General features: G+C 44.2%; 2 protein-coding genes across 3 annotated transcripts; both read left to right on the top strand.

The window, feature by feature from the left end:
- Nucleotides 1-13,616: 13,616 nt before the first annotated feature.
- TH (tyrosine hydroxylase) lies at nt 13,617-47,138 on the top strand. The gene is made up of 13 exons (XM_054027070.1): nt 13,617-13,706; nt 21,347-21,556; nt 27,031-27,205; nt 28,661-28,749; nt 30,164-30,231; nt 33,545-33,595; nt 35,631-35,776; nt 37,206-37,341; nt 37,473-37,542; nt 39,533-39,589; nt 42,283-42,378; nt 42,555-42,688; nt 46,979-47,138. The coding sequence occupies exons 1-13, from the start codon at nt 13,617-13,619 to the stop codon at nt 47,136-47,138; spliced, it is 1,482 nt and encodes a 493-aa protein (XP_053883045.1).
- Nucleotides 47,139-61,599: 14,461 nt separating this feature from the next.
- On the top strand, nt 61,600-65,240 carry INS (insulin). Of its 2 annotated transcripts, none has more exons than XM_054027176.1 (3): nt 61,600-61,672; nt 62,816-63,071; nt 65,004-65,240. In XM_054027176.1, the coding sequence occupies exons 2-3, from the start codon at nt 62,885-62,887 to the stop codon at nt 65,135-65,137; spliced, it is 321 nt and encodes a 106-aa protein (XP_053883151.1). In that variant the 5' UTR covers nt 61,600-61,672; nt 62,816-62,884; the 3' UTR covers nt 65,138-65,240. The 2 variants fall into 2 exon arrangements, with proteins under 2 accessions (XP_053883151.1, XP_053883150.1); XM_054027175.1 differs by having other exon boundaries at nt 61,610-61,672; nt 62,859-63,071.
- The last annotated feature ends 6,636 nt before the right edge of the window (nt 65,241-71,876 follow it).

Raw genomic sequence — 71,876 nt, 5'->3', positions numbered from 1 at the left:
TCCAAGAGGAAAGCGTTGTTTTGGATTCTGCAGTGACGGTAGAATCATCAATATGATGTTTCTGAATTCTCGCTCAGATGCTCCTTGGCCATTTCCTGGCTCTTGTTAATGTTAATTGCTGCAGCATTTCTCCCTCTGAGGCAGAAAGTGAGAGACTGTTGGTTTTTTTCTGAGACATCAAGACTGAGTTCTAAGCTATAGGGTCATGTGAAAACACTGATTTTGCATGTGTTCTTGGGGGGAAAAGTTCACCCTTTTGCTCAGAGCCATGTTATTATCCTCCCAACTGTTGACTGGTGTGAAATTTTCACAAAATGGCAATTGCCCATTGAACCATGTGTGGTTTCAATATTTGGCTTGTTTCAGTGCAAAAACTAAGCTTTGTGAGAACAAAATTTTGAATTTTAATACCATCAAGAGCTGTGCTTGAAAACAGGATCATACATGAGTAAAACCAGGCCCATTTTCATTCCAAAATGTCCCATCTTTGAGAAGGGGAAAAATTGTAGAAATTTATGATAAAATTGAATCAGTTTCACAAATTGTAAAACCTCAAATTATGAGGTTTTCAGATACTGGTCTACACTACAGGGTTATGTCAAATTTAGCCGCGTTAGGTCAATTTAAAAATGACTGCGTCCACACAACCAACCCCGTTCCGTCGACCTAAAGGGCTCTTAAAATCGACTTCTGTACTCCTTCCCGGCGAAGGGAGTAGCGCTAAAATCGACATTGCTGGGTCGAATTTGGGGTAGTGTGGACGCAAATCAATGGTATTGGCCTCAAGGAGCTATCCCAGAGTGCTCCATTGTGATCACTCTGGACAGCACTTTGAACTCCAATGCACTAGCCAGGTACACAGGAAAAGCCCCGGGAACTTTTTAATTTCATTTCCTATTTGGTCAGCGTGGCGAATTCAGCAGCACAAGGGACCATGCAGTCCCCCCAGAATCATAGAGCGTAGAATGTTTCTGTGCTCCCCCTATCATCTCCATCCCTGAGGTTATTGCAGATTAGAAAGTGAAAAAAGTTGGGACGAATGGAGGAGGCCCAAAGCAGCATTTAAAAGGTGGTAAAAGAAGGTCAGATAGCCAGTAGCATGGAAGGAGGATAAAGAGTACATGGGAGCATTACAAAGCCAAGAAGTATGCAAAAACACCCTTTCTTTCTCCCTTCTGTGTACTACACATCTAGCATGTGGCCAACATCCTTGCCTCTCTGTCAGTATATGAATTGTGAATCTGTTTCCCAGCCAGAGCCTTGTACGCTTAATGAGTTCCCAGTCTCTGAACACAGTATGATCCATTGACAGCAAAGCTCTAGGGCCAAATTCCACCTCCCCACCTCTGAGCATGGTAAGATCTGCCCATCAGCATCCTAGTGACCTAGTGCACAGGAGAGCAGCTCTCCATGTTGGATTCAAACACCATGCCAACTGCCTGTCAAAACCAACTTGTCCAGGGTACAGTGGTTTGGCCTCAGAGGAGCCTCAGAAGTTAGAAAAGCTTTGCTTCTAACAAAACCACCCTGAGCACAAGGGGACAAGTGCTAAAAGTCATGGTTTGCTAAATAATAGGTGGCTGTAAAGTCAATGTAGATGTGGATTTTAATTATATTCTTTTCCTGTTCCTCCAGTCCCAGGGAGGTTGCCAGCGACGCTGAGCTGTGAGGTATCATTATGTGCTATTAAACTCTTTTGTGGCATTCAGTGAAGTTGAATGGAGCTGTGAATGGAAAAAGCACGATTTGATAGAGCTGGCTAAACTCTGTTGTAATTGCTTAAAGTGGCAGACTATAATTATTCAAGACTATGGAAGGAGGGGGGAGAGAGAGAACCACATGGGGAACTGAACTCCAAACATGGTCATCAGTAGAACACTGTATTGTGCACTGTTGGTCATATGAGATTTCATCCCATTGAATGATCAGTAGGTACTGGTCACTTTCACAGTAGTATATATCAGCTCTTTAAAGCATATAGGGCTAGTTCCTTGGATCTCATTGGGCTGCACGCAACGTAGGAGCTGAGGCTGGGGGAAAGGTGGTGCCAAGAGCTTAAATGAGTGCTGCTGTGTTCCCAGTGCTCTGCCTCTCCCATGACAAGGGCACTCAAGGTTGCCAAGAGAATTTTTATTAGGAGAATGTGACACACCGTATCTCAAAGTAGCATCATTCATATATAGGTGTGCTATTTCATACAAAGCATGCCATGGAAGATATCATATGAAAGGTCATGATCTCCTGAAATTCATTATTCTGTCAAAATATGTATATCGTTAGTGTGTATGAAGTTATGACATGTTGCTGTATTGTTATTGAAATACGTTATCAGTTTGGGAGTCGTCCACTGCTAGTTCTCCAGTGACAACAAAGGAGGTGATCCACACCCAGGCAGGTGTTAAACAACCATTAATCAGCAGGGGTATTGTAAATAAGAGGTTTATAGTTCTGTAAGAGAGTTGCGCAAGCACCACAATGGGGATTACCCAACTCAGGGACTCAGCAAAGCCCACCAGGACATGTCTGGGCTAGTATGTTCCATTTTTCAGGTACATGGACTGAGGGTATAAAATAAGAGACAGTGGCATCATGTGATTATCTTTCTCCTCGCTAACCTATGGTGGAAGCAACAAGAACAATGGGAAGACACAGACTTGAACTGAGGAGACTGGTCCCAGGCTTAAAGGGAAAGCCTATGTATTGAGGACTGTAACCTACCTGCAACATCCAGTGGGGTGAGAAAAACTGCTTGATCCAAATACTGCCTAGTTTAATAAGGTTTAGGATTAAGACTGCATGCTTACCTTTTATTTTCTTTGGTAACCATCTCTGACCTTTTGTGCCTTTCACTTATAATAATATAAAATCCCTCTTTCTGTAGTTAATAAATCTGTTTTATATTTTACCTAAAACAGTGTGTTTTGGTTAAAGTGCTCAGTTTACAAAGGCTAGTGTGGGTCCTCTCCACATTGAGGGAGGGGTGGACTGGGTAATGAACTTACACTGGTCAGGCTTCTGATCAGGACAAGACGGTACAGTTCTGGGGTACAAGGCTGGGGGCTTGGGAGATTTGCTGGGGACTTTTTCTGGGTGATTCATGAGTGGTGCAGGGAGCTTTCATGCAATTTAGCTGGCTGTGGGGCTCCATGTGCTGTTGTACTGAGTGATTCAGTGCTTGGAGAGGTTTGCTGCTTGTCACTAGCAACCAGTTCCAGGTTGTACCCCAGGATGAGGGTGTCTGATTTATTTTTGACTTCCAAGAATGGCAAACATCCTGCCTGAATCCTTTTGGGGAATGGGACTTTGTGATATTTGAGTGGGAAGCAGAGCTTTGGTTTACATGTGGGCTCCTAACACAATGCCAACTGCTTTATTAGAGGACAGACGACAACATTTTCCTAGGAGGGACAGCTTTCCCAACTCCCATGCTCTCCAGGCTTCTCTACACATATAAGCAGGTTCCCGCTGTTCAGCATATTAACACTAATAGACTCAGCAACATGTCATCCTAATGATCCTAATGATGCATCAAGGAAGGCCAAATCCAGTCCCCTTCAGGTGGACACACCTTTTCCAAAAAGAAAAACAGAATGATCTGTAGCTTGCTCTGATGCCACAGCAACTCCCAAAGAGGCGGAGGGGCACCAGTGAAACTCCAGTGTAGGGACTATGCCACAGAACTAGAGGGACAGTGTGGTCTAAGGGATATGGCACTGGATTGGGACTCAGGTGACCTGATTCTATTCCCAGCTCTGCCACTGATCCGCTGTGTGATCTTGGGCAAATCACTTCACCTCTGTTTCCCCTGTGTCTATGTTCTCTATTTAGACTGCATGCTCTTTTTGGCAAGGACTGTTTCTCCCTCATGTGTATGCAAAGAACCTAGCAAAATTTGGCTCTGATATCAGTTGGGGCCTCGAGGTGCTACTGTAATACAAATAATTAAAAACACCACCACTGCAAAGGAATAGTCAGTCAGAGGTGCTGGTCTCAAGCAGAGGACACACAGCCTCTTCAACGGATGGTTTAAATGGCTTCTGTTGGAATGGAAGTATTTCCCCCTTCCCCTTTTTTTTCTTGCTTTGGTGTCTTGAGAGCATTTGTTTTTCAGTGAAGGGGCCATGTAATCCCACATTCAGTCTGTGGTACAGTGAGGAGGAATGTACCAGTTACTAATAGTTTGGATATTCTACAGTCATGTTTAGACCAGTTGGTGAATGGTAACACCAACAAAAGTGCACTCCCTACCATCCCGCTTCTGAAATATCAAATGAGTTCTGCCTTTGAGGTCAATTCCTGAGTCTTTACGTTATGCCTCTGGCCCCACTGAGCCAGCACGCCCTTTCGGGCACTGACAGGAGGTGCTCTTTCACAGGGGCTCTGATTCAGCTAGGAGCCTGGGTGGTTAGTGATGATCAACCTAATGGTGCTACCAGTAGCTATAGGAGAATGTGATGCACTTGAGACCTGATCCAAAGCCCACTGAAGTCAGTCGGAATCTCTCCATCCACTTCAATTAACAGTGGCTTAGGCCGCTGGTGCTTTAGTAGTACCTTGGGCCTTTGCATGTGCTGCCTAAGGCCATGGGCATAAAAGCTCTTCCGCTACTGGGTGGGGTTTCTAAGAAGGCTTGATGGGCATCAGCCCATCAAGCCTTCTTAGAAACCCCACCCAGTAGCGGAAGAGGTAATAGAAGAAGTAATATAGCTATGCTGTTATATACATGATTTGGGGGGCATTAAGAGATACCAAGTAAAACACTAACTGCTTGCATGACTCTCAGGGCACTGCCCAGAAGGTAAGCTCTTTGGATAGGTGTGATGCTGGAGACTTAGGCCAGTTCTAGGCCTATGTATCAGCTGAAAGCGTCAGGCAAAACGCTGGTGGAATGTTATTAAAATTAAGTTGTTAAAATTGAAGTAAAGTAAAATATGTAGTGTTTGGACTTTCCTAAATGCTGATGATCTGATAACTGTAATATGCATATGTTAATCTCTGAATTTCTCATGTGAAGAGTAACATCTGTGCATGGATTTTACATAACTCTCACACGGCTGGGACACACCGCACGAGAACAAGAGCCATTAATCATTGCAGAGTTTCACCCATAGAAACGACTATACCTCTTAGGGGAAGAATGGTCAATTGATACCCATTAAAAAGCAACATGTTCTCAATACACTAGGTAGAAACCAGTGTACAGGACAACAGAGAAGAGGAAACTCCCACCCAGGGATGAGTCATTCAGGATGACTTCACTGAAGAATTACCTCATGGACTCCTCCCCATCACCTTGTTCATCTGTAAGCCTAGGTTCCGAATAGGCACATGGCAGGGTTTTCAGATAAAAGCTGCCTAGGAGAAGGAAATCAGATTCTTTTTACCAGACTGGATCTTAAGAGGGAAAGACTTTGTGTGCCAGATAAAGGACCCCTAGCTTCCACAGCTGGGATAAGCCTCAGAAGCTGAACGTATGAGATTTTGTTACTTTGAACAGAAGTTTTATAAGATAATAACCTAAGTTTGGCTTGGTCTCTCTGACTGTTTAGTATTCTTAGCATTGTGCAAATATCTCTTGCTTCATTTTCATTTACTTAATAAAGCCTAAATAAGTTTATTACAGGATCAGACTGAGCATTGCCTTATTGGATAAAGGAGGGAAATCTAACGAAGAACTGACCCGTGACATGTTTCTAGTCCTTTGGGAACAGAGGAAATTGGATTTTCTGCTATATTACAGTGAAAGGGGCCTAATATCACAGGGGTCCACTTACTTAGAGCCAAGAGGGACTGGGGTTTCCAAGGGGACTGTTTAAATTCTATATGAAGGCTGGCAAAAAGTCTACAGAGTTAACAACCAGTGTGGTTAGCTAGTGTGTTTGAAGAGTCAAAGTCACAGCTGGCACTGGGCTATCTTCCTTGTTATTGAACAGTCTGCCCTGAAGTGGAACCCGCAGTCTTCAGATACCAAGTGGCATGTCAGTAGGGACTGCCTTTTTGTACTATGTTTGTACAGCGCCTAGCACAATGGGATCCTGCTCCATGATTGGGGCTCCCAGGTGCTATGGCAATACAAATAAATACATACTAATATCCTTGCTCAGCTAGGGCCCGATCCAAAGTCAATGGGTGTCTTTCCATCAACCATCATGTGCTTTAGATTAGGGCCATAAAGTATTAGGAGTGTGGTCTTTTCAGCTGAGTGCCCCCTGGGCAGTTTAGACAAGCCTACACTAGACAAGCAGATTTGTCCCTGCATCCAGGATACTTAATAAGGGCATTTATTACAAACATTTATTTAAGATGTATGAACAACCAAATTAATCCACCCGAAATGCCTGAAGTAACAGACGCTTTCCTGCTATTTCTTCTGTATCATCAGCACTAGGATCCAACAGCAGGTGAAATGAACATCCAAAAGACAGACCAACAGTGTTGTGTATGATAATGCCATTTCCTTAATCTCTCTCAGCTCTGGCTTACCCTTTAGTAAGGCACAGTCAGAGTTGCTTTCCCTTTTTCGGACCAGTTCAGATAAGCTGCCTCCAAGGGTGTTAGCAGTTTCCACTTCTGCTTCAGGAATAAGATCCGATAAATCCCTTTATATACATGCACCGTCCCTGTATGAACATGATGCCACATGAGTCCCTTAGACTCCTGCTCATCTCTAGTCCAAACTTGAACTAAGGTTGAGGCATCAGTAATAACTGCTTAAGAAGCACAATTTGGGAAGCAGGGGAGCTGGACTGATGGGCCACAGCGACTGTGCAACCCACCACTATGGTGGGAAGCCCAACTGGGGAATTCAGCTCCATGAGGCAGGGGCTGGGTGTGCTGCAGAAAGCGTGCACCAGATCTTGCCAGGAAGCTATAACTTGTGTTGCAGTGCAGCCATGAACCACTCCTCCTGGCAGATGCACTGAACAGCACTAACTGTCTCCAAAAGGAACTGCACCCAACCCTCCTTGTCCAGAAGGAGACTCACTCATGGTGAAATCTTCAACAGCTTTCCCCTCCTACAAGCTGTGTCTCCAGCTCTTCCCATGGCATTACTAAGAAGATGATGAGGTACCAAAAGGCAGCACCACCCCAATACATTTTTATTGCATGGGGGCACAAATAAGAGGGTTTCAGCTGAATGCCAGAGGAAAGGTGGGTGTTAAAGAACTTGCCATTTTGTCTCCATCCCCAAGTAGCACGTCCCTGAAACGTCTCTCTCTCCCAGGCAGCTGCCTGTATGCATTGCCTTTAGAAACACCCATTCAGCACTAGAAGGAGTGGAAGACTCCTGGGGAGTGGTGGCAGAGACTTTTAGAAAGGATATAGTTAAAAAAAAAAAAAAAAGGCCAAATTGTGGTCAATTGAAAAGGGGATAGAAGAAACAAAGGAGAAAGAAAGAGGTGAGTCACTTCAGTTTGAGGGACTGGCCTCTCCTGGACAGAAATTTTAAATTCCATCTCCATGAGCATTCAGACCTGGAAATCTTTTTATTGACTATGGGTGAAATCCTGATCTATATTGAAGTTGATGGGAATTTTGCCACTGATTTCAATGGGTCCCAGATTTTACCCTAGTTTCACTCTATTTCTCCCAGCAGATGCCTCTAAGGAAATCCTAGATAACTTTTTCACAAAATGAATAATTAGTCTGTGGAACTCATTGCCACAAGATAACATGGAGGTTAAGATCTTAGAGTTCAAAAAAGGATTGCTTTTTCATATGGCTAAGAATATCATCCTGTGATGGGGAATGTATTCCACACTGTCATGAAACAGATAACTAGAACTACTGAGCTCAGGGTACCTGGCCTCAGCTGGTAGGTGGGCCAGCCACAATTATTGATCAATCCAAGCTGTGGGTTAATATAAAGAAAGGAACTTGACAGTAGTAAAGGATCTGTAAGGAAAGAGATAGGAACTCTGCAGTCACCCTCTGGGACCAGAAAGAGCCCGAGGAGTGTTGTGGGGTGTTTAAGGTTATACTGTTAGCTTGGGATTTTGTTGGAGATTCCAGGGGAAAGCCTTATGAATCTTGGCCCTGATAGAAGGGTGAGCCTAGAGAGGTTGTGAGGGAGAAGGCCAGAGTAAGGTGAAGGTAGGAAGAAGCAAGTAGTTTGAAGTAGCAGACCTTGGCTGCTGGTTATAGGATCTCTGGGCTGGAACCCAGTATAGTAGGACAGCCCAGATCCTGTCACTGGGAAACGTGGTTTGAAGGCTCTAAGAAGCAGACATGGATGACAGAGAGCCCTGAGAAATGGGAGTGAGGACCCCAAAGCCCAGAGTTGGGGGCGAAGATCTGCTACAAGGTCTTGGACTTTGTTTGTTGGACTTTTCTGGTAACCTGAAAGGAGTGGACTTAAATTGTGATCTGGCCAGAGGGCCAAGTTATGGGTCTGCAGGGTCGGAGCAATGGTCAGCAGGGGGTACCAACTGGGGAGAGAGCTGCTATGCCACAGCTGGCCACATGGAAGCGCTCTAGCAGTGAGTGACCTCCTTTATGCATCCCCATAGCAGGAAGGATTGGACTTTGAAAGGGATAGTGGAACAAGTAGGAAGAATGGATGAACTTCAGTGAAGTCTTTGTTTGCACGTGGATGCAAGTGATCAAGAATGAGGCAAAAGGAATACAGTAAATATAACCCAACAGGTTCATTTGATCAGTACAATATTCTTGAAAGCTTTTCTGGTGGGGTCATCTGGTTTTAAAGCCAGTACTTTTCAGAGCATTCTTTATATATAATCTTTGATTGCTTTACATTTGTCTGCTGGAGAGACATTTAAATGACACTTTGTGCTCCCAGTTAATTTATTAAAAGCAAAGTACTTTGCCAATATCCTCTGTCCACTTGAACTGGTAGTTTAAAAATATATCGTCAACTGGAGTTGGTTTTGGTGGCTGGTTTATGCCCACCATCCCCTACTAAAAGCTACTCCAAGAAAAGCTCTGCTTTTCCAAGTGTGTGGTAGTGCTAAGTTGCCAACATGAAAGTGGGCTAAGTCTTCCTTATTTAAAGGCAGATATTAGACTTGTGTGGGGGATGGAAATCCCCTTTTCACAAAGGATTTGGGTTTTTTCAAAATTTGGCTTCATTCCAAATCTGAGTGAAACCCCAAAATTACAAAATTCTCCATATGCAGGAGAGTTTTTAAAAGGATGTTTGGTTCATTCACAGCAGTACACATTGTAATGTATAATATAATGCAGAATAAAAATATCTAAATGGAAAGATGTTTCCAAACAAAAAAACCGAAATATTTCATTCCAAAAATGAAACTGGATGTTTTGACATTGTCAAGTCTTCCCGCCCCACCATTTCTTCCTAAATGAAATTCCAGCAAAATGAATCCAATTTCATGAAACATTTCAATTTTGACCGAACTGCATATTCTGTCAGAATATGGTTCAAAGTTTCTCCAGCCAGCTCTAATTACAGATACCTCTCCAGTTCTCAATCTAACTATGGCTTCCTTAGTTAAACTTCCCTAGAAATAAGAGTCATACCATGGTATCATTATAAGAATGCATACGATAAGTTGGTCAGAAAAAGAATTTCAGAATTGTTACAGCTGAAGGAGACATATAGTCCATTCTCTTGTGCTGTCATTTAGCAGTATCCTAATACATCTAGACCATATCCCGTATTGGTTCAACAAATTATAACGTGAAGGATTCAAGTGACTTTTGATTCCATCACCTCTTTAAAAAGTTGATTCCATTCAATGGCTGTTCTTACCACAGGTCCTCAAGGGTTATATTAAGATAATTTATCTCAATTCTCCGACTTTCTTTTAACTTACAATTCACCATCACAAAGTTCTACTGCACGTAGCTGGTAAGTTCAGGAAGCATTTATAGAAGGGAGTGTTAATTCCTCCTTAGGGGCTGCTCATATTCAGTTCTCTGACCCGTGTTGATGGAATCGTTTCTTAATACTGACAATGTACCTCGATATTTCTCTGTAATTGAATCTGTCCAGACAACTCAGAGGCACTATTCCTATCCTAGAGATTCTTTTTAGACATAATCAATAAGGATTGACTTCAATGGAAGTTGCACTGGGCCCTAAATGAATAATTTCAACAAAATGTTTCTTCCCCTTAGCTTGTGATAAATCCATGGGGTGGGTGGGTATGCGCACATTCTTAGAAAAAAGGGTGAAGGACTGTAGGAATCTCCCTTCATTTTTCAAATTAAATGTTTTCTTGGTCAGAACTTTAACCAAAGTGGGGGTCAAGCAAATTTATATTCAGTGTATATATATATATATATATATATATATATATATGCAAATGCTGGAAAAGTTTATACTTAGACAATAACTCAAATAGTGAGCTCAACCCTCAGGACTGCGCATCCTGTGTTCAGTGCTTGATCCAGTGAGGAAAGAAACGAGCAAAGGTATCTCTAAGCCGCCTGACAGACACTGCTCCCCTTCCTCCTCAAACCCCAGTCCAGCTGCTCACCAGGGGTCACTTCAGCCATTGGCACAAACTAAATCAGCCTTGGGGATACTCTAATTTGTTTCTCACTCCCAGTAGCCCTAAAGTGCCATTCCAGCAGCCAAAGGTCACCGGAGGTCAGGAGCACTTTGGCCACACACCACTCCCTGCTTCTTTTTCCAAAATATTTTATGGCGTCTATAGCGTATACCTCAGTCTGCTCTCCCCTTCATACACTGCCTAGAACTATCAATGGGAGTAGCACATAGGCACTGAGCGGGACAGTGGACTGCTTTGGTTCTATGATAAACACAATCGGACTTCAGGAAGGTGATGTAGGAAGGTTCCGAGTGCTGTCCTGCACTTCAGTTTGGTAAGTGAGACTATTTTTCATCTCACATTTCAAGCAGCCAGCGTTTAGCAGAGGGAGAACAGTAGGTTTGAGAGGCACAGAGGGGATTAGGGATGAAATTAAAGGCATGGAAAGAACTCGGTGTTCAAAACGTGAGAGAAGGGGCATGTGAAAATCAGGGAGGCAGAGGTGGCTGAGAGCTGAGGAGAGCTGGGATAGCAGACTCCCTGGCTGGTACTTTGCACATTGCTTCAGTTTTTTTTACCTCTAAAGAATGGCTGTTTTGAGGCAGCCCCTTCTAGGGCCACTCTCCTGCAGCAGGCCATGGCATAACCATACCTCTTCCTCAGTTTCCCTTTTCTCCATACATTCAAAGGAATATTGTCTTTCTAAAAGGCAAATTCAAACCCTTTTATTCATATAAAGTGCCCCAGTCCACAGATCCCTCATAGTAAAACCAGTTCCTCTCAAAACCGCTTAAGTAAAACAAGGGTTACTACGCAGCAGCTCTCCAATCCCATACAAAAGGTCACCATTCCCAGGTCACCCACTCAAGAGTCATTAACTAGTCTACCCCAGTTCCTTTGTCCTGAGCCAAGGCCCCACTCTCCAGGCCTCCTACCTGGGAGTTCCAAGACCCACTTGTCTCCCACAAGTCTTTTCCCATATCCCCAAGTCAGGTCTGCTGAAAGAGGGTCTCCTCAGAGTGTTTCATTGCCCCAGGACTCCTCACCTTTGATTCCTATCCCTGCTCAGAAGAACCTCCCTCCAGGACCAACCCCTGGTTCTCGGGTTCTTCCTACAGCACTCCACTCAGGTCTCTCTGCAGTGTTACGCTCCCCAGGCTTCCTTGCTGTGAGTCCTACCTTTGCTCCCTGGGACCTCCCTCTAGGATCAATTGCTTGCTTCTGGGGCCAGCTTACATTGACCATACTGGTTCTTTCACTCTACCTTGGGACCACTTCACAAGCCTTCCTGCAGGGTTCCTCAGCTCTAGCTTCATACTCATCATCATCAGCTCATGGTTATTGCTCTCCTCCTGGTTTCCTGGTACTCTTTCCCCTCAGACAACTAGCTCTCTGTCTGTCTCCTCTGCACCCAGGCAGCTGTCATCTATCCCTTCCTCACTTCTCTGGCCCAGGTGTGTTTATTTAAACCCAATTGAGAGGCAGCTATTGAGTCACAGGTGCACTGGACCCTGCTCCCCCATAAAGGGGCCAATTCACCCTCTAACAATGGTATTTGCATGTGTTTAGTGCTGGCAGGTGAAATCCAAAATGACCAAATTCAGCTGAAATGTATTTGTATTCAGTATTGGGACAGATCCTCAGCTGGTGTAAATTGGTATAACTGATGTCAAGGAAGCTACACTGCCGTACACCCACCGATGTGCTGGTCAAAAATATCTTTGTCATCTACCATAGTTAAATTGGAAAGTACAAACAGCATGACAAAACTGTATCAGTGCACAAACAACAAAACTGTAACAGTCAAGAGACATCAAGCACTTTACAAACGGGGCTTATTAAGTCTAGATCTCATTGTGGGAGTACCCACAACACAGCAAACATGAGTGCCATTGAAACCAGCTTGGCAGTTTAGTAGAGAGGCTAAGGACCGGATAGGCCATCAAGACTAGACTATCATCTCTCCACTGAAGACAATCCCTCCCAGCCAGAGTTGGGAGCCCGTTAGGGAGATAACACGAGTCTTACATTGCGTGGCCCATGTAATTAACAAGAGAGGGTTTCTGGGACACATCCTCAGCTAATGCAAATTGACATAACGCCATTGACTTCAATGGTGCTATGACCATTCACACTAGCTGGCCCTCAGTCTTAAGGCTTGCAAGCCAGCACACAACATTAACACCATTTTTTAAAATGATCAGAAGTTGTTTCCAATAAGTCTTGCCCAAGAGAAAAAGGCAGTTGTAGCAGCACCAAATCCCTGAGGCAGCCCCTCAGCTGGCGTGAATCATCATAGCTCCATGGATCTTCGAGTCATTGGGTTTGGACTAATTACAGCAAACGAAGCAAAACCCTGAATCTTTCTCATATTGTTCCAATTAGATTTCTTAATTTAAAATCTTCCCACTTTCCTCCCAAGGATTCTAGTCTTATTTATGCTGGTTTTATGCCAGTCTGACCCCTTTGGGCCAGATCTTCAGCTGGTGTTAATCAGTGCTGAAGTCAAGAGAGCGGTGCCTATTTACCGCATCTGGAGATCTGACCCTTTTGACTTCAGCAGAATTATTCCTGATTTACGCCAGCAGGGGTGGATGTGAGCTCAGAATCAGGTCCAAAGTGGGCATGCCACATCCTATTTCATTTTTATTATTCATTATTATTTTGTTGTCTACATTATTGTACGGCTGTAGACTAAAAAGGATAGAATGGTCTGGCTCTTTCTCTCCCTTGGTTTTATTCTTTTATGGCATTAAAGCACTTCAGCTCAGCGTAGCCCAAACTGGAGAAGAAAGTGCGGGAGAATAAAACACACAGGACCAAGGCGTGAACTCCATTGCAAGGAGGGAGAGAAAGAGAAACAGAGAGCGAAAGCTTTTGGGTGCAGGAGGAGAAGGGCTGATGGCTGGTTTGCAGAGGCAGGGTGTCTGCAATCTTTGTAGCAATTAGATTTAATGGGACAGAAGCGTTTTTCTCCTCCACATCCCCTCCTCCTCCTCTTCTCTCCCCCTCAGGCTAAAGGGAGGGAGGTGGGTAAGGGGAGGGGGGGATGTGAAAGGGTCTTTGACGTCAGACCTGCCCTATAAAAGCCTGGCAAGGAAAGGCAAAGCTGAGAGCAGAGCCAGTACGACAGCAAGGATGCCAACCCCCAACTCCTCCACTTCTTCAGCCAAAGGCTTCCGCAGGGCGGTGTCAGAGCTGGACTCCAAGCAAGCCGAGGCTATCATGGTAAGAACCCTCCCACCCCACCACCACCCCCAGTAATCTCCCGAACGGCTAACGCTGCACAAGGGACTGCAACTATACTAGATGGACTAACAGAATGATAACTTTATTTCTAAAGCATCACTGCACCCTGGTATCTAGGCACTCAGGGTTGGCAAATCATAAATAAAATCCAGCCTAAATAATTCATGCACACAAACTAATATACAATAAATATAAATATTAGAAGACAAATAATCCTAACTAATAATATAATAAAACCGCCCTCTTAAACTGGAATAACTAATAGAGCGAAAACAAGACTAACAAGGAATCCCCAGGGTAAAAATGCACTTTGAAAATCTAAACACTCTCTAGGTTTTATTAATTTCACGGCACTAAGCCAAAGAGCATTCTTCTTTGCCAACTGAATGAAAACGCATGTCTGTCTTTTTTCCAGTGAAGCTACAAGGTGGTGGGAATTCAGGCAAACTTGCTAACTGTTACTATGTAATTATTGCAGGGTCTGCTTCCACCCACAGAGATTTAGGACCCCGCATGCAATATAACTATAAATGAGGGGAAAATAATACTTCATGCTGAGTCTTAAACTACCTTTAAAATTTGAATCCAGGTGAGTTTCAGATACACTGATTCAGTTGGCCTGGCACTAGGGACATGCAGGGCGTTTTAGTTAAAAACAGTTTTGTCATCTAGCGCCAACTGATGTCTCTAGGAGACATTATAGCCAATGAGACAATAAGGCATGCAGCATCTTGTAAGATCAAACCTTTAATGCATAGTCTGTCCCTTTTTGTGGCAGTCTCCCTCTCTGCTAGATGGCTGACTGTTACAGTGGGCAATCAACTGTATGGAACAACTTCCAAATGCCCCACAGTTAGGGCACTATAGGATCTCAAGTGATAGCTTTGATTAGCACCTGCATTTGGCAAACTCAATTTAGTGCCTTCTATAGTTTGTCCCTAATACCAGTAGGTAGGAGATTGTAAATGGTTTTTTTAAATGGATCTTACTGGGTGCAAAGAGAATGTATTGAAAATCTGGAATTCAGATAAGTTTAGAGTTTGTCTATACCGTAGAGTATATGTGTGTTTTAATATCCCTTGGCTTTTCCTAGCAGTGACTGTACCATCTTTTCCGTAGCCGAGTCACATGAGAGCTTCCCCACATAAACTTCACCCCCCAAATTAAAGCTCCCCTCTTTCCTACCACTTTCCAGAACCACAGATATTAGACATGGATAGAAAAGACATTTCTAGAATCACCGATATTTGACATGGAAAGAAAAGAAAGAGAGATGAGGTCATCTATCCAATACAAAATTGTTGTTTAATATTGTGTGTAAAACTGGATTTGACTTCTGATATGTTATTTGCAGGGGATGGAGCTTTCCATTCTCTGCTCTCAGTATTTTGCTGACCCACTCTTGCCTCCGCTCTATGCAATGCTATGTATTTTGTAAAATCAACTACTGTGCAAACAACAAAAAAGTTTCCTAGACACTGTAGCATGCTAGGAAAGAAAGGAAGGAGAGTTAGGAAATGAAGAGGTAAGCATGATTTCTGTAATACACAATCGTAGAAAACCATGGGAGTTTCCACATCTCACTTTGGCATTTTCCAACTGGCACATAGGGAACTACAAGGTAGTTAACTCTTAGAACCCTTTTAGAAGAGATGCAACTTGTACCAGCAAAAGAGTGCTTTGGCTGGCGTAGTAGTGAACTCTTAGAACACTGGCACTTTCCAGATTGCCAGTCAAATGAATGCTTAGAAGGACATCCCTCTGTCTATGGTAACAGCAGGAGCTGACAATGAAGGGGCGTTTATTTGGTGCTATAATACAATTCATGTGGGTATTTAGTCTTTAAATGACAAACGTGACATTGAATGGTCTTGTTTATCAGGTATATTAGTGATAGCAATACTGTCTCCTTCATGGCACCCTGGGAAGGGAGCATAGAAAAGCTCACAATGAAATTGTGTTAGATTGTCTCCTTTTGTCCCTTTTAGTGACTCTCTCCCTCCGCCCAAATGGCTAATTTAAAAATTGAGCTGGACTGCTGAGGGGAGCACTTTAAGTACTGTTTTACCAAAGCTGCTGCTCCTGGATTATGATAGACCCCTCCCCCCCACACACACCTTTTTCACTCCACTTTCAGCACTGAAAAGCTTATATCATACTTCAAGTTATTTCAAAACACCGTTGCCTTCGAAGGGAAGGGGACTTGGAAAAGCTCAGAACGAAATTGTTAAGCTTTAATAACAGATGGCAAATCTGAAATGCACATTTAAGACTCTGTCTTTTCTTTTTTAGTTTATCCTTTTTACTGCACCTTTAGCAGAAGGTTTCCACATTCACATTATTCATTAATCAGATTTATATCAACTGAGGCTCTGCCCCTGCATTTTTGCTATTTATTGAGTGGGCCCAGATTTTTAAAGCTATTTCGATGTTGCTGTGCTTAGCATCGCAACATCTAACTGATTTAGGAATCTAAATCTCTTTTTCAAAAGGGATTTAGGCACTTAAGAGTCTAAATCTCAGAGGCAACTGATGGATTTAGACTCCTATGTTCCTAAATCCCTTTTGAAAGTGAGATTTAGATTCCTGAATCATTTAGGTATTGTGATGCTGACCGCAGCAACATCTATATAGTTTTAAAAATCTGGACCTGTATATCTGGGACAAGCTGTCATCTTGTTTCAGTGTTTTAACATCCTGTCAGTGATCTGTTCCCTGTCCCACATACGCACTCTGTTCGAAAGGAGCTGTTGCATTTCCTTTATTATGATGATGATCATGCAACAGGACCCTACTGTGCTTGGCGCTGTACAAAAACAGAACGAAAAGACAGTGCTTGTCTCAAAGCATTGAGGATCTAAGCCTTGTCTACACTAAAAAGGGTTTGATGATATAACTGTACCATCAAACTCTCTTACAGGAGATGCAGCTTATACCAGCAAAAAAGTGCTTTTGCTAGTATCGTTTATATCAGTTCCTGAACAAAATAAGCTATACTGGCAAAAGGAAATAAGGACACAATAAAGATCAGTATGCTAGGCTATAGTAAACGTTCTTAACAAGTAAAATCCTCTCTGTTTCCTAGATCCTTGAAAATTATAAGCAGGGAGAAAGCTAAGTTGCTGTGGTTACTCAAACTCAGAAGGCCATACTCTGGCATCTTTACTCACACCAAGTCATCCCGCTGAGTTGCCACAATTTCAAAGGGGCTGCTGGAGGAGTAAAGTACCACAAAATGTCAATCATGGATTCACAATCTAGTCCAGAATAAGCAACCTGATGCTTACCAGAACAAAAGTAATGTTTTTACTGTAGTAAGAATTCTAAAATACATGAGATGAACTAATCTGCAAGCTGATTCAAAACACACCTTTCAACAATGACTTCTAAAAAAAACAAGCATTACTGGGAGAACAGTCAGTGTGGAAAGAGGAATCAATTTTGTTTGTGTGTATCTAATTTGCAATTGGTAATGAAAACCCTCTGCAACTGTATTGAGTTACAACTTAACCTCTTTGGGAGTGAATAACATTCTAAAAAATAGCAAAAAGGAGGGTAAAGAGAGAGAGAGAGACCAGTGTGATGGAAAGCTAGCAAACAGACGGAATAGAGTAAGCCGTGGAGTTAGCAGGCAAATATTACCTCCCCCAGACCCTTCCAAACAAAATCTAGTATCTTGTTAACTTACCCAGACATACTAGGTGAACGTTCAGGTGACTGCCTGCCAGCTGCTAGGATGATTCTACAGTTCTTTCTAGTAGCCAGATGTAGAGGAGGAAGGGAAACAAAACGGATTCCCTTTCGATCCAGTGCAGTTTGCTGCACACCCGTGAAGCCAGCCTTAATCATGCAGAGGAGGAGGTGTCATGTAGTAAGTTTTAGCAAAGCTGCAGTGTCAATGTCTGATTATGTTGGGGACTGAACGCCAGCATAACTCACCGAATGGAAGCAACTTGTGTCAAGTGGATGTTTATCAATGATCTGATCTGCTTATTCTAGTCTGATTTTCATACAACACATGATCATGCTTTCAGAGCCCTTTCCAGTTGTCCATTAGACTCTGTGATTTATATCTGTCATACGTGGTTCTTTCCTTCTTTCTCTTTTTCTCTACTCAGCCAAAGCTAAAGTTTGTTGAACTTCAGGGCACAGGGCAAGATGCAGCTTTTTGTTAAAGCATTGCTTGACTTGGACCATTGAGGAGGTGATTTGTTACAGATGGCAGGTGTTGCACAGGGGTGTTTGTTCCATCTATCGCAGGAAATTTAAATTAATTTGATTAACTTTAAACACTTCTGATGGTATTTAAACTGGTGCTTAACTGCTTCCAAAATGGGGATGCTGTCTTCAATTGAGATGTAATATATTTGTTAGATGAGTTTTCTGTTTGGACATGAACACATACCCAGTCCTTCATACCCATTGTGGACCTGATCATGCAGATAACCTGTGATGATTTGTTCAAATGTGTGTGTTTTATACTGCAAGGAACAAACGTGTGTCAAGCTTCAAATATCATCATATAAGGGAATCTATAATAAAAAGTACTGGGGGTAGGTGCATGGGTTGATGTATACAAATATGCGGCACAGAAAACTATATAAGTGCTTGTGTTTAAAATATCAGAGGGGTAGTTGTGTTAGTCTGGATCTGTAAAAAGCAACAAAGAGTCCTGTGGCACCTTATAGACTAACAGACATATTGGAGCATAAGCTTTCGTGGGTGAATACCCACTTCATCAGATAAATGTGTTTAAAATGTGAAAGGAAAGCTTTGAGACTGGCTGCATAAAAGATGCATGCATGATTTTAAAAGTAAATACACCTGGGTAAGTGGAGGAAATTAAAAATACAAAAAAAAAAAAGGCTAAATGGTAGAGCTGGTTTAAATTTTGCAAGAATTTTTTTAAATTTTCCCCCAAAACCTTTTGGGACAGCTATGGACATTTTTGAAATATTTTCAATGGAAACTAACTGAAAAATGTAGCCATCTGGGTTTTAGTCTCTTGGTGTTAGTCTTCTTTATGTTTCTTCATAAGTCGCGTCTTCTTTTTGTCATGCTCAGTTGTCATCATTCATCATCAGGTTTGGGGGAGTGGTTAGGATGAGTTATATGGTAGGATTCTTTTGACAGTTTAAAGGGTTTTTTTTATTTTGAAACCTTCCGATTGTGATGTAGAAAATGTTAAATTTTTTGAAGGAAAAAACACAAATTATCAACGAGAGAGAAAATTTCTCTATTATGAAAATAAATGGAAGGTAAATGCTTTCAAATTTGTTAAGAACTCTTTTTTTCAACAGGTGAGTGAGGTTTGCACCTAGCTCTACTAATTAAATGAAGGCACTTGAGTAGGTGGGGAGAAAAAGGAAGTGAGAGATTTTATAAAGCTTTAAAACCAGACTTTAGTGTATTACCACCCACCTAAGGAAGCTCACATATACCCATCTGTAGGGGAGCAAAATATTCAGTGACTGTTTATTGTATGCAGGACTAATCTTTACTAGTCCTCCTGTTGGCATATTCAACACATCTGGAGAACTATGGGGGGGGCAAACCTCAAAAAGTTCAGAGATTTTTCAATACAAGAGGAAAGAAGGGCTTGTGTTTGAGGTCCTGAATTGGGACTCAGAAGAACTGGCTTCAGTTCCTGCTCTGTGACAGATTTCCTGTGCAAACTTGGGCAAGCTACTTAAGCTCGCTGTGCCTCAGTTCCGGATCTCTAAAATGGGGATAATATTTCACTTCTCCCAATCTTTGTCTGCCTTGTCCATCTAGATTGGAAGCTTTTTTTAGGGTAGGGACTTTCTTACTGTGCTTGTAAAATGGCTAGCTAAATTGGGTCCTGAGCTGAGTTGGAGCCACTAGGTGCTACCGTCATACAAATAAAAGTTTCCATTTGGAAAAGCACCCAAAAGTTTGGGTTATTGTCACCATCTTATCTGAACTAGACAAACCTGTTATGCCTGCAAACATGGGCTGGGAACAGGTTTTCTCAGGAGCTCACAATGCTTCCTGTTTCCAGCCTGGCCAGAATAGCTGAAATAACTTTTCTTCTTCTACTCTTCCCTGCAATCAGGGAGCTCAGAAATAAAGAGCATTTCAAATGTGGGGTGAAGATTCCGTTTGGTTTTATTTTATTGCTTAGCCTATTCGTACTCTGTTGCTAAGTCTTGCCCTGGGAAGGAGGTATATTACCAGCAGTGTGCTGAGGCCAGGCTGACTAGTCATGGCTGGGATGGATTTACAGCTTTTCTGGTCAGACCAAACAAAGCATCATGAATGTATGATCCCATAATGAGCAGTAGACACAAGCAGGGCCGGCTCCAGGCACCAGCCTGGCAAGCAAGTGCTTGGGGCGGCCACTCCGGAAAGGGGCGGCAGGTCCAGCTATTAGGTGGCAATTCGGCGGACGGTCCCTCACTCCTGCTCGGAGCGAAGGACCTCCCGCCGAATTGCCGCAGCAGATCGCGATCGCGGCTTTTTTTTTTTTTTTTGATTGCGTGGGGCGGCCAAAACCCTGGAGCCGGCCCTGGACACAAGCCTGGTAGGAGTTTACAGATGGACCATCTCGCTCTCTTATAATCCAATTAGGGCCATTTCAGATGGATTTTAAACTATTATCTCTGATAAGAGTGGTGTTTAAAAAAAAAAAAAAAAAAAGACAACCAAGGGAGCCTATAAAAGATGCTATTTGCAGGCCAAAAAACTACACAGACATACCCCTGCCTCAGTGTTTGGGAATACGCATAAGACACACACACAAAAAACAGATAGATCAATTTCTCTACTGGTGTAAATGGATCTAGCCCAATTACATCAACAGAGAATGGAGCCCAAGATCTGTTTTTGGTGGCAGTGAATAAGAGGATCATAAGTAAAAAGTGGTTGGGTTGGCATATTCGCTCTGCACTGGAACCTACCACAGCATGAGAGGACTAACCCAGTAAGGCATTGGGAACCTGTGATTCCCATTGAAAGCAATGCGAGTTGAAGGTAGTCACTTGCGAGATCCGGACTCCTGCCTCCCGTAGAGGCCAGGGTTTAAATCAGTGTGTCTCAAAGCTCTAGAAGAAGCTTCTTTATCATGAAACAACATATGAAAACAATAGAATCCATAGTGCCCATAGCAAAAATCCAGGCTCAACCTTAGTAATACAAGAAATACCCTCTTTTGGTTAGCTATGGTAGGGAGTCTAAACTGGGGAATCTGAACTGCAAAGGTGACGTGCCTCAATCTGCATCCAGAAGAAACGGAGTGACTCACTAGGGGCTTGATTCAGTCAATGGGCGACTTTCCATTGACATCAATGGGCAAGAGATCAGGCCCTACTTACAAAAATGTCTATGACTGCTCTGCCACCTGAATTATTTGGATCACGTTTTGCAGTGGAACAGTTCCAGTACCTGACTTCACTTACTGCCAAATTCAGAACCTTGAAAAGAACGTGGACCCAGACTGAGGTTTGCAGAGCCAGATTGCTCTAGTTGTCTCCAATAAGAGCTGCTCTCTGCTAGTCCTGCAAGGAATGTTACAATGGGGATCAGGTGGTGGGAGTCCCATTGTTCCTCGGTTGTCTTAAGGAGAAGATTGCTGCTTTTTAACTCTGCTCTCCTTCCAGTCTCCACGGTTCATCGGTAGACGGCAGAGCCTCATCGAAGACGCCAGGAAGGAGAGAGAAGCTGCAGCAGCAGCAGCTGCCACTGATGCTGCAGAGTCCACAGAAACAATTGTTTTTGAGGAGAAGGATGGGAAGGCCATGTTGAATCTTTTCTTCATGCTTAAGGGAGCGAAGACTTCATCGCTATCCCATGCACTTAAAGTGTTTGAGGTGAGCGGCTAACCTCCTGTACTGCACTCAATGAAAACTGCATTTGATGTGGGTGGAAGGTCTGTTACTGTAGCATGGGGGAACACTGCCAACTCACCAAAATTCAATTGGATAAGGGTCTAGTTTAAAGCCTCCCTAGTATGAATTATTGATTTAATTCTTCAGGGCTTAACTGGATGAATTCAAATATTGATGGTTACATTAACCTAGTAGTACACTCTATTCATTTACTGGTGTCTCTATCACACTCTTTCCCAGGGAGACCAATACGAATGAGACAGACCCTTTGCCTGACAATGCTGTGGTTGTAATTCCAGGCTCTGGAATTGCCTTTGATTGAACATTGCCCAGAGTGAGCCCGTACCCAGCACAACTAAACTGCGGATTTGTACTCACCTCTGATTCTCATGGTGCCCTCTAATGACCCGCACTCTGCACTGTTGTCCACCTTTATGGCAATCCCTGAAACACTTCAGAGACTGCAGAGTTTGGACAGATTGCAGATGAACCATGCAGCTCCCTCACATAGTCACCCCCTCACTCAAAGCTCTGCCCATCTCTGAATCCTATCCCCACTGAACTTCAGCCAAAGTGACTGGACCAGCTTCAGCATAGTGCCCATTAATGTCAATGATACCTACTTACCCCAGGGATGAGTTTGGTCCATAAACTTTCAAAAGTTGCATTGATTTCCTTCATTACTGCATCCTGAATATGCCCGTGACAAGAAGCAGTTCTTACCACTGTATACAATTGCATAGGGAGATGATAAATAATTGGGCTTTCCCAGTCAAAAGTAGCATTATCTATGATATTGGTACCATGGATGGAAGCTCACCTAGGAAAGTGCTGCTTATTTAGCCAGTCATCAAAGATAATGACTTGAATTTATATAGTACTTTTCATGCAGAAATTTTCAAAAGCAGATTACAAATCATGAGCCTGAGTCTCTTCATTTATATTGGTTTAATTCCATCGTCTTCTGTGGTGTGAATGAGAGGAGAATTCGGCCGTAGGTGCATGTATGTGTGTGCATAACACCTTAGTCCCCAGTGAAATGCAGCCACTTCTGGGGGTGAAACCTGACCACCATTAACAATACACAGCAACACTGCAAAACAGCTGAAGACAGGTAGAAAAGAAAAAATATTCAGTTGAATTTGTGTGTATATGTGAGGGGGGAGTTTAGTTAGTAATTACCCAAACTGAAATTTGATCAGGACACCTCCTCTAATCTTATGGAAAGCCACTTGGGATCTTTAAGGACCGCAAGTGGCCTTGTATCTCTTGTGAAAGGATGGGTGGAAGCAGGATAGAAATGTACCAATTTACAATATTTAACACTGTGTTCCTGTAGCATATTGCCTTTGCAGTGGGATCTGTGGACCAGAAGTGCTCCATAAGGCAAGCATTTGAGAGCCATGCTGGTCTTGGTCACAGTTGCTGTCTCTTTCCAGGAAGTTTGCGGCTGTCAGAAAAGACTCAGAAGCGCATCAACAACAGATTTCAAATGCAATTTACTACTTCTCTGGTATGAGATGCAAAATGATTCTCATCCCATGAATTTTACAGGGTCCTGCACTTAGTAGATGTGGGTGATATTTATTTTACACTCTGTGTGTGTGTGTGTGTGTGTGTGTGTGTGTGTGTGTGTGTGTATAAAATATATTCCAAGGCAGCAGAGAACAATTTAAAAAGTCAAGCAAGAACTCAGGGTGGCTTTTATTCAAATGGCACCTGATTCCTCTTGGGGCAATTTACTCACTGCATGAGGAGCTCTCTCAGCGGAAGCGCTCTCTCAGCTTGACACAGAGAAGTTTTTTTTTTTTTTTAAAAAGCCACAAGCATGTCAAGTTACAACAGGGGAAGATTCATTTCTCAGATCCCTCTGGCAATGCAGGTACAAGATATGAAAACAGACGGGTGTAATGACATTTGTCTCATCATGAAACAGGCTGCAGGGAGACTGGTTTCACTCTGCTGTATGCGTTGCATGCAGCCAACACATAGGTAATGCAATCAGACCTGTCAGATTAATGCTAAGGTATTGATTATTGGGGGACAATGTAATAGAGAGGTGGGTAGGTACATTTAAAAACATGGTCCTAAATTGAATTTATCCATGACATTGCCTCCGTTCCTTCTTCTCGTTCTGCCTCTGATTAACTAAAAATCACACCCTTTCCTCTACTGAAGAACTCAGAGATTCGGAAAAGACTGGGTCATCACCCAGAGAAATGGGTTTGCAAGGGCCAGATTTCCCTGTACCAGGGAAAATATCCAGGAAGCAGTCAGAACCCTCCTGTGGATGCAAAGGGCCAATCCCCCTTCTCCACTCTTTATCTCTGAGTGAATTAAGTGCTGGTGAAAGATGCCAAATCGATATCCCTGAAGACCAAGCAGTGCTCAGGTACAGCATGGGCAGCTGCAGAGCAAGCTTGCCATAGCATCCCTCTATCCTTTCCCTTTGCCCTAGCTGGAGGGACCACCTCTAGGACTGATATAATCTCAGTAGTCATTCCCCAGTTGTGGAAGTGAGCTTGATGACATCAACGTCTGTCCCCAGGACTGAGGCCACCAAACTCATTTCACATAGGTCATTCAACAGCAATCAGATTTACTCTCAGTTGTTACCAACCTAAGGCTTGACTCAATCCTGTGACCTAGAGGTGAAATCTTGCTCATGGCACCAGCCTCCCCATCTGCTTCCAGATTTTGTTATGGAGTGGGACATAGGCTTATCTATTTCTCCCTCCTTCTTCCTTCTGTCTAATCAGAGACTGGTTTAGCTGGTCCAACTTGGTCTTTTTTGTGCCACTGCTGTAAGCTTGTGATCAGAAAGGCAGCTAAAAGCAATGCCTTGGACAGCCAGATGTTGGTATAAGTTTCCCAGGTCTTGAAGTGGCTAATAAGACCATGTGCTGTGCTTGTGTTGTTGTTTTTTTTAAACTCAGAGAGGACACAAGTAAGATTAAACACCAGAGATAGAAGCTGCATTTTCTATCTTTGCTGTTCTTTTTTCTCCCCCCCCCCTTTTACTTGCGTTCAGTTTGTTTTGTCTGAAAGGAAGCAGGATCAGACTTTGACAACCGAAGCAATAACAGCTAGAACCCAACCAACGTCTGCTCTTTTCCTCAGAAGGACAGATACTGCCACCTATAATAGCATCTAAACGACTGTCACAGAAGGCTTTTTCCCCCTTCTAAAGACTCCCTACTTCTAAAGGGAAACGGAACAATGAATGTTAGACTAAAAGCTTTACTTAACACTTAAAATTTCTGATGGTTTATCTCTTTCTCTTTCTTTTCTGTATCTTTAATAAAATGTTTTTTAAAATTAATAAAGTGTTTGTCATGATGAGGTCTCTGTATACCAAACTGTTTTAAACTGTTTAATGTTGGAGAGTTCCAGGGTCATGTTAACACCTTTAACTCTTTGGGCTCCTTTATTCCATCTAAATCAATCATTTCAGCTCATGTGCTAAAATGAAGCCTGTTTTCCTATAGCCAAATGCCTGGGGAATAAGCAAAAAAATGTGATAGCTTGAGTTAAAAGTCTAGCTTGCACCTGCATTCAGTTAGTCTGGAGACAGCAGAGAAAATGGGCCACTCGAGTGCTGCTAGTGAGAAACAGACTAATTTATAAGCTAGTTAAACTCTATTAAGATGTCTGACTTTTGGGATCTCTCTTTCATGTTTAATAAAAGAATTAGAATGATGGGACAGATCCGCACCTAGTGTAACTCATCTTAGTTCCATTTAGCTTCAGTGGAGTTATGCCAGTTTATACCTGTTGTTGGGGATCTCGTAGAGGGTACTTTGGGATTCTCCAATACACTAAAAGATGTTCCCAGCAGCACACCTAGCTCTGTCACTGAGATTGGAGGGTAGGGCATGAGGCCAAGTTCCAATTCTTCTCAAGAAAAAAGATGTTCCAATGGCAGCGTGAACACTGGCTGATCTCCCATGATGCCGCTGCCTTCCCTTTGTTGGGTAATAAAGATAACAGGAGACAAAGGAGGAACCTTTCCAGTTATTTATGCTTTCATAAGTGTCTAGTAATTAATTCCAAATGGAGCTGAAGGAAGTTACTTATTAGTTCTACCATGTATCAGGAGTCAAGGTATTGGAAGGGAAGCTAAACCAACCACAATGCTCTCTGAGCCAGCCCAATGGCCAAGCAGTAACACAACCTGTTAACATGCTGGAGATTAGAGTGAGAATATTGCTTCCAGGCTAAGAGGGGATGGGAAGACAGTAGAAGTAGCATGCAGACCTGCTGGTTCATATGGCTGGTAAGAAAGGACAGAGGTGGTGGATCTTAATATTACTTTTTAGAGATGCCGATAGCTTTTTTGACAAGAGTCTGTGAAGGAATTTCCTTGACTGAGAAATAGTAGCTGTGGTATAAGATCCTTAAGGAATTCAGAGGAGATGGATGTAATGCATGAAAAACTGTCTGTGTGTTGGAAAGAGAGAGGAACTCTGCGTGTTTGATCCTGTAGCTCCTTCAGAGAGAAAAAACTACTCATAAATGATGTATAGCATTGACAGTTTCTTCACTGTCTTTATTTCAGCACCTTGGCCAGTGCACAAGACTGACACTGCCTGGTAGATGAAAGCTAGCTCCTCACTTCTCGTTTTGCTTCCTTTGGGGTAATAGTGGCTGAAATCCACACCCATAATAGGCATTTGAGAGATATTAAGTCTATTGGTGGAATGTCACTTCCTTGTGTGTACTGCAGCTGTTCAACATAAGTAATAAGGTTCTGCAGCTACAACAAATTGCAGCCATTTGTTTGCACACTCTGAGCTGAGAGCTGGTGCCTCATCACTTCGATAACAATTAGAACAGTTTGAGGAGGGCAATATTCCATGTACAGAAAAGGCCACCATTTAGAAATTACTTTTTACCTGAGTCAGAGTGAAAAGCCAAAATAGAGAAAAAGTTAATTTAAAAAATTCTGAAAATTTCAAATAGGAAATGATGATTTTTGACATTTTAAATTGAAGCAAAAATTTTTCAAATCACCATTTCAAAATGAGACATTTTGTTTCAAAATAATTTCTCATTCTGATTTTCCCAATTGAAGAATTGAAAAATATGTCACCATGGTTCACGTTTTCTTGCGCAAAATTTTGACATTACAAAATGTGGTTTAATCTTGCAGAAAATGTCCATTATGATTTAGTGGCATTTTGTAATGGGAAAATGTTTCAGTCATAGAATTTCAACCTACTCATGTTACAGTATACGAAAGGGAAGGAATTAACAGGAAAGTGTCCTGTTCTGATTTCAGGTGTTCCTAGCTCAGCATCAGAAATACCCATGCTCCTCCCCTGCAGACATCCTGGAAAGAGTTTGTGTTTCTGGACTTTCTCCACTTTAATTTCACTTGTTGGAAAGTTTGCAATGCAATGTTATCAGAGCCTGCATTTTTATATTATATCTTTCCCCTCTTCCACCCTCTAAAGACATTCGAAGCTAAAATTCACCACCTGGAGACAAGGCCCAGCAGGAAACCTCGGGCAGGAACCACTGAGCTGGAATATTTTGTACGGTGTGAAGTCCATAGCTCTGATGTCAGCACTCTCATGAGCTCCATCAGAAGGGTGTCAGAAGATGTGAGGAGCACTAAGGAAGACAAGTGTAAGGAACTTGCAGCTGTTTTTTTTCCCCCCAAGTCTAACATGAAGATTGAACTTTAGAAACTGTGGCACAGGGATTTCAGCACTCACATGCCAGGAATCTGAATAGACTAGACTAGACTAGACTACTCCTCCCAGTAAGCTCCTCAGATCCCATCTTTTCTCTCTCACCTTCTCCCCTTTCAAGAGGTGTCGGATTCCTTCTTCCAGGTCCAAATAGCAACAGGATTAGAAATGTAATGCCCAATACCTAGTACTGTACAGCTTCCACCCTGCTTATTCTAGCCAGTTGTCTGTTTTGCATTGACCTTTCTACCCATGTGTCAGTAACCCCACGTGTGTTTGGAGGGTGCTCTTTCTACACCAGTGAGACACTAGTGACCAATTGCTTGTCTCTACGGATTAATAAAATGAATCCTTTCTAGTTGAGCCAGAATTCTACTTTGATACATCACTAAGGTCAGAGGATTTCTCTCTTCCTCCCACTTTAATTCCTGGAGCAGCCATTAGGTGGGTGGTAAGGGTAAGGTAGCCCTGGAGGTTCATCAGAAAAAGTCAATAAGAGCTTTAATTTTTTCCTGGTGAGATGCCAGCACTCCAAGAATTGGCAAGTGATTTAAACATGATATAAAGGCTGAGGCAATATTTGGGCTAGATAGGGAACAACTCTGGCTAAATGTGCCCAACAGATACAAACAGAAAGGAGAGCAGAAGATGGGGATGATGGGAAAGTGATCAGTCATGGGGGCTTTCCTTACTATACCTGGCATCAGAAGATCATGTGCCTGGGGTCCTGGGTATCACCCTGCTAATCTGGGGCCATTATTATCTCCCTGCATTCCTTGTAATTCTGTCCCTTCAGTGTTAGCTGATCAGTGCTGCATCATCTCTCTCTGACCTAGGGATGCAGGTGAATAGCCTGGTCCAAATCATTGGATGATGGTTCTCTATGTACATACAAGCCTGGGAAGGCTGGTAAAATGGATTTGTTCCCTTACTACCTAATCCTTGATGTACTTAAGCTTCATCAACAGAAGCACAGGTGTGTGGGGGTCATGCAGGATCCTAGGTGTCTTACAGTGACCATGTATTATTTTACCCTGGGGAGGGTGAAACTGCTATGAGTGAAAGACATTTTTTTCCCTAGTGGTTTCCTAGTATCAGAAAATGTCATTGTGCTGGGAGTTTGAAAGGGAAGTCATGTTTGCTCATGTGATGGAGGTGACTTTATTATGTCTGGCTGTGGGATAGGTGTACCATAGGAAGGGATCATAGGCAATCATGGAGCATAGCCATTGAAGCACAGTGGTGTCATGTGCAATTAAATCATTTGGAATTGACGTGGTCATGTGTTTATGCATGTGCCACATCAGGTCATGTGTGTGCTATGACTTTATCTCCTCCACTTGACATGTTAGCTCAACATTCACGTCTATGGTCTTATTTCTCTTTACAGTTTACTGGTTTCCAAGAAAAATCTCTGAACTGGACAAGTGTCACCACTTGGTCACCAAGTTTGACCCAGACTTGGATTTGGATCATCCGGTGAGTTGGTGTGTTCAGACATATCCTCACTTTCCAGCCACATGTCTTCCAACAGAAACAGAGAAATGGAAAGCACCGGTGATTGGAACTGGTTGGGAATTTTTTGACAAAATATTTTTCCATCAGAAAATGTCGATTCTGCAAAACCATAACTGTTTTCAGGAAAGGGTCCATTTGGACTAATTTTTCATTTAAAAAAATATTAAAATACAAAAAGATCAAAATCAAAAGGAACTGTTTTGATAGACTTGAACCAAAACTTTCGTGGGATAGTCAGCTCATGAATATTTTTGAGATTCTGACTTTTCATCCAAATTGGGAAAGGAAAGCTTTTTAAAATGTCAACCATTTTCCTAGGATGGGAAAACCATTTCTGGCCTAGCTCTACCTGTAATCCCACTTTGTCTATCGCCCTGTAGCCAGTACAGGTTTAGTTCCTGCAGGATACTGTATTCCTCGGTGCTTTGTCTAGTCTAGTTTGATCAAGAGATGGGGCTTCTACTACATTCCTAAAGAGATTATTCCTCAGTCCAAAAGATCTCACTTCTGAGGAAATTTTCATGGCTATCCAGCCTAAATTTTAACTGGATCTGTTTCAGAATTGGTTTCCCAGAGATGGAGTAGAGACAGGGCCATCCCTAACTTTTTTGCCACCCCAAGCAAAGAAAAAAAAAAGTGCCGCCCTCCATAGTGCCGCCATAACACACCCCCTCAGCACCGCGCCGCCACACCCCCCGCGCGGAGTGCCGTACCGCCGAACCCCCCAGCGCCGTGCCGCCAACCCCCCCCCAGACCCCTGCGGAGCGCCACGCCGCCGAACATGCCAGCCCCCCGCAGAGCGCCGCCGAACACCCCCCAGCCCCGCGGAGCGCCGCCGAACACCCCCCCGCCCCGCGGAGCGCCGCGTCACCAAACCCTCCCGCCGCCACACACACCTCCCACAGAGCACCACCAAACCCCTCCGCCGAACCTCCCAGCCCCCCCCCCCAAAACAAAAAGCCCTGAGCGCCCCCCACCATCCCAAGATTGGCCGCCCCAAGCACGTGCTTGATTGGCTGGTGCCTGGAGCCGGCCCTGAGTAGAGATGTCTTGTGTTTGGCTTGATGGACCTGGCTTCTCAGAAAATGAATAGACAGGACATACACTGGATTGGGGCAGGGCCCAATTCCTTCGCCTAGAAGGAGAATAGAAAGCTCTCACTTTGAGATGGGGAATGGAGTTACCTATGGGTATGAAAGGAGGGGCCTCTGTTGTAATGAGAGGCAGTTGCTAACTGTTAATGTGTAGGTGTGTACATCTCCCCCCCATAGGGCCTATATTAAATGTGTGTGTGGTGGTGCAGGAAATGAGAGAACTTTCCTGTATGAAATGTTAACGAACTTAAACACTTGTTCTCTGTTCCCTTTTGTCACAGGGATTCTCTGACCAAGCATACCGGCAGCGAAGGAAAATGATAGCAGAAATTGCCTTCCACTATAAGCAGTAAGACACTTTCCAAATGTATGTGAAGGAGCAATTTCATAGCACAGTGCCACCTGCTGGGAACTCATTATGCTACTTCCATAAATCTGTCTTCTATCAACTTATCTTCTTCTCTGTTCATTATTTTGCCCTTCCATTCTCCCTTTCCAATTTCTTTTCTCAGGTCCTCTGCTCCCTGCACTCATTTCAGCTTCCTCCCATGTTTAAAAATCTGCATGTTCATTAATTCTTAGATGTTAAGGCCAGAACAGACTTGCTGCATAATACAGGCCATAGAACTTCATGCAGTAATTTCTGCACCAAGCCCATAACATTAGTCTGAGCTAGAGCATCTCTTTTAGAAAGATAGCCAGTCTTGTTTTAAAGACTTCAAGTAATGGAGAAACCACCCCATCCCTAGGTAAATTGATCCAATGGTTAATTACTCTCACTGTTAAAAATGTGTATTTAAAGCTAGACAAATTCAATCTAGAAATAAGCTTTCAACCACTAGATCTTGTTATACCTTTTTCTGCTAGATTAAAGAACCATCTACTATCAGAACTCCCTTCCCCATAAAGGTACTTGTAAACTGCAAACAGGTCACCTCTAAACTCTCTCTTGGATAAGATAAATAGATTGAGCTTCTTAATTAGTTCGTTATAAGGTATGTTTTCCAGACCTCAAATCACTCTTGTAGTTCTTTTCTAAACCTTTTCCAATTTTTCAACATTCTTTTTGAAATATGAATACCAGGATTAGATACAGTTTTCCAGTAATGGTCTCACTAATGCTGGATACAGATGTAATACCACCTTCTCTGTCCCTACTTAATATTCCTCTGCTTATGCATCCAAGGAATGCATTCCCTTCCCCACCCCGCCCACTTAGTTATAGTATTACACTTCTCATCTTACCAAGCAATCCAGATTGGTCTTTAGAACTGACTTCACCACATCATTATTTTTTAATCACTCCTCCAATTTTTGTGTCAGCTACAAATTTTATCAACAATAATTTTGTATTTTCTTCAAATTATTGACAAAGATATTGAATACCATGGGGCAAAGAACAGATCCCTTGGGAATCCCACTTCCCCTAACAAGATGATGATTCCCCATTTACAATTACTTTTAGATCCATCGGTTAACCATTTAGCTTTAATAATTGCTGTTTAACATCCTCCCTAGTTACTGATGTAATAGAAAGTATTTCATTATCTCTGTAAGGCATGAATGCATCATCTTGCTTCTTTCCAAATACAAAGCAAAGTTATTTATGGAATACTTCTGCCTTTTCTACATCATAATTGACAATTTTATCATCCTTCTCTATCACCAGGTCTATCCCAATGTTAGGATTTTGTTTGTTTTAGTATATTTAAGGACAATAAGAAGGAAATATTTACCTCTACTGGCCATACATTTTTCATTGAGACCTTGAGCTTCCCTTATCAATCATCTGCATTTCCTAACTATCCATTTGTATTCATTGCTATCAACTTTTCCATTGTCCACTTGTGTATGTGTGTGTGTATGTATATATATATATAAATAAAAGAAAAGTAGCCATATATACATATCTACATACATATATATATGGCTACTTTTCTTTTTCCTTTTTACCAAGGTGTTTTTTTTAATAAAAAAGACTTCTTGTGGAATTGTGGGTTTGTTGGGGTCATTGAATAAAGCATTATTAAACATATGTCAATGATCACTCACATTTTGATATTTAAATTTTTCCTCCCCTCCCACTCAGTTTTACTCAATTGTCAGCTTTGGGGAACCGTCCGCCTTAAAGCACCAAGTGTGTGTGTGTGTGTGTGTTTGTCTGTCTGTCTGTCTATGTATATAATTCTTGTGATTTATCACTTAGAACATTGATCCATAATCATTCCTGTTCCTGTCCTTCTGAATTGTCAGTAACTCTAAAGTAGGCAATAGTATCTTTAATGTAGTGTGTCACTCCCTTCCCTTCTTGCTAAGCCTACCCTATGAGCTAGGGTTGTGATTTCCAGCTCACATACACATACTCACACTAGCTTGATGAGCATTAGCATGAGTATAAATAGCAATGTAGCTGTGGGAACATAGGCAGTGACAGTGGAGGCACAGCCTAGCTATGCCAAGATCAAACCCACCTGAGCCCTGTGGGCATGTACTCAGCACAGCTTAGCCATGCTGCCATTGTCCATATTACCACAGCTACAATAGTATTTATACTCTAGCTCTCATGCAGCTAGTGTGAGTATGTGTATACAAGCTGGGAATCACACCCCTAGCTCAAAGTGTAGACATATACCCTATCAAGGAAATCTAGGCTATCCAGTGATTTTAACATTCTAGTCATGTGACTCCTCCCACCAGGTTTCAGTAATACCAGTCATCACTTTTTTTCTATAAAATGAGCATTCTAATTCCTCCTGTTTATTTCCCAGCTTTCTAGCATTGGTGTACAGGCAATAGAAGAATTGCTTCTCCTTACGGCCCTTGATGCCTTGATTCTTTACCTTCAAGCTATGTTGAGTCTCAGTTACATGTTTTGAGCATATGTGCAGGGTTTGACTGTTTAGCACTCACCCTAGTAGCTGCTAGTTTAAAGCCCTCCTAACCCTATGTTCAGTTCTAAGCTCTATGTCTCCAGTTAGACCCATGCTAGCCCCATCTTCATATACTAGCTGTCTCTCTAATTAGCCTTATGACCAGAGCTGGGCAACTAATAGCGTTTTCAGTTTTTGCTGGCAACTGTGAAAAATTAAAGAAAAAAATAATTTCTGGTGGGGACAAAAATGAAGGGTTTTTTTTGACCGGTTCAGTGAATCAAAATATTTGTAAAATGTTGTTTTGTTGGGCGCACCATAAAACCGTTTGTTTTGATTTTGAGCATTTTTAATATATTACAAAAATGATAAATAAAATGAAAGGAACCTTTGAAACAAAGTTTTCATTTTTCTAGATTTTTTTTTAAGCTTTCATTTTGACCCAAACAACTGAACAATCTTGACAGAAATTCACTAAAAGTTTTGGTGTCACTGAATCTGCATTTTTGGCCGAAAAGAAGTTTTGATCAAAAAATTTGGCCCAACTCTATTTATGACCCATATGTTTCCTACTAGACCTGTGCTAACCCTGTGCCCCATATGCTAGCCATGTGTTAGGTTTAAAGTTGTCTGATCCATATTATACTGTGCAGATATTGTGCATCGTAAACATAGTGCTCTTTTCTTAAAGGATGGGGGAGCTTTCTTAAGGTTGGGGCCCCAGAGTGTATAGCATGTTGTTATTGTGTTTTCCCATCTCCTATCGTCCCTAACCCCATATTTGCCTTGCAGCGGGGAGCCAATCCCTAGAGTGGAGTACAGGGCAGATGAGATAGCTACATGGTGAGTGTTGATTTAATGCAAAATCCTTTCTGACTCCATTCAGCTGAATTAGGAACCATGAAAGAAATAAAAAATTTTGCCCCATTGACCAGCTATGGGGGTGTGTGCCTTGGGCAAATACAGAAATCAGAAAACAGTAGTGGGTTTATACTGGGGCCAATACTGGAAGTTGAGAACTGAATGGTTGTGGTGGAGTGTCTTAAAAAATGTATCACGAAGGTGTGGATGTTGCCTAATGGCCTCTCTGTAAAGAGCTCTGACTGTTTGCAAAGGTTTCCTTGGGGACTAAGTTTCAGAGTGGTAGCTGCGTTAGTCTGTATCCTCAAAAAGAATGAGGAGTACTTGTGGCACCTTAGAGACTAAAATTTGTTAGTCTCTAAGGTGCCACAAGTACTCCTCGTTCTTTTTGGGAGCTAAGGGAATTCTAAGGGTATGTCTACACCCAGCCGCTAATTCGGCGGCTGGCAATCGAAGTTCTGGGTTCGACTTATCGCGTCTTGTCTGGACGCGATAAGTCGAACCAGGAAGTGCTCGCCGTCAACTGCAGTACTCCAGCTAGACGAGAGGAGTACCGCGGAGTCGACGGGGGAGCCTGCCTGCCGCGTGTGGACCGAGGTAAGTTCGAACTAAGGTACTTGGAACTTCAGCTACGTTATTCACGTAGCTGAAGTTGCGTACCTTAGTTCGATTTGGGGGTTTAGTGTAGACCAAGCCTAAGTGGGAGGGTCCAGGAGACCCATCCCTAAAGAACAAGCACGTCAGATGATGCTAATATTCGTAACTCCGAGAAAGAGATGCAGCATGTGAGGAAATCTGACCCTGTACTGCCACTCTACTTGCTAACTGCTCAGCCACCTATAAGGTCTAAGGCAGATCCAAGACTCTTTGGTACCATAAATCAATTTCTGCTGCTCCTCCTCGCTTAGGGTGACCAGATGTCCTGATTTTATAGGGACAGTCCCAATTTTTGGGTCTTTTTCTTATATAGGCTCCTATTACCCCCCCACCCCCGTCCCGATTTTTCACACTTGCTGTCTGGTCACCCTATAAGGGCTGTACCTAAAGTCCATTACAGTTCCACTTCTTATGGTCTCCAGAGGCTCCTCTTAGGGTACGTCTAAACTGTTTTAAAACCCACAGCAGCGAGCCTCCGAGCCTAGGGACAGGGTCAGGCTGAGCCATGATGTGAGCCCCATGAGCCTGAGTCTGTAGACCTGGGCTCTGAGACTCACACCTGCAGGTCTCTGTTTGCCGTGTAGACTTACCTTTGGTGGGTAGGACCACTAATGAGAAGATGACTTATCAGGGGAGCTGCTGAGGTGTATTTCTGGATTATCCATCTGCTGTCTCTCTTAATTTATCTCTCACTAGTGTGACTTTTTTAACAGATAAAGCCACTGGGACTGGATTTTTGTTCCCAGTTAGAATGAACTCTCTTGATGCACCTTGACCTTGAGTCTTCACTACGGGGAGGAGGAATCGATTTAAGATACGCAAATTCAGCTACGCGAATAGCGTAGCTGAATTTGACGTATCGGAGCCGACTTACCCCGCTGTGAGGACGGCGGCAAGATCGACCTCCGCGGCTCTCCGTCGACGGCACTTACTCCTACCTCTGCTGGTGGAGTAAGCGCGTCGATTCAGGGATTGATTGTCGCATCCCGACGAGACGCGATAATTCGATCCCCGAGAAATCGATTTCTACCCGCCGATTCAGGTGGGTAGTGTAGACCTAGCCTTAGTTATCTCCAGATACACGAATTGTCCCTGTGAAGGTGGCCTCTGAATTCTCCACTCTCACAGTCAGCAAGAAGCACTTGGGTGGAGAGTGTGTGTATGCACATGTGCTCGAGCATGTATGTGTAAACAGATCGAAAATCAATGGTTTAAAAAATAAAATAAAATAAAAAAAAACAGGGAGAGGAATTCCAGCAGGATGCGTACTGGGTGTTGTCTGTCCTGATGAGAGGCACAACAAAGGCCGGCAGGGCTAGATCCTGAATTCACACCCTCTCTCCTATCTGTCACTCTGAAGGAGGGAGGTTTACACCACACTGAAGAGTCTGTACCCGACTCATGCCTGCAAAGAGCACCTGGAGGCCTTTCACCTGCTAGAGAGATTCTGCGGCTACAGCGAGAACAACATTCCTCAACTGGAGGATGTCTCCTGCTTCCTGAAAGGTGGGTGTGGGCACATTCCAGGGCCAGGAGTGGGATTACAGGGTCGTGGGTATCAGCATGTAGACATGTGAATCCGTGAAATGGCTGGGGTGCATTGCAAGGTAGAATGTGAATCTGCAGGAGGGAACTGGAGTTTAGGGTAAACAAGTGCTTGCTATGGAGGCCGACAGCATGAACGGTATTGTAAGGTAGTACAAACAAGGGAGAGGTCTTGTGTGCTCCAGGAGGGAAGTGGGCAGGGGGCAGGGGCGCATGCAACAATGTGTACTCCTCTGGGGAGTCAGAGTGACTATAGAGAAAGGGAGGGAGCCAGCGAGCATTCTGGGCCCAGTCTGAGAATTCAGGGTGGTGGCAGGAGTGCATTGAAGCATGGGCTTCCAGGTCGGAAGTGCAAAGAAGGATTGGGGGGGGGGGGTGGTCTAGAGTGGAAATGTGTGTTCCAAGCACAGGAGTGAGAATCAACTCCAGGAATGTAGGGGCTAGTGTGGAGGGTGTGTCGGAGAGCCCAAGCACTGAAATATTCGTGTATGGACCCCATTGTACCTAGTGGTGAATTTCAGCATTTGCCCAGTCACCATGTCCTCTTGGCTTGCAGGGAATTTATTGTCTATTGCAAGTAGAGATGCTAGGTCTGCCAAGGTAAAACTGAAGACATTCACTTACAGTACTATAGCTTTTGCTGTAAGTGCTGATAATACTATCATGACTAATGAACACCCCACCCTGAGACTCGGCTCAAAGGACTTTCACTATATAAGTAGGGCCCTACCAAATTCATGGTCAATTTCACCGTCATAGGATTTTAAAAATAGTAAAATTTCATGATTTCAGCTATTTAAATCTGAAATTTCATGGCATTGTAATTGTAGGGGTCCTGACCCAAAAAGGAGTGTTGTGTGTGGAGGGGGGTCACAAGATTATTAGGGGGTGGGGGTACTGTTACCCTTACTTCTGCACTGCTGCAGGAGGTGGCACTGCCTTCAGAGCTGGGCAGCTGGAGAGTGGCGGCTGCTGGCCGGGAGCCCAGCTCTGAAGGCAGAGCTGCCACCAGCAGCAGCGTAGAAGTAAGGATGGCATGGAATGGTATTGCCACCCTTACTTCTGCGCTGCTGCCTTCAGAGCTGGGTGCCCAGCCAACAGTCGCTGCTCTCCAGTCACCCAGCTCTGAAGGCAGCGCAGAAGTAAGGGTGGCAATATCGCAACCCCCCTCAAATAACCTTGTGATCCCACCCTGCAACTCCCTTTTGGGTTGGGACCCCCAGTTTGAGATATGCTGGTCTCCCCCATGAAATCTGTATAATATAGGGTAAAAGCACAAGAAAGACCAGATTTCATGGTGGGAGACCAGATTTCACAGTCCGTGACATGTTTTTCATGGCCATGAATTTGGTAGGGCCCTATAAATAAGTGGTTGTTTGGATTATTTCAGAGAGAACTGGGTTCCAGCTCAGACCTGTGGCTGGCCTGCTGTCTGCACGTGACTTCCTATCCAGCTTGGCCTTCAGGGTATTCCAGTGCACGCAGTACATCCGCCATGCATCCTCACCCATGCACTCCCCAGAGCCGTGAGTATGGCCGGGTACAATGCAGAATCCTCTCTGTCCTCACACTGCTCCTGACAGTGTAAAACCAGGAAATGGGGTTCAACCCTCTAGCAGTGACTAATCCATCCTTCCTCTTTTCTTTCCAATGGAAGGGACTGTTGTCACGAACTTCTGGGGCACGTACCAATGCTGGCCGACAGGACGTTTGCACAGTTCTCCCAGGTAATTAGGGCAGATTGGTCCTTGCACTGAAAGCCCAGCAATGGGTCCTGATGCTCAGAAGCCATTTTAGGGAATGGTGTGAGAACTCAAATTCCAGTCCCAACTTATCCCACCAGGGATTACTTAAGGATCTGCGTTGTTATGTTGACTATAGGGGAGCAACTTCACTTCCAATTTTCCCCAGCAGTATGGTTGGGAATGGCATGGAAATAGTAGCTGTGTGGGAGCTTACTCCTAGCACTGCGCTAGCAGGAGTTATTGTAGGGCAGGGGTAGGCAAGCTATGGCATGCATGCTGAAGGCGGCACGTGAGCTGATTTTCAGTTGCACTCACACTGCCCAGGTCCTGGCCACCGGTCTGGGGGGCTCTGCATTTTAATTTAAATTTTAAATGAAGCTTCCTAAATATTTTAAAAACCTTATTTACTTTACATACAACAATAGTTTAGTTATATATTATAGACTTATAGAAAGAGACCTTCTAAAAACGTTAAAATGTATTACTGGCATGCGAAACCTTAAATTAGAGTGAATAAATGAAGACTCAGCGCAGCACTTCTGAAAGGTTGCTGACCCCTGTTGTACGGCATGCTATAGGATTATGGACTAGAGCGGAACAGAGTATCAACCACAGCAAATAATTTATCCAATGGATTTAGGCCTTTCCTCCCTCCCCCAAATTATCCACAGATCAAACTTTGCATTTTATGAACGTAGTCATTCTTAGTAACTGTTCCTCAAATACATGGTGTGTATGTATTTCAGACCACAGGTTGTTTGTGCCCTCTCTACTTCGAGCTGTGCTTTTTACTCTTTGTTCATTTCTGATGGGTGACTGCCCACCTACATCATTAGTAGTACACCTCTACCCCGATAGAACGCTGTCCTCGGGAGCCAAAAAATCTTACCGCGTTATAGGCGAAACCGCGTTATATCGAACTTGCTTTGATCCACCAGAGTGCGCAGCCCCGCCCCCTCGGAGCGCTGCTTTATCATGTTATATCCGAATTCATGTTTATTCATGTTATATCGGGGTAGAGATGTAGTAGTATTTTTATTACTATTGACATGACTATTGTCATGGACCAGGACCCTGTTGTGCTAATTGCTATGCGAAACACAGAACAAGAGAAGGTCCCTGCCCCAAAGAGGTTACAGTCTAAATATGTTAACAGAAGGATACAGACAGCTGGGGGAGGACAAGGAAACAATGAGACAGTATTGGTCAGCATGGTAGGCTGTGTTCTCAGTGCACCAGTAGCCAAACTGTTTTCAAGTTTCTGGTAGGCATCATGGAAAAGGAAAATTCTAAAGAGGGATTTCAAGGAAAATAATGAGGCAGCTTTCTGGATGTTTATGGGGAGCTCTTCCCGAGCAGGAGGGTCAGCTTAGAAGAAAGCATGAAGGTCCTTGTTTGAAAATATAACAGACGAGTGACACAGGCTGACATTTGCTGATTGGAGGCAGAAATTGACATCTTGATACTGAATGAGAGATGATAGGGAGGTGGAGATAGGCCATCAAGGGCCTTAAATGTGGTATTATTTCTTTGTTTATAGACTGAATGGACAAGACAGAGAGAGCGGAAGTATTATCCCTCTTTTACAGATAGGGGACCGAGGACCAAAAGATTAAGTGACTTGCCCAAGGAGTCTATGGCAAACCAAGCAATAGAACCAGATCTCCTGAATCCCAGCCTGGTGATTTAACCACAAGATCATCCTTCTTCCTCCTGCACTCTCAGCCTCCGTGGCACAAGGTGTTAGAGGAAATGATACCGAAGCAGCTGCTACACACCAAGCTCAGAATTAGCGTATTGCCCCCTGGATGCTGGTTTCTGGGATGCTAACTAGGGGGTGGTGTGAGAAGTCCATAAAATGAGTGACATCTGAGCAGGCTAGAAGCCAAACCCATTAGCAAAACTGACTGGATTGAAATGGCTCTGGGTGCAACCCGTGTTTATGCGTTAACCTTCTTCCTTCTCTTCCTAGGATATTGGACTGGCATCGTTGGGAGCTACTGAGGAAGAGATTGAGAAACTTGCAACGGTAAGTTTTCCTTTACTCTGAAGGGATCCTTGTTACCCTAGCAGAACTGGTGAGCTCCTTCTCCTCCTTGGGTATTAGTGGCTGGCATGATTCAGGAGGATGTGGTTTAGTTAGGAAATGGGGCAGTTTTTCCTGAGTTACATACAGACAGGTTCAGTAGAGGCATTAAGATCAGTCACTAATGTCCTGTCTCCAAATAAAACAGGAGTACTTGTGGCACCTTAGAGACTAACAAATTTATTAGAGCATAAGCTTTCGTGGATGCATCCGAAGAAGTGGGCTGTAGTCCACGAAAGCTTATGCTCTAATAAATTTGTTAGTCTCTAAGGTGCCATAAGTACTCCTGTTCTTTTTGCGGATACAGACTAACACGGCTGCTACTCTGAAACCTGTCTCCAAACGTCTTCATTGTCGCTCCCCTCACGTTCTCTCTGTCCAATCAGCAGATGTGTCACTGGGGAGCCTCTGTTGGCTTGTTTCCCACACAGCATAGATTCATAGATTCATAGATTATAGGACTGGAAGGGACCTCGAGAGGTCATCGAGTCCAGTCCCCTGCCCGCATGGCAGGACCAAATACTGTCTAGACCATCCCTGATAGACATTTATCTAACCTACTCTTAAATATCTCCAGAGACGGAAATTCCACAACCTCCCTAGGCAATTTGTTCCAGTGTTTAACCACCCTGACAGTTAGGAACTTTTTCCTAACGTCCAACCTAGACCTCCCTTGCTGCAGTTTAAACCCATTGTTTCTGGTTCTATCCTTAGAGGCTAAGGTGAACAAGTTCTCTCCCTCCTCCTTATGACACCCTTTTAGATACCTGAAAACTGCTATCATGTCCCCTCTCAGTCTTCTCTTTTCCAAACTAAACAAACCCAGTTCTTTCAGCCTTCCTTCATAGGTCATGTTCTCAAGACCTTTAATCATTCTTGTTGCTCTTCTTTGGACCCTTTCCAATTTCTCCACATCTTTTTTAAAATGCGGTGCCCAGAACTGGACACAATACTCCAGCTGAGGCCTAACCAGAGCAGAGTAGAGCGGAAGAATGACTTCTCGTGTCTTGCTCACAACACACCTGTTAATGCATCCCAGAATCATGTTTGCTTTTTTTGCAACAGCATCACACTGTTGACTCATATTTAGCTTGTGGTCCACTATAACCCCTAGATCCCTTTCTGCCGTACTCCTTCCTAGACAGTCTTTTCCCATTCTGTATGTGTGAAATTGATTTTTCCTTCCTAAGTGGAGCACTTTGCATTTGTCTTTGTTAAACTTCATCCTGTTTACCTCAGACCATTTCTCCAATTTGTCCAGATCATTTTGAATTATGACCCTGTCCTCCAAAGTAGTTGCAATCCCTCCCAGTTTGGTATCATCCGCAAACTTAATAAGCGTACTTTCTATGCCAATATCTAAGTCGTTGATGAAGATATTGAACAGAGCCGGTCCCAAAACAGACCCCTGCGGAACCCCACTCGTTACGCCTTTCCAGCAGGATTGGGAACCATTAATAACAACTCTCTGAGTACGGTTATCCAGCCAGTTATGCACCCACCTTATAGTAGCCCCATCTAATTTGTATTTGCCTAGTTTATCGATAAGAATATCATGCGAGACCGTATCAAATGCCTTACTAAAGTCTAGGTATACCACATCCACCGCTTCACCCTTATCCACAAGGCTCGTTATCCTATCAAAGAAAGCTATCAGATTGGTTTGACATGATTTGTTCTTCATGCATGCTGCATTACACCACTGGAGCATGTGAGTGGAGAACACAGAGTTCTGGTTCCCTTCTTAGGTGGCCTTCTCCAGAGCGTCACATACCACCAACGAAACACAGGGCCTCATCATGGGGCTCTGCAGCATTGAAGTGCATGCTGGGAACACAGTCTACCTCACTCACAGGGACAGAGGTCAATTACAAAAGACTAAGGTTGAGCAGAGCTCACCCGGCCACACATTAAGTTTCATGGACAATGGCACTCACAATTCTTTATCATCTGGCATCACGCTGTCAAAGATGTGGGATTTACTGCATAGCCTTGAAAGGAATCTTTGGAGCTGGATTAAGTTATATCCCTTTCCTTTAAGTCTGCCTAACCAAGTTCAGCTTCAAGGCCCATTCACAAAGGTATTTTGTTGACACTGAATACTCAGTGATATAACCAGATTATTTAGTACATTATCCAGAGAAATGTGTGAACCACATTGGGACTAGCTGGCCTTGAGCACCTGCAACACAAGCAAATGCTTCGAGCCCCATGCTATTGGGGACCCCAGTAAAACTACTAACTTGCTGTCTGTCTCACTCCTTCCAGCAGTGAAACCAGACAGCACCATGCTCCCAGATCTTCCAAAGGGGGGAGGGAGGGAAGAAGCAGCTCATCACGAGCTATGAAGGAGGGATTTATTCTTGAGAAGGTTTCAATTAGTCAATGCAAGTCAGATATGACAGTGATGGGCACAGTATAGGCAGACAGGCTAGAGAGATGCAAGTTGTTCCAAAGCGTATGAGTGATCTGATCTGGGTTTGTGGCCAGTGACCTCTCTATTTTCCTTTCAAGCCCATCTAACAGCCCCAGGAAGGCTGTTCTCTGATCTGAACGGTCTGCGGGGAGGTGAAAGGAAAATGAAGAGGAGAAGGAGGAGGAGTGACTCCTTGCTTGTTTTTCTCTTCCCTTCGCAGCTTTATTGGTTTACAGTGGAGTTTGGGCTCTGCAAACAGAATGGAATAATCAAAGCTTATGGAGCTGGGCTCCTATCCTCCTATGGGGAGCTAATAGTAAGTCTCGACCTACCTTGTTCTTCTCTGCTCAGACACATTGCGCCAAAGGGCCCCTTTCCCCTCTGCACACCTTCAGTTTCTTTAGCGAATCCACTTTCTGCATTTCTCTCTCTCATGCACACAAACTTCCTTCCCCTCCTTTAAGTATTGGCTTTTATTCGTACTTTCCTCAGCACTCCTTGTCGGACGAGCCGGAGGTCCGGAACTTTGACCCAGATGCTGCCGCTGTTCAGCCCTACCAGGATCAGAACTACCAGCCAGTGTATTTTGTATCCGAAAGCTTCAATGATGCCAAAGACAAACTCAGGTAGGATCCAGAATGGAAATGCCACCAGGGCAACTAAATACATACAGTTAATTATATCATGGCCTGCCTTCCTCCTTGCATCATTCAAAACAATACTTGGTACCGTATATACTCGATCATAAGCCGGTTCGTTTATAAGCCAAGATGGATAAGTAAAAATGGAAAATGTGTATGACCCATTCATAAGCCGACCCTATAATTCAGAGGTCGGCAAACTTTTGGCCATCAGGATAAGTCATTGGCAGGCCGAGATGGTTTGTTTACCTTGAGCATCCGCGGGCACGGAGGTAAACCTAAGTAAACAAAGTGTCCTGGCAGCCAACTGCTTACCCTGATGGGCCGAGACAGCAACTGGTGGGGAAATTTTTTGGGGGGAGAGAAGCTGGAGGTCAGGGGAGTAACCCCTGTGACCACCCCCCACATGACCCCACCCCTAGCCCGGGACCCCCACACTCTCCCCATCCCATACCTTCCCACCTTATCTGGGGCGGGCCAGGGGAGGATGTCTCTGGCCTGGCTGGAGCTGCTCTGGCAGGCTGGGCAGCGCGGCCGCAGCATGTTCCGGTGGGCCAGGTGACATGGCCACAGCCTGCTCTGGCAGGCGGGGCTGAGTGGCGTGGCCACAGCATGCTCTGGCGGGCAGGGCTGGGCGGCGCAGCTGCAGCATGCTCCAGCGGGCGGGCGGGGGCGGGGCCGGGGCTGCAGCTGCTTTGGAGACTGGAGAAGTGGAGAGACTCTGGCCTCGCCTCTTCCCTTCTGTCTCTGCTGGCTGTGCTGCCTCTCCTTGCCCCCTTTGTTGGGGGGAGGGGCTGTGTCCCACCTCTCCCTGTCTATACCCGTTCATAAGCTGACCCCCTTCTCTGGTGCTTCCCTTTTTTACTAAAAAAATTCAGCTTATGAACGAGTATATATGGCACTTTAGCTGAAAGTCCCCATTTATGACCTCAAAGCACATTAGAAACCATAATTAATTAGGCCTCACAAGGCCCTACAGGATTAGCCTCAGTTTTAGGTAGGAAAACTAAGGCACAATGAGGTTAAAGCAACTCTGCAAAGCTCACACAGCAGGGCCAAGATCAACCCACAGGAATTCTCACTCCTAAACCTCTGCTCTAAGCAGTAGGCCACAGTGCCCACCCATCCAACCCTTAATCATTCATAGGCGTTAGACCTGTCAATTGCAGTGAGCTGGAGGGCAGACTGAATGAGCTCAAGGATAGGATACTTCTATCTCTACTACTGGACTCCTATCAGAAGGGTCACAGAGTGGAGCCCCAGCTCCACACTTAGTGGTGACATGGCACATCTGCCAGACATGCCGTTATTGCAGAGTATGGCAGAGACCAGACTCATGGCTGGTTGGGGATGCCAAGGTCTGTGGCCCAATTTTCCCCTTGATCTCCAGGCTCATGTCCCCTGTCCCTACCACACTGTTGGCTGGCAGCTCTAACATACAACTGTGTGAGTAGTGAGCATTCATGATGGGCAGGAGAATATGGCTGCAGGACTTGTTGTTTACTTTATACCTTTCTCTGTAGGGGACTGCTCTGATTAGTTTATTGGACCATGTAAAAATCTGTGCCCAGGAGAACACACACAATCATTTTACTCTCTAGTGTCAGGGGGAAATAGTGTATGCTTCCTTTAGCCATTAGCAAAGAAAAGGTGTTTTTTTTAATATCACACAATGTACAGGCCCAGAGCATCTTGACGGTGGAATGCTCCATTTTCAATAATGTGCTAAGAACCTGCAATGTTTAAACCAGAATATTTAGGGAACCCCTGAATATGTTAAAATTCACTAGCATCACTTCCAGGCCTTTGGGACTCGGTTACCAAGATGTAAGCACTCTCAGGCTGCCCTCCTTAAGAAATGAGGCTTCTTTTCTTACTGACAGATAATTAATTAGCCATCTGCAGTTTTGAGAAACCCACTGTGCTGCATGTGTGGACAGAGGATTGCTTAGAATGTCTCTCACTGATGGAAGATATCCCAAGGCCTGATCCTATTTCAAGGCCATTTAGGAATTACACAAGAGTTGAACATGAGGTTACTTCACTAGTATTATTATTACCTTAGCATCTAGGAGCCTCACTTGTGGTGCTCAGGGATCACTCAAGCTCAGGTCCACAAAGGTTTTTAGGAGCCTAAGCGTCAGGTTTGCAAGAAATTTGCTTTATTGTGTGCCGGTTCCAACTAGCCTTGCATAACAAGAGCTTCACAGTGCCTCGTCCATACTGTCTGGGAAGCTCAGCTCTGAAATGCACTCCCCAGCACCACACCAGTTATGGAGTAGGACCCCATTGTGGTAGGTGCTGAACTAAAAGTTAGTTCCTGCCCCCAGGAGCTTACAATCTGGCACTTATTTAGTTATCCATGAAGCTACCTACATAGGGGATGTTGTGTTCCTATGCACCAAGAGAAGCAAGATCTCCAAGGAGTTCTGAGATATGGATCCTCAAAGGGCCCACATTTCTAATTATTAATGTTTTCCCCCAGGATTCTCCACATCCCAATTTGCAGCAGACCACTGCAGTTCCAATAAGACCACCATTGTCAGTAATGTTAACTCTTTCAGTGCCCTGTCAGAGCTTCTTTTATCTTTTGAGCCACCATTCAAAGAGCTATTCATTCTAATCTGAGTAACAATGAAAAACAGTCATCAATAGACAGTAACGGGGTAGCTGTGTTAGTCTGTATCCTCAAAAACAACAAGGAGTCCGGTGGCACCTTAAAGACTAACAGATTTATTTGGGCATAAGCTTTCGTGGGTAAAAAACCCACTTCTTCACTCCATGCATCTGAAGAAGTAGGTTTTTTACCCACGAAATCTTATGCCCAAATAAATCTGTTAATCTTTAAGGTGTCACTGGACTCCTTGTGGTTTTAGTGATAAATAGAGGCATAGTTAGGAGAGAAAGGAAGGCAATACATCTGGCCAGAAAACAAGAACTCCATTTCATGAAAAATTTCAACAAATGGTTGCATTCCACGTTGGAACAAAACTAGAACTTTGAGAAAAAATATTTTGTGAAAAGAAAAACAAAACAAAACCCAAGAGAGACCATCCATGCCAGTGTAACCAATAGCTTAGTGATTATGGCAGTCACTGGGAGGGTGAGACACCCAGGTTCAAGTCACTGTTCTGATTCAGGCAGATATTTCTTGTTGGAAAATACGGATTTGTAGAAAAAATTTCAACCAGGTCTGGAAGATCGTACATTTCCCTATTTTAACTGTAAGTGAATGGCATTTTAAAGACCACAAGAGGGTGCCAGAACATAAGGAAAGTCAAATATTACTTGATAACTATAAAGACTATCAGTAAAGGATGCAGGTGAACCAGGTATTACAGATCTGTCAAATATTGGCAGCAAGGTGAAATGTGCAGGATATTGTTTAACACTGTTGGTTATTCTAGTTCTCTTATGCTTTGGGTGATCATCATCCTACTCAGTCATTCCCCTGTCCACCTCTATCCACGTGAACCTGCTGTTACCTGTTTACTAGTATCAATTATTGCCATCAGAAATAATGACTCATGTAACTGGGGTTCATCAAAAATACTCTCTTTAGTAGAACAAACTTGTTCCCCCATCTTTGTAAGCTTTTTTTGGTTTTCAAATATGGATGTCTAATGTCAGGATCCTAAGTCCATATTTATTCAGTAGCGGAAAATCATGTGACTTACTTAGGTGCTTAATATTGTCATAGGAACCTAATGTCAGACACCCAGTTCTGACAATCTTGGCCTTTGTTTTTTAACTTATCCTGTGATCTTTATCCCAAATGGCTATGGTCCTGATTTTTGAGAGGTGCTGAGTGTTTACACCTACAACTGAAGTCAATGGGTTAATGCTGAGTCAGGTGCAGGGTTACTAATTGAGAGTGAAGTACTGACTTGAGTTAGGACACTGTACAGAGAAGCCATGCAAACTTCCCCTTTGCCCGCAGAGCTCTGAGAACAAAGCCTCTCTGCCCCCATGGTCCACAAATGGTCCACAGGAACAAATTCATCCTGGGTGTGACTCCAATACACGGAAATACACTAGGGATATATCAAGACTACATCTCTGCCACTGTCATTGGGGATAAACTTGATGTTGGGACAAGCGCAGATTTTTTTTTTTTTTAAGTTGATAAAATGTTAAAATGGAAAGTGATTGAAAGCAGAGAGAGCGTTTTGAAGATATTTCATGGCAGCATACGCGCTCCCCCCCCCCCATTGTTTTCAACCCACTCACAGCCCCTTTCTACTCATTACATTTGCTTCTACCCTCTCCCTACAGAAGCTATGCTGCACGCATCAAGCGACCCTTCTCGGTGAAATACGATCCGTACACCCACAGCATTGAGCTTCTGGACAACTCGCAGAAGATCCACCACTCTCTGGAGAATGTGAGGGACGAGCTTCACTCCTTAATTGATGCGCTGAATGTTATCAGTTAATATGAAAACCATGTTCCTTCTCTCCCCTCTGCCACTGGGTGCTTCCTCCTTCCACCATCACAGAGATGACCCCTGCTCTGGTACTTTGCCACTGTGCTTTCAGCCAGGTCCTGGGCAATAGCTTCAACCCATTCTCTCTTAGGGTTTGTACTGCTGCCCACCACCATTGTATCTCCACAGTCATTTAAAGATGGATGTTTGTCGGGGGGGAGGGATAGCTCAGTGGTTTGAACATTGGCCTGCTAAACCCAGGGTTGTGAGTTCAATCCTTGAGGGGGCCACTTGGGGATCTGGGGCAAAATCAGTACTTGGTCCTGCTAGTGAAGGCAGGGGGCTGGACTCAATGACCTTTCAAGGTCCCTTCCAGTTCTAGGAGATAGGATATCTCCATTAATTTAATTTAATTTAATTTATTTTGAGATGATCCAGTTTGAATGGAAGATGGACGGGTTAAGGGCCTGATCCAAAGCCTACTGAAGTCACTGGGAGTCTTCTTATTGCCTACCATGGGCTTTGGGTCAGTCCCCAATATAGTGTCACACTACAGTCATTATATGTGAGCTGTGGGTCATAGACTCAAGTGCAATTAATGGAATTAAGAACACAAGAAGTCAGGAGTCCATTACAAATACTGGACACAAGGGATTTTTCATTTAAGATCCCACAGGAAATATTTCATTTAATTAAAAAAAAAATCCCAATAGCAGCTTCATGAAGAAGCAACCACCCTGTATTCAGACTAACACAGCTGCTACTCTGAACCCTGTATTCAATCCCCTTTGAGGGCAAAAAGGCTTTTAAGTGAATCCTACCAGCTCTAGGTCCTAGTTTGAGCTGAACTCCTAACCCAAATTAAACTTCTGAAACTGGGCTGGGCTCTCTGGGCTGGAGTAAACTCCAAAAGCTAAAACAAGCCCCTGAGCTAAACTTCCAGGCTGGAACAAACATTTGAGCCACACCAAACTTCCAAGTTGGAATGAGCTTTTGAGTGCTGTCAGACTCCCGGGTAGAAGTGAACTCCCGAGCTATATTAACCACAACCATCACCCACAACTGGAGCAGCTTTCTGACTAGACTGAACTCCCAATGTGGAGTGACCTTCTTGGGCTAGTAGCTAGTTTTATAAATCCTTAGCCTCACCCCTAATGGAATCTGGCCAATCAGCCCTCTCTATCTTACCAAAAATGGAGTCTCACAGCTAGTAGCAAACAGCCTTTTCTAGCTCCAAGGAAAACTGCACCAACATGTTAGCCCAAGCTATAAATACTTAAAATATATTTTCCCTAGGATAAAGACAATTAGGAGGAGGGCAGGAGAAACCAACCCTTCAGTGGAGCTCTGTTTTCCTACCTCCCATTGGGACTCATTAAGGAGTTTTAATGCAAACACCACACATCACTCATTTAACCCATTCTCAGACGTACTCTGAGGGGGTCTCCATGCTCTGCCTGCTCAGTTACAGAGAGATAATAACCCAAAAGGCTACGCTAGTCTGCATTCTGCCATTCTACCAGTGAGGGTGCTCATTCCGAAAGGGAGGATTTTAATTATTTTACATTGTTCAAATACAAGAAACTAAATATATATAGTTACTGTAGCTCCATTGTCCCATTTCTCTCCCCTCCCAGCAAGCAAGCAGGCTGGGTAAAGAGAACATCGAGGGGTCGAAGGTGCCTTAGCAGGAGTGTCTTATGCTTTGATTCAGCAAAGCACTTAAGCACGTGCTTAACGTTAAGCACGTAGGTAATCCCATCAGTGGTAATCTTTGTATTGACTTCAGTTGTGTTGGATAACACCCATCATGAGATTGCTCAGGTGCTTAAAGTGAAGCATGATCCTACGTGCTCTGTGGGGCCGGATCTGGAAGCTACAGTGCCATTTTCCCAGGCCTCATGACATGTGGAGTCAGTTTGTATAAAAATGACCTGGAGAATGAACGAGCAACTGGTCACTGTTTTAACTCTCCTTTAAATGAAGCATGCTGGGAGGAGGAGTTCTGGGGCTGGGAGGAGGAGGAAGATACAAAGCCTTCATCTGATTCAGCCTTTAGTTTATTCACTGATATTTGTGTATACTAATGCCTTGATGAATGGTTCTCTCACTGTTGTTGCTGCTGCTGTGGATGGATCTGTCTGTCTGTGTAAAGAAAAACAATTTATTTTTCATTTCAAACTCATGCTGCTGCTCACATATTATTAATAATAAAGATTATATTTCTGGTCTAGCATCCTGGGTTTGGTTTCTGTGTCTTTTCTCATTTCCAAACTGAGACCAGGCCCCATATCTGCAGGTAGGACACAAACATAACAAGGATCTGAGAAGGCAAAAGATCTCCGACTTGTCCCTTATACACAGGGTTTTTGCCGCACCAAGCGGCGAACCCCCCCCCCCCCCCAAAGCCTGCGATCACGATCGGCAGCAGCTCCACCGTGCCGCTTTCTTCTTCGGCGGCAAGTCCTTCCCTCGGAGAGGGACCCGGACCCTCCGCCGAATTGCCGCCGAAGAGCCCGACGTGCCGCCCCTTCCCCTTGGCCGCCCCAAGCACCTGTTTGCTCAGCTGGTGCCTGGAGCTGGCCCTGCTTATACAGAACATTGATTTAGTGAGCCATTGTATCCTAGGGAACAGGCTTATTTGTTGCCTTCACAAGGTGTTATTAATTGCACAGTTACTCATATTGCATTAGTGGAGATGTCTTTTTTCTTAGTAGTAAACACCAAACAGAAGCTTGCTTCAGCCTTGCCTTCACTATCCTTTTCCCCTTCTTAAATTCCCCACTATTACTACCACAAGTTCAGCCCCAGTGGTGTTAGTAATGGTAGGAGTGCTAGCTTAGCCACTGTGTCTCTTTGTCCATCTCTAGGGGCTAAACCACATGGGGTATGTCTATACAGCCAATGGCAGCAAGCCTCCCAATCCGGGTCAGCAGACTTGGGCTTGTGCTACCACTCTAAAAAATAGCTGTATAGACAGACAGCATTTTGAAGTTGCAGCTTACCCTGGAGCTCGGGCTTTGAAGCCCACTCCGCGTCCAGAGCTAGCCCAAGCCACAACTTCAAAATGCCATCTACACAGCTATTTTTAGAACACTAGCATGAGCCCAGGAGTGGTTTGTGAGTCTATTACTGTCTCAGCACTAATGGGGTTGGTATTCTGGCTCAAACATTGGTGGCTTCTACTTTTAGATCCAGAAGTCCAGGGTTCAATCCTCACAGATGACTTAGGGATTATCTAGGGATGACCATGAACAGCCTAGGGACGTCATTACAAGTGCACTTGTATAGGAACCAACACATGTTATTAACTGTAACACAAAGTGATTTTGATGGGGATGAAAAATGCACCTGCTGCTGCTGCAGTTTTACTCTCTATGTCTAGACCTGCTCTGAGCAGAGATACAGACAAGCCGGTGGTTAACACAGCAACAGCTATCTACAGCACTGTGTACATTAGTGCGCTCACCAGAGGAGCCACACCAGTGGTAGTATAAGTGGGAAATTATATATAGAGAAAAGAGGCATGTACCTTGTTGAATCAGTTTGTTGAGTATGACAAACTTTGGATCAGACTCAAATCACTGCACAAATCAGTGCAGTTATATGTTTCGGGTTTTTATTAAAGAGGATTTTGTCCTGAAAATATCTAAAGTATTTCCTAGGAAATGCTTTGTTTTTAGCAAACAAAACATGGTCCAAGTACTATTTTTTTTTAATAATAATTGTGTATTATTCTTCAGTGACAGCTTTAGAAAAAATGGTGACAGCTGGCTTTGCTGTTCCACAATGGCAGTTGAACTGAAGCTCTGCCTAATGTGTGTCACACTGTTGGTGTGGGTATGTTTGTGTTTTCACATAAGCACCTGTGAATTGATTTGGATAAAATAAGAACAGACCTGAACCATCACCCAAAATTTGAATCAAGCGCAAATCAACCTCTTTGGGGGGAGGGGTGGGAGGGGGGGGAAGGGAAGGGGAGACAGGCAAAAAAAATGTTCTGTACTTTTCTTTATTAGTTTTCAATAGTCCAGCTCCTTTGCAGCTGCGCATTATTATGTTTGGGACTGAAAGCAAAAGTCCTATAGAAAAGCTGGTCTTGTGCTATTTCAGGCTTGGCCAAAAGCAGGAAGTATCAAATATCTCATGAAAATGCTTGATTGAGAGATTTTGAGCCCCATTTTGCTGACTAACTAGGTTTGGCGAGATCACATAAGGGATTCATGGTTAAAAATATATAAACACTGACTACAAAACAGAAGTCATACTGATATGGGATGGTCTAGACAGTATTTGGTCCTGCCATGCGGGCAGGGGACTGGACTCGATGACCTCTCGAGGTCCCTTCCAGTACTATAATCTATGATTCTATGATTCTATGGCGTTGTTGAGTTCTCAACATACAACTTCCATTACAAACTAAGCAAACACATTACAATTATTATACTGCCGGTTTCGTAGACTTAGATTAATAAAATGAGCGGTTGGGGGCCGAATGTTCAAACCTGCACACCCTTTTTATATATGCCTGCCTTGCATAGATACAAATCAGGATTTGTGCATGACCACGTCAATATGTGCACACAAATCCTGGCTTACATATACTCATTGGGTATTGTACAAGCACAAGTCATGTTTGTGCTCCACTGTGAATGGAGGAGTTTTGCATGGGCAGCTTTCAAAACCTAACTAGAGATGGATCCATCTCCCCCCACCATCCAAAAAAACAAACCCTGGCACTGAACAACCCAGAATTTTGAAGAGCTTGGATCCAGATCTAAATTCCCAGTGTCAAACCCTGGATCCAACCCTAACCCAACCTCCAAACCTTTAGAGGTTTGCCCCGCATTGACAAAGAGAGAGCTGCGTACATACATTACTATATAACACACTAAAGATTCAGCCAGAGGGATGCTAGCAGTGCTAATTAGGAATGAAACACAGGTGCTTTTTGAGATGTGAGCCAAAGGGATGGCAGATTGGTGACTCAGAGTTAAGCAGGAACCATCTTAATTGGTCTTGTTGGAGAAACAATGACGTAAGATCCATTTTTATCCTTGCTGTTAAACGCTCTTACCCTTTTATTATTTACGGTGATTTACTATGTCTACACACTTGGTAACTGAGCAATGAAATGATTTAAAAAATAATCTTATGGCCTGGGAAGTATTAGATATCCTGCTCTGATGATCTGATGTAACAAACAATAACCCGAGAGAGAGAAAAATAGTGAGAAAGGCGAGTTGTTCATTCTTATTCCACTGAGGTCAGCCCTAAATAACTCTTCTGCCTCCCTTTGGGGGCACAGACAAGATAACAAGGACAACAATGTCAAAGCAAAGTACCGGGCCCCTCGATTTATAGCTAAGGCCAAACCACTAACGAACAGATTGGAGCTTTCTTTCTAAACATTGATAAGAACTGAGAGGAGGTAACTTTGAACTAATAGGAGCAGATCCTCAGCTGGAGCAAGTCGGGAGAGCCCCCACTGGTAGTGATAGCCCAGTGCCTCGCGTCACTTCCACACCACAGTGCGAGCAAGAGGGATTCTGAAGCACCAGATGCAGGCTGCACAGCTGACAGCCCCTGTGAGAGGGACAGCAGAGAACCAGCTCTCCACTAATTAGCTCCCCTAAGAACCTAGAGATTCATGTGCCTGTCTCCAACCAAACCACTCTCCAGCCTATCACTGGCTTAGTTTCTGTGGACCCTGTAATACTAAGGGTGCTTATCAGTGGGATTTACACCTCGTTGTCTAGGTACCAATAAACCAGTAGTCAAAATCTACCCACCAGTTACTGCTGTGCCTCTAAGCCTTAAGTGCTCAAAACAATCCACTTATCCAGTGATTATTATTGGTATCTAACCCCCAAGGGATTTGATAGATTTCCAGAATAATTGGGAATGCCTTAAAGACCCGGGTCTCTCTCTCTGTGTGTGTACACACATGAGAGAATTAACTCTTCTGTAACCTCATAGTGCTTCACAGGGCCAGGGGCTATTCAAGAGTTAAGTGTAACTGATGATAAAGAAAGTTATGGATAAAATAAACTAATTCCAGGCACAAGCCTCAAAACAGCAGCCACCCCTCCCTGTATCTCAATTTCCCAATCTGTAAAATGGGAATAAATAATGTCCCTGACCCTTCTTTGTAAAGTGCTTTGAGATCTGCTGATGAAAAATGAACAGACCTAGGTTTTATTAAGAAATCCAGTCGACACAATGGTCTTTAAAGTCATGCTGAAGGGCAAACTGACTTATTTTCAATAAGAAATACTACACTTGACCTTAAGCTTAACTTAAACTACAAGCCTCCTAGATGATCGAATCTTCCATCACAAACAACACAATCTTCTACTTTATTACTTTAGAAAGAAGCACATGTGGAGAAGCTTAACCAAAGAGGGAAGTGTGGATGGAAAGTAGAATCATCTGAGCTCCCAGGGATGTGAAAAGGGATGAAGGAACTGGGCCAATTGTTTCCTCCCTGCTACAATGTCACCGTTGGATGAAGGAATCATAGTAAGAGCTGGAGTCAAGAAGCCATGTGCTGTGTATAGCAACCACTTTATTGAACCTTCTGCCTTATGAACAATGCAATGTATTCTTAGGTACCAGTACTCCTTATGTTCATTAGCTACCTATTGATATACACAGATATATCTCCTTTCTCTAGCAATCTTGTAACAGATCAGATCTGATGGTAGAATCAGATACAAAACCCAGGGGAAAGTCTAGTTGACTGTACTGAGTTTTGAATCAGGCTCTCGATTTTATACTATGGCACCATTGCTGTGGATGGCACCCTACTAGGGTGACCAGATGTCCTGATTTTATAGGGACAGTCCCGATATTTGGGGCTTTTTCTTATATAGGCTCCTATTACCCCCCACCCCCATCCCGATTTTTCACACTTGCTGTCTGGTCACCCTACACCCTACAAACAAAGAACAAGACAAAGTTCCCTGCCCGGAGGAGCTTGGAAAGTTGTGAAATCCAGCCCGGTAGCAATATTGCTCCTCTGGCCTCATAGCTGGAGGGAAGATCAGGTCAGCCCATAAGAGGTGTGCCTGGCTGACAGCCTGGATTAGTTTCTAGAAACAAGCTGGATTGCTTTTATCCCAGATAGTGGAGTGAAGTCCTTGTTAGCTTGCACAATGTCCCTTTGGACGCAATGATCTCTCTCATTGTACGGCTCCAGATAAGCCTTTATAGCTCGCCACCACTGCTCTTCAGCTCTCTGCCTCCATATCTCCCACACAGACAGATATTCCCTGCTACACCTGCAGGCTGAAGCTACATCCCTCTTCGGATACCACGGGCTTTTAATCCTGTATTTACATCCCCTTCTTGCTCTCAATTCACCCTGCGTTTCCACTGCAGCTCCCTCATTTCCTGATCTGTTTGTTATTGTGTGTAATGCAGTAGCACACCGCGGCCCCATTGTATGATGTGCTGAGGATTTAATATGAGCTATAGGAAGCTAATCAAACTCATGGTGAGAAACAGCCCTGGAGCTTCCAGTCTAATGGAACACAGGATTGGAGGGGATAAAGGTGAAACAACTTCCCCTCTGTGTTGTGGGACCTTGGGAACAGACCTCCTGACTCCTAGGCCAGTGCCCTACCCTCTAGACTACATTACATCCTCATCTCCTCTTTTGATTATGCTGAGCATAAGGATTTAGTATGAGAGAGCAGCACATGCAGAATGACACAGAATATGGGTGCTGGGTGGCACTGTGAATTGATGGACTGGCCTTTCATTGTTGGACTCCCGGAAGCTCTATTTTCCCACCACAGATACAAAGCAGCTGCCACTGACAGCAAGGGGATTTACTTGCATACTGCAGCTAGAGAAACAGACCCCTGGCTTCAGATCCAGATTAGATCTCGGTTATGAGTTGGCTTGTTATTTCCTTTGCTAAGTGGATATCATAAAAGCTGCTACACAACACTTCTGATCTTTATGAACATCTTGAGAGGCCCTGTTGCTGCTGGCTCAGTAAGAAGATGCAGTGGCAGAAAGGTCTGTGGAAAGTTCAAACAGTGCTCGCATGCATTATGCCTAGCTCAGCTGCTATGGGTTTCATAGACAATGAATTCGTCCACAATTGAAAAAAAAGAAGACGACGACAACAACAGGTGATCCCTAGAGAGAATGAGTCCATGGTCTCTGCCCCATTTCCAATAAGAAAGGTGTCCATATTACAGAAACCATAATCACAGCTGACAGAGCAACTGACTAATCAGCCTGCCAAGGACTGAACTTCTGTACCTGTTTAATGGAGAAAGGGCTTCCGTTTTTACTGCTGATCCATATCCTTCACAATCACTGACCCATCTGCTCTCAGTTTGGATTTCTCAGTGGTTTGAGCAGCGGCCTGCTAAACCCAGGGTTGTGAGTTCAATCCTTGAGGGGACCACTTAGGGATCTGGGGCAAAATCAGTACTTGGTCCTGCTAGTGAAGGCAGGGGGCTGGACTCGATAACCTTTCAAGGTCCCTTCCAGTTCTAGGAGATAGGATATCTCCATTTAAAACAAAAAACAGTTGGGCATGGTTAAACAGCAGCGTGATAAGATCAGGCTGGTGAGAGAGCTGGCAGTGGCATGGGGACAGGGCAGCCCAAACAGTGAACACAATACAAGTGAGGCAGCTAAAGCAATGGGTGTGACTTGTGGTACCGATTGGTTTACTCACTGAGAACTTGTTCATCCCTGAATCTGACCTTTGGTTTCAGTAGAACTTGCACAAACTTGTAATCGTTAACCAGTTCCCCCATAATAGTCCTGTTATTTTTCAGGACAGCGTTCGAAAATGCTAGACATCTACTGTAGTAAAGGATTTATTGTGCTGGCAACAGACTGTAAAACCTGATTACACGACGCTGAGGATTGCCTAAGCCAAGTTCCCATTGATATAAGCACTTAGGGTTGGGGGAGGCACAAGTCTTGCTGGAAGATATCAGCTCTGGACGTGACTTGAAACTATGTCACACAGGGCAGAAGTCATGAGCAGTTCAACAACCCTTCTCAACCCCCCACAGCATGTTCTTCTGTCCAAATGACCAGAGGATGGGGCGGTGCAGGGGGTTTGAACACACTGTTCAAATCTGCCCTAAAAATCAAAGAAATGTTTATGACATTGGCCCGTTTCCATCTAATTAAGTGATGATCCAGGGGTAGGTTCACCCCACAATGAAACTGACTGAGCTGGTCGAGATTTTTCAGACATCTTTCATTGAAAGATGGCCTTCTTTCAAACTTTGAACTTTTTGCAAAAATTTGTCTTCATTGACACCATCCTTCTTGCACAAAATTTTTCAGAATATTTTTATCAACATTTTATTGAAATTTATATCAGAATCATTGTTGATATTTTTCATTCACTGAAAGCCTATGTTTGAAATGCAATATAATTGATAATGATTTTTTGGGCAAAAAAAATCATAGAAAGTTTTCACAAGAAGTGGAAAATGGGTCTATTTTGAACTCCAAAACAACTTCAAAATTTTGAATTTTCCCCCAAATCATTTTCCCCCCCCCCATCTGTAAAAACAGAGCTGCCATGGGGAGGGGGCGCCTCAGGGCGGAGGAGGGGCGGGGAGCTGCCGCAGGGCTGGGCGGGTCGGTGCAAGGTGGCGAAACTTCCTTGCACCATCCCTGAGTAAGATATGATCCAAGTTGTGGTTTTGGAAATACATAGGGGGTTTCTGCTGATGTCTGGTAGCTTTCCTGCATCTGAGCTGGTTGCACTTGAACCTATAACTCCTTCCGGGATTTCCCTATGATGTTCCTTCAGTCTCTCTTTTGCTCATTCTCACCCACCTCTTGCATTCAGACTTTTCTGGGAAGGATCAGGATGCTGAAAGGGTCCTGCTTATCAAAGCTCATTTTAAAACCTCCAGAGTTTGCCATATATGTGAGGATGGAGGCTTTAAACAAAGAGATCCGGGTCTCTTCTCTGCAGCAATCCGTCACGGGCACCCAGAGAGTTTACGGTCTGGCTTGCCTACCGTGATGCTTTTGATGCTTAATAGCTGTCACTAGTGATTAAACTGACAAAGAGCAGGGTTGAGAGCAGACAGCCTTGCACGGTGCCTCTGCTCAAGGCACACTGTTCTAAGGTGTGGAAAAGACAAGGGGATAGGAGATATAAACAAAAGTCTAAGCAAATATTTAATGGCATAGCGGAGACTCATTCCCAATTATACAAGAACAAGGGAGCACTAAGGCAACAGATAAACAGGAAACACTTTTCTAAAATGGCACCTCTTGCCATTAACCTATGGAACTCATTGCTATAGGATATTATTGAGGCAATCAGTTTAGTGAACTATTGTTCTTCAAGAGCCTAAGATGTGCTGTATATTGATAGGGTACACCTAACTACATTGCAGGAGGGGGAACTATAAACATCTAACTTGTAACAGGACTTGTGCTCCTAAGTCATTTATGTATTTTTGCCAATGCCACCCATAATGTCAGAAGCTTAACAGGCTGTGGGATTCATTACTTTGGATCAGTATATTGGGGGAGATTGCCAAAGACACAGAGATGTGGTAGGCACCCAGTTTCTATCTGTGGTTTTGAAAATCTCCTGAACATTGGATTTACTCTAGGAAGCAGGTAATACCCTATCATAGCCCAGTGGAAAGCAGGCCTGATTAAGTGAATTTACTCTACTCAGATCTTCCTGGCACCCAAGCCCCTATGCCTGAATATGCTGCCAAGTCACTCAGTAGTGCATCAAAAGGCTTTTGGGGGGACCGTGGGAGGGGGTTGATGGGGATAATGTTACATATTGTGCAGAGATGCTGTTAACTTGTTTGAATGTCATGGCAGCATGAGAAAGAGAGAGAGAGAGTATCTATAGCAGAGGACATGACTGATAACCTTGTCTTAGATCTATGTGGGTAAATAAATCCCCTCTCCATCCATGTATCAGAGGGTTGCCACTTTTCACAAGACTTTCTGCTCCCAGAGTCATTTAGCAAACACATGATACTGTATTCCCTAAAAACATGAAAATGCCAAACAGGAGTTATTACTACAGAGCACTGATAGCAGAGGAAGAGATGATCCCTTACCTAAGGACTTTAGGCCATTAATTTAGGTAATTTAGACTGATTCAGCTCTCATCATTTTTTACATTGGTCTGACTCCACTCATTTCAAAGGAATTCTGATTTATACAGGTGTAAGAAGACAATCAGGCCCTTAATTTCGAGATTAAACAGGCGAGAGAATTAAGAGATATAAGGTCCTGAATTTCAGAGATGCTGAGCGTCTGTAACTCCAGTGAATAGTGTAACAGGATACCAGAAGATGGTCCAATCAAAGGAGTCCAGATTTTTTAAATGCATTTCTTTTACTGTGGGTCTTTGCAGAAAAAGTGTGTTTTGAAGAGGGTGGCACAAGTGGATTGGCGGCAGCAGGCACGGGAGCAGGAGGAAGTGAGCTCAGATGATGTACAGTAGCTGGAGCCGTATTGTGAGGGTGAGGCAAGAAGCTGCAACCTGCTGTGGTAGGTTACAGCAGTGTTTGAAAGTTGAGCTTACTTTCAGGAAAATGAAACTAATGCCCCCTGCCCCTTTGCTGTTTAGTCCTTTTGACCTCACATACTTTGTGTAATGATGGTGTGGATCTACATAGTATGATGCTTTCTTTCCTTTCTTTGATGAGCAGTGAAATAATTAAATGTGTTGACATTTAAAGTATCATCATTGGCATCTGGTTAGCACCCATTGACATGAACAGAGCATCTCACACCTCAGAGCTATTGTTTCAGGCTCTCGCAAACTCAGGTGCAAACATCTCTATAGCGGTTCAACTCACTTCATGTTCTGAAGGTTTTCTTCTCAACCATACCAGCTAGAGACTGGAGAACAACAGGGAGTTCCACCCACGCCCAACACTTTGGGAAACAATGGGCAAGAGCAAATCAATAAAGTGGTCAGTGACAAGGCGTGTGTTGTGATCAGATAATTAGAAAGAAGGGTGATTGTAGCAGCATAATTCTGTATCGAGTGGAGGGGAGTAAGATGAGTTTCAGGAAGGCCAGAAGAAGAGGAAGCTACTGAAGACAAAAGTAAGATCAGGGCCCGTGCTACCATTAAGGCAAACTAGGCGGTTCCCTAGAGCGCCAAGATTTGGGGGCGCCAAAAAGTGGTGCCCCCAATTTTTTTTTTACAGCATTCCTACGCCCCCTCCCCGAGCATGCGGTCGCCGCTCCACTTCTCCTGCCTCCCAGGCTTGCAGCGCCAATCAGCTGTTTGGTGCTGCAAGCCTGGGAGGGAAGGAGAATTAGAGCGGGGGCGGAGCGCTCGGGGAGGAGGCGGAGCAGAGGTGAGTGGGGGTGGGGAGTTGCCGCACGGCTCCCCAGGGAGCTGCCATGGGGGTGCCTCAGGGCGGGGGGGGGAGCTGCCGCAGGGCTCCCCACCCTAGCTCACCTCTGCTACGCTCCCTCCCTGAGCACGCCGTTGCTGCTCCACTTCTCCCACCTCCCAGGTTTGCGGTGCCAATCAGCTGTTTGGCGCCGCAAGCCTGGGAGGGGAGGAGAATTAGAGTGGGGGCAGCGTGCTTGGGGAGGAGGCGGAGCAGAGGTGAGTGGGGGTGGGGAGTTGCCGCACGGCTCCCCAGGGAGCTGCCATGGGGGCGCCTCAGGGCGGGGGGGGGGGGGGCGGGGAGCTGTCGCAGGGCTAGGGGGGTGGGTGCAAGGTGGAAGTTTTGCCAAGGGCGCGAAACTTCCTTGAACTGGCCCTGAGTAAGATATGATCCAAGTTGTGGTTTTGGAAATACATAGGGGGTTTCTGCTGATGTCTGGTAGCTTTCCTGCATGTGAGCTGGTTGCACTTGAACCTATAACTCCTTCTGGGATTTCCCTATGATGTTCCTTCAGTCTCTCTTTTGCTCATTCTCACCCACCCTGTATTCTACTATGAACCAAACAACTACTCCTCATGCTTTTTATCTTCCATAATTCCCTTTATTGCTGTGCGATAGAGACATAAAGGTAATAAACCTCTTAAGAGGAGCGGAGATGTCCACCGGTTTTATTTTCCCTATTGATTTTGTATCATTTGGATACCAGTACGGAAGTACAGAATAATAATAATAAAAAAAAACCCATGCCCTGTCTGCAGTGTGTAGTTTTATATAGCACCTTTTTATGCTACAAGTGCTTTCCAGAGTAACGTAGCATCTGGACAGGCAAATGTAGCAGCCATTATGCATTCAATATGAACTCCTAAGAAACCTAGAACGACAGCAACCTCCTGACTCCCATATATTCTGAGGAGAGAGAAACATAAATTCTGCACTTAGCTCCCTACGTTCTGGAGCATTCTAGTAGAAATTCTGTATCATCTTATGGTGAATTTGTTTTATTTTTGTTTTTATGACTATGAATAATGTAGTCAATACAATAGCCCCTCCATTATTCATTCTGATATTAAATTCTATTTATTTTAATTTCTCCTCACATTATAATATGCTAAATGTTATCATTAGGATTCAGAATTAACAATCTAATAATATAAATGGGGTAGCTCCCACCTCTCCAAGCTATTCCTTCAGGTTTTCTGCAGACACCAGTGCATTGGTTTACATTTGGGTCACAGTTTTAAGTTTTCCATTGGAACCCTGAAGGCAAGAAACCTGATTCGTTAAAAAAAAAAAAAAAAAAAGAGGTTCATAGATTCCAAGGCCAGAAAAGACCATTGGGATAATCTGGTTTGACCTCCTGTATAACACAGGCCATAGAATTTCCCCAAAATAATTCCTAGAGCATCTTTCAGAAAAACATCCAATCTTGATTTAAAAATTGCCAGCAATGGAGTAGAATTCTACAGAAAATCACATGGCAGCAGAAATTTTCATCAGAAATGTTTTCCGGGCCCAAGATCCAATTTCTGGTATTTTATATATATATGTGTGTGAGTGAGTGAGAGATACAGATATCCTTCCCTCTAATGAAGTGTTTTCTTTCCTCTTTAACACCTAGCTCTAGCACAGTCTCATCAACAGCTTGGCCTATCGTCAGTTACTCAGTGGGCTGAAATTAACCTAACATATTAACATGTTTGCTTTTGTCTAATTTTACACTTCAGAAACAGCTGTTGAGACTGGCAGCCACTTGGCCCCCTCAATCCTGGCAGTGCCTATTGCCCAGCATTAGTGTAATCGTTAGAGCTTTAATAGCAGCATTATCTCCTGCTAAAAGGGTCACCACAACTCCAGGCAGAGCTTCTGCAAAGCGAAAACAGGCTACAGGTGAAATGAGATGGAAACTGCAAACTGTTGCTTCTATCTTAACCCTCCTAAAGACCTGTTGACACTGTGCAGAGAGGACTTAATGTGCCTAGGCAGCAAAAATTTTGGCCAGGGCATCGCTGAGAAGGTGGAGCTCTGATTAATTTCTGTGTTGTTCGGACAAATGCAAAAGGATATAAATACAGTGAAAGGAGGATAGGGAAGTCACTATAAAGCAACTCTTGCCTCTCCAAGCAGACCTCATTTCTTCTCCTGCTGCCACCTAGTTAGGTAAGTCCATTTTCCTCTCTATCACCATCATCTCAGCCTCTGTGTTTTTTTTCCCAAGCCCTTTTCTTAGGAGAATGTAGTGCCAGTGAAAGGTGTTGGCTTGTGATGTTCATAGCACAGGTGGGCAAGTGGGAAGAGGTGACCGCGGAGGCTCAACAGTGAAAGTCCATCTTGAGTGTTTTCCCCACAAAATATTCATTGCCAGGGGCAACCTGCTAGAAGGGGGAGAAACCCACATCTAAATGCAGGCTGAAATAATAATAATAAAAAAAAACCAGCTCCTTATAATTGGGCGTTGTGGGCTGCCTCCTTATCCAGGCCCTGGCTGAAATGCGTTGGTAGGATGGGTAGGGAAGCTGGCACCGCTGTGGCACATGTTGTACCTGTTCTATGGATAAGCAGAAGCTGCCTGATCAGGTCTGTTTCACCCCTTTGTGTGCACCTTGGGATTAACATGGCAGAAGACTGCAGCATTCCATTCAAAAGACTATGCCCCAGATCCTGGTGTGTGCAGTAGCCATCCCCTAACTAGCACCACATGACTAACATAACTAGCCATAGAAGGGTCATCCTGCTGTAGGAGGGTCCTCTGCTGCTGCAGAGGTGCTGTTGTGGCTCCTACAGTACAAGCCCTCTCCCCACCAGCGCTGGTGTAGGGAATATGACTGGGGTTTCCATATGCCCCACTGAGCCCTGACTGCTTTGCTGCCCCAGGATTTGGGGAGATAATAGGCATTCTTCCCCGAGGCTCCAAGCTGTGGCTGATGTGCAGGAGTTAAGACCAGTTCTCTGTTATTTCATACTCAGGCATTTAGGGTCCAGTCAAGTTCTTTGGGGGAAGAGGCCAGGGGGCGATAAATTAGACATGAGCCATTTTCTACTTGACTGGGTTCCATACGTACTGGGTACGAGCTGTTTTTTTAAATGTATTATTATTAATGTAATATCACATGGGAGGCACCAAAGTTTCCCTGTGACTGGGATTCATAAAGCACCCTCTCACCCATGCTTCTGTGGGATTGTTAGAGGGGCCCTTCCATCACCTTGCATTGACTCTCTTGCCAAAAGAATTAAAGGCTTTAAGATGCACGACGACGTAAGTCTCATATTAAACTCTCTCCTACCCACCCTCCCTGTCTCTAGCTCATTCTCCCCCTCACTCTTTGCCTCATTTTCCCCCTCCTAGCTTTCCTAGGTCTCGCCCTTCTCGTCATGGCTCTCTGGATCCGATCACTGCCTCTCCTGGCCCTCCTTGCTCTTTCTGGCCCCCCTATCAGCCATGCTGCTGCCAACCAGCACCTCTGTGGCTCACACCTAGTGGAGGCCCTCTATCTGGTGTGTGGAGAACGGGGCTTCTTCTACTCTCCCAAAGCCCGACGGGACCTCGAGCAGCCCCTAGGTAAGTCAGTTCTTTCCAGCAGTCCCACTTGCCTCCCCTGCAGCTCACATCAGCTTCTTTCCCTTTGCAAACCACTTCTCTTTATGCAGGAACTCGCAGGCTATGTATATATGTGTAGGAAGCATGTTGCTGAATCATAGTGAGAAGATGCTTCTCCATCACAGGGTGGCTGGTGAGGAAAGGGGAAGTCTGTATTGCAAGTGTTGGCAGGGAGAAAACTAGGGCACAGCATGTCTTAATAGTTCCATCTGTCCGTCAGGGCACGCTGTTGAAATGTTAGCAGCCCTCTTCTCTTCAATGGAGCAAAAATGTATGAAGCAAATAAATGATGCTAATTATTATTATTATTATTAATGTGTATTGTGGTAGAGCCTAGCGATCCTAGGCCTGGATCTGGACCCCATTGTTCAAATACTGGAACATCAAATTTCAAATGAAGCTTTTAAAAAAAACGCAAAGGCTGGCTGGGTGGTCCTGCAGTAAAGCAACATGCTGTAGGAATTATCACTGAAGGCTCACACTTGTCTCCTCCCTTGGAAAGCAGGGGCTGGGAACAGTGCCATTCCCAGCTCCTGATGGGCTCATAAAGTGCTTCATGCTGCCAAATGGCTGACATGGAAGTGGTATTGACAGGCACCACGGCTCTTCTCGGCCAGTTGGCTGAGCACAAACCATCTGAAGGAAGGACAAGGCTTGTCTACATGGTAGCCCAAGATTTCAGGTGCATTCCAAGGGGAAGAGAGGCTCCTCCATTCAAAAATGTCATGGTGTCGAAATCAGGAGCTCACTTGGGTGCCAGTGGCACTGTAGAATCTGCCTGACTGAGGTGCAGAGTGAATGGGCTTGTTTCCAAGCTATTCTGTTTGACAGTAAAAGGACTGGCTGGAAAATTTGAATTGAACAGGAAGCCCCTTTGTGCTAGGAGATTTCCAAACATAAAACAGAGAGCCCCAGAGAACTACTAAACAAAGACAAACAAAGAGCCAGGAGAAAGTGATGCAATAATGGAAACGGTCACAATTTTTCCATGTAAACTTTTGTAGTTGTACAATTGCTTTTTTTTTTCTTCCAAGCAAAAATTTTCATTTCATGTGAAGTTTTCCACGTTTTTCATTGAAAAGCCAAATATTTCTATTGAAAAAATTTCAGTTAATCAAAAAATTGGAATTTTTTTTTGTAAAAGTCCTCCATTTCCCCCAAAAAACTTTTCACCAAACATAAATATGTACCATGTTCCAGTCATCCCTAGGCTACATGCAGCTAGTGAAGATGAAAAGGCTATTCAAGATTCAAGAGGCAACACATCCAACCTCACAACTAACATTTGCCCACAATCCCTTGGGCAGTGTAGTTGTTTGCTCAGGCTCACAAGATGAGGACCTTCTGAGATATTTGCAATTCCAGCCTAACTCATCTCTATGTAACAGAGCAGCACATTTTTACAATAGTCTATTACCAGCCAGGCACCTCATTTAGCTCAGAAGATCTTTCTCCATCTCTACAAGTCCCCCACAATAATTCCACACCCTCTCCCTTTTAGTATTGCCAATACCCATCAGGCATGGCCCCTCTAATGAATTACAGAACCTGGTTGGAACATGAAATACAGGTAGCATGACCAGATTGCAAGTGTGAAAAATCGGAACACTTTTTCTTTTTCTTTCCGGGGAGCAGGGTATAGTTGTGTATATAAAACAAAGCCCCTAATATTGGGAGAGTCCTGAGAATATCGGGACATCTGATCACCTTAAATACAGGGTCTCTATATGCTACAATATTAATAAAGGGAAAATAAATTCAGTTTCCCCCTATTTTCCAATCAGCTCTATACAGGAAATGCAGATCACTATAAAGAGGTACCCCAGCTGAGATAAAACAGTCAAAGGTAATTCTATATATAATTCCACAAGGTTTTCTTCTTTTTCCTGGCAGTGAATGGCCATCTGCAGAATTCAGTGGAAGAACTGCCATTCCAACAGGAATACCAGCAAGACAAGAGGGGAATCGTTGAGCAATGCTGCCATAACACCTGCTCCCTGTACCAGCTGGAAAACTACTGCAATTAGAGGAGACAAATATGGAGGGGAGTGTGTGTCTGTGTGTGTGAGAGAGAAAGGCACTTTCGGTATTGCACCTTTAAAGCAATTGAATAAAAATGCTGTGAATCTACTCAAGGAGCTATGTAATTCATTATATGTTTGCCTCTGGAGCCTACTCTATGTTTGTTTCAGGAATCCAGAGTCTGAAAAGTCCTTTGCAGTCTGATAGGTCTGAATCAAAGGGATCAGAAAGGAGTGGAGTCACCCATTATGTAATAATGCCTTTACCCAACTCAGAAGACTTCTTGGGAATCTAAAAAGCCCTAAAAGCAGAGAACGCAATGTTGAACTGGGCATGTCAGGGTTAGTAGTAGAAAACTACCATCAGTGACTTAGCGATGGGTGGTAAAAGGGGGTTTAAGATGAAGCATGTCTTGCCAGCAGCTTATTCTCATACCATCTCCATCAACACTTGATACTGACCAACTTTCTGTAGGTCCATGGTCCAAATATAGAAGGACTGCTGGGAAAATGGAACTCAGGTAGCAGAAGATAGCAGGGCTCAGGCTGCTATAAGCAAAGAGTGGAGTCATCTCTTAACTATAACTGGTTAAATTAATTATTATGAACAATTGATTAAGTGAATCCAGCCCTCTTTCTGTATGCAAATTGCCCACAAGTAGCTCATGGTTATTAAAAATGTGTTTGTTTTTCAACAGTCTTTAACCAATAGTTGATATAAAGCTAATTTCAGTGAAAGGAGTTTCCCCAAGCCATTTGTAGTGAATACTCAGTGTTCAAAATGTGCTGTTTGAGCTGTGCTCCATGTGGAACATGGAATTGTTTCTGTTCCTTGCTGGGATTTCCCTGACCCTTATAACATACTGCCCCTTCCACTCAAAATAAGTTGTTGCCTCACAACATGAATTTCATTTCTTGATTAATCTGATCTCAGCTGCAGCCCTGAAAGGCACCTACACCAAACTGCCTCGGTTCAATAAAACAAACAAGGTTACCGAGATTCAAATGCTGTATGAGTGGGAGACCATTCCCATCTTATTTTTGCACTCAGGGTGTTTAACTTTAATGTTCCTTTTTATGGGGTGACACTGCATTCCCCCCTGTGCTCTGCACTAAACATCCTGCTCTTATCCAGAGAAACAAGTGGGTGAGGTAATTTCTTTTATTGGATCAACTTCTGTTGGTGAGAAAGACACGCTTTGTAAAGGACATTTAAGTCCACTCAGTGAAAAGCAAGCACCTCAAGGTGGCTGCATCCATTTTATTCCTTCCTGTATCTCCACTGAACTGTTTTTTCATTTGTTTGCAGGAAAAGAAACCCAATTCTTTCCTTTCAGAGACAAATTCTGATAATTTCACTTGGAGCTCAGTAGATGAGGGAGGCTACTGAGACATATTAGGGCAGGTCTTCACTACGGGGGAGGGGGGTGTCGATTTAAGATACGCAAATTCAGCTACGCGACTAGCGTAGCTGAATTCGACGTATTGGAGCCGACTTACCCCGCTGTAGGGACGGCGGCAAAATCGACCTCTGCGGCTTCCCGTCGACGGCGCTTACTCCCACCTCCGCTGGTGGAGTAAGAGCGTCGATTCGGGGATCGATTGTCACATCCCGACGAGACGCGATAATTCGATCCCCGAGAGATCGATTTCTACCTGCCGATTCAGGCGGGTAGTGTAGATCTAGCCCTTCCCTGAAACAAAACAATAAATGGTCAATTTTAAATTGCTGATAAGCAGCTGTTTTATAGAGCATCCTCACTGGTCTGCAGGCTCACAAGCATAACTTGCACTACATGGGTTCTACCTGTACATGCCTCCCAGAGATTCAGATGCCCCATCCTCACCCTGTCCCCAAGTCCTCTTCATAGAACCTGGCCCAAAAGATGTCAGAACTGCTGTCTCCCACCAAGGGATCACAGTAGCCCACGTGCCATCTTTTAATATGTTCCTAGAGTACAGCTCCTAGTTCCACCACAATCTCCTAGTTTGCCAGATTCCACCACAATCTGGCAAAAGTGGTGACAAGTTCAAGGACTGGAATAGTGTGGGCTTGTGTGGGTCACCTTGGCAGAAGTGCAGGTGGGAAGCACACCTGCACAAAATGGAAAATCAAACAGCATGAGACTTTCCGTCCAGTTGACCTCTTCCTAGCTAGGTACTTATACGGTCCCTATCATTGTCATATCTGACCGCCTCAGACGTTGATTCATTTATCCTCACCATACCCTGGGAGGTAAAGCAATGTTGTTATCCCCATTCTACTGATGGGGAACTGAGCCACAAAGGATTCAAGCCCAGTTCTAGTGAAAATCCCTTCACAGGGACAGGATTTCACCCAAAGAAATTCAATGATTTGCCTAAGGTCATGCAGGATGGGGGGTTAATCCAGTGCCTTAACCCCAGGACCACTCTTGTCTCAGCATCTCACTCCTACAGCTGCCACCATCCTGGGCTAGAAACAAATCTCTTTGGCCTCTATTCTATAGAGCTGTGGTGCCTGTGGTTGTGCTTGGGAGACTCAGGCCACAAGCCCCAGGCTGGGGAGATCTGACGAGATCTTTGCATGGCTGTTCCACTGAAAGCAGCAACTAGCTCCAAGCCAGGCTGAGTATCATTTCATTTGTTTGTAGGGAAGACTCTGGAGAAGCACTTATCATAGCTATGCTAATGCCGAGTGAGCTCACCAGGATTCAGATTATTGCAATAAAAATACCAAGAGCAATTACTAATGATAAGGCTGTTATTTAATTAAATTCAGGCATTTAGCTTAAGTTCCAGCAATTGCACACTCTCCATCATGCCAGAAGAGCAGCGCTAAACGGAGCCACAGAGACAGAAGAGGGATTCTGATGCTGACTCGACTCGCAAATGTGGAAGGCCAAACAGCCCAAAGGAGGAAAACTTCATGAACAGAGAGCCTTGTGAGGCAGACTTTCCTCTCCTCAGTGACTGGATTTAGAGGTGCCAGAGTAGTTCTTTCCTTAGAGAGAAACACAAATTGGCGTCCCCTTAGAAACAGCTGAGGAAGAGGCCTGCTTAAGTGAGTCTTGTCCAAGGTCAGTCAATTGTGACCCGGAGCACAACACAGTGTCACTTTTCACCATGAACCTGTAGGATCTGCTGTGCTTTAGAGGGAAGAGCTCAAGTAGTGCACACTTGCTGCAGAAAGTGGCATTGGTAATTCAGCAGGTGGCACTCTTCCTTTGAAATCGGAACCGAGCCAGTGCCCTCATGAGTCACTCTGCTGCTGAATGTACCGTCTCTTGTGCAGTTGGTCATTCACTCTCCTTAGCACAGGCAAAGTCAGACAATGTTGCCAGACTTGCAGCAATAGATTCCCTGGGATCATGGGGCCCACTAATACAGGTAGATTATACCATTATTTACTGCTCTTGCTCCAGTGCTGCTTCGTGAGATGGAGCTTGGGGGTGGCGTGGGGAGGGGGATGTCTCAAGCCCCCACAGGGAAGCAGGATGTCTCCCCATTTATCTTGGCTCACAAGCATGGAGTACAATGCAGATTCTTTTTCTTCCTTCTCAGCAAGAATCCTCCATCCCCCTAACTCCTCCTGGCCAAGGACATACACCACTTCTTTGGCCAGGACCCACCCCACTGTGGGGCTGAAATCCTACCTCCTTACTCCTTCCTCACCCATAGCTGGCATGAGCTCAGTTCTGGGTGGGTGGGGAAAGTTACTCACTGCTTCATGGGCTTTGCAGGTGAAAGCCCCATCAAAGGGCTTTGCAGGGAGACCCAGATTTACCTATACCAGCCTGGATGCTGAGGATGAGAACGCTCAACCTGGGTGCTCACCCAATAAAAGCACCTTCCCCACTTGGTCCTCTTCACAGAGCCTGACCCAAAAGATACCAGAATTCCTCCCTCCTCCTCCCAGAAGAGATTCCCAACCCCCACGTTCTTGTGCTTGCACATGGGCACCAAGAAAAGGTTTTCTCACCTGCTTCCACTGCCCTCTTTCCTCCTCCCTCCCCTTTCCCTTAGACAGTCTGCTTGCATATAGAGGAGGAGAGGGGATGGGAAAGGCAGCTCCTAGTCAAAATCAGCAACTTTCAGGTACCTGGGATTACATTCCTGTGTATTTAAAGCACTCAGATACCCCAGCAATGAGTGAGATATCAATGCCTGGAGAGAAGGCAGTTTTACAATTTTTGTTACATGCTGTCAGAGATGAACAGTGACTGCCCAGAAAAAAAAATCAAGGCAGCTGCACACATTTAAATCCCTGAACATTCCTGGGGTGCTATATATCTCATGCAGGCCCCCTAGACGGGCATTAGGGTCAGAGGGGAAGCTTTGTATATTGCATCATTGCCATTGTACAGGTGCTTATCAAAATTAGAGGAGAAGTGTCTTCATTATCATTAACTCATTGTATGACAGTAGCACGTAGAAGCCCCAGCTGAGGTCAGGACCCCACTGTGCTAGGCGGTGTCCAGATACGTGTCAAGAGTGTCTCTGCCCAAAAGAGTGCAGTGTCTAATCAGACAGAGGTTGGGAGAGAGGAAGTTATCATCCTTGTTTTACAGAGGGGGAAACTGAAGCACCAGCAGATTAAGTGACTAGTTCAGGGGAGCAGAGGAAGTGTGGGTCAGAGCCAGGAACTGAACACGTATTGCTCAAGTTCTGGCTCGGCACCTTAACCACAAGGCCACCCGTCTTCTCTGGTGTGTCTCTTCTGCTTGGTAGCAGTGGACACTCCCCACTAGAGCAAGGGCTTAGCCTCATTCCCCCTCCTCTCAATGCACAACATCTACTGAACATTCTACTGAACTGTAGCTACATCGGTCTGCCTCAGACTATGAAAGGCCTGGCTCTCCCACCTCTCCTAGGGAGAGGAAAAAAATTGGTATTGTGAAGAGTCTCATGCACTGAGTAACTGTATTTTTAAAGGTGACCCACAACTGGGAAAAATAAATCAGTGCCCTTTCATTCTTCTTTGTGCTATATTAAAAAGGCCTGAGGTTTTTGGTATATTCTTATTTTTTCTTAAATGAGGAATTCTTGATCTTATTCATCACCGATGATAGGTACTCTGGTTTTACTGATGTAACTACATTGAGGTAAGTGCAGTTACATCCCATGTAACTTGCCTTCCCTGTTTTTGCTAGAGGACTAATGAACTCAGATTTTCTTTCAGCCCACAGGCCCCCCTTCTGTCCATTGCTTGTGCTGTGGCTCCTCTCTTTCTCTCCCCGACGCAGGGTACTTCCTCTTTGTGACTCAGCTCTCCAGTCAGGTCACTAGATCATGACCCACTTCTGAGGTTACAAAGTCCCACTAGACAAGTTGTCCATATGCCTTCTCAGGCAGTCCTCTGTTCCAGCACCAGGTACCACTTTACCAGGAGATGGTAGGGGAACCACTCTTCCCTGTTCCAGCCCAGCAACCCTACAACTAGCCATCTAGATTTGCTCAGCCTCAATCCTCATTGCAGTTTCCCTAAGCAACTCCCCCAGCTCTTTGCCTTTCTGTGAGTTTGCTACAGAGCTTTCTCCACTCCCCAGGGCTACTTCACCCCTCTAGGTCTCTTGTAAAACACTCTAGTCCAGAGCAGGATCCCAATACTCTCTCCCCCCGTCTCCTTCTTATCCCTAGCCAACTCTCCTTTCTTCTGTAGAGTGACTACCAACCTCCTGCCTGCAGCCCCTTCCTGGCTTTATACTCCTATATGCCAGCTCCTTCCCCAGTTGGGTTTCATCTGCCATTAGGCCCTATCAAGCCCTGGTTCCCCTCCAGGTACATCACATAATGTTAATTGGCCCCTCCTGGCCCAGATGAATCCACTCAGGGCTTCTATGGGTTGAACACCCCATTGCACAGCTCTTGTAATGTCTTAGTACCCCTAGATCTCCAGTCCTCCATGGAATTCTCCGGCACAAACTGGCAGCTCAGACCTGATATTTCTAATAGAGAAAAAAATCCCAAGCAGAAACAACATTTTCAAGCCTTCTTCAAACCTTATAAAACAGTGAAGAGGGTGACACAAATGCAATTTTTTTTCCTTTGTAGGTCACCTCTATGTTGTTATGGCAAACTCCAGTCTGTCTGGAGGAGCTGAACTGAACAGCTGATTCCCCAGGCTGCAAAGTGAACAAAGATGGAGGTCTTGCTTGGCTTCAGATCTACACCCAACCTTGTTATCTTAATCTCAGGCAACTGGAGAGTTCCTGAGGCATAACATGTGCTTCCCCTATTAGGGAGAGAGTGTTTCTCCCTCCCTCTCAATACTAACATAAACAAGAGTGTGTCAGCGGGATAAGACATGGGAGAGCCATCACTGAGAAAGCTCATCCTGCTTGATTCTTAGGGAGAATTAATAACATCGCTTTGCAAACCTGCCCAGAGTCTGAATGGGGGTGGGGATAGAGAATGCAGAGCTAGCATTTCTGGTAACCAGAGGGATGAGAGAGCGGGCAAGGACCAAAGTCTATTCTCTCTGGTTCAGCTCGTATAACATCAATAACGTTTAGTCACTTCTAACAGTGTCTGAACATTGTCCAGGCTGAAATTGCCTAGTGAAGCCTATTCATTCCATTGCTTCCAACTCTGCTGCATGGAAGGCACAGCTGGAGGATAGGGAAAAAGGGCAAGTTAGCTACCTTTCTTGCCTAACCTTTTTCTGAAAGTGATGTAAGCAATTGCTCAGAACAAGTCAAAAGTGCCCTTTAGTTGTCTACAAACTACTTGACTGTTTTTTTTAGGAATGGGATCTATGAGTCAC

This window comes from Malaclemys terrapin, chromosome 4 (assembly GCF_027887155.1).
Source record: "Malaclemys terrapin pileata isolate rMalTer1 chromosome 4, rMalTer1.hap1, whole genome shotgun sequence".
NCBI classification, from domain to species: domain Eukaryota; kingdom Metazoa; phylum Chordata; order Testudines; family Emydidae; genus Malaclemys; species Malaclemys terrapin.
Note: the sequence above shows the minus strand (reverse complement) of the source record. Positions and strands in the feature narration are given on the sequence as shown.

Excerpts from the sequence above, each read along its gene's own strand:
- TH (XM_054027070.1), top strand. The coding sequence starts at position 13,617 with ATGCCAACCCCCAACTCCTCCACTTCTTCAGCCAAAGGCTTCCGCAGG. Across the intron at positions 28,750-30,163 it reads ACTTGGATTTGGATCATCCG|GGATTCTCTGACCAAGCATA; the intron begins GTGAGTTGGTGT and ends CTTTTGTCACAG. Across the intron at positions 39,590-42,282 it reads AGATTGAGAAACTTGCAACG|CTTTATTGGTTTACAGTGGA; the intron begins GTAAGTTTTCCT and ends TTCCCTTCGCAG.
- INS (XM_054027176.1), top strand. The coding sequence starts at position 62,885 with ATGGCTCTCTGGATCCGATCACTGCCTCTCCTGGCCCTCCTTGCTCTT. Across the intron at positions 63,072-65,003 it reads GGACCTCGAGCAGCCCCTAG|TGAATGGCCATCTGCAGAAT; the intron begins GTAAGTCAGTTC and ends TTTTCCTGGCAG.